The 72,089-nt window shown below is 45.2% G+C and overlaps 1 protein-coding gene across 1 annotated transcript; it reads left to right on the top strand.

Moving 5' to 3' along the window:
- Positions 1 to 32,526: 32,526 nt before the first annotated feature.
- Positions 32,527 to 48,023, top strand: CCNG1 (cyclin G1). Its single transcript, XM_044281051.1, has 7 exons — positions 32,527 to 32,720; positions 35,625 to 35,888; positions 36,429 to 36,682; positions 42,373 to 42,451; positions 42,722 to 42,820; positions 42,990 to 43,193; positions 46,644 to 48,023. Exons 2-6 carry the CDS (start codon positions 35,625 to 35,627, stop codon positions 43,179 to 43,181), a joined length of 888 nt encoding a protein of 295 aa, XP_044136986.1. The 5' UTR covers positions 32,527 to 32,720; the 3' UTR covers positions 43,182 to 43,193; positions 46,644 to 48,023.
- The last annotated feature ends 24,066 nt before the right edge of the window (positions 48,024 to 72,089 follow it).

Here is a 72,089-nt window from a genome sequence, read left to right as displayed (position 1 = left end):
TGACGGACATTAAGGCCACTCGTCTCATCAGGGATTTCCATAGGTCCCATCCTGAGAAGGTGGGCTCTGAGTGTCCGGAGTCCACTCGTAGAGGGAGGGGTACTGTCACCACCAGACATCTGAGAAGCTCTGACAGATGCCTTTCAGAACCTCCTCCTTGAGCTTCCTTTGTTTTGCTTTCAGTTCCTCATCTTATTAGCCTCTCTCAGCTGTCATGTAGTTGTACTGATTGTATACCTTTAAATCCCTCCCCATAGTGCATCAGTTTGCGGTTTATATTACTTCTTGGAGTGTGTGTGCATGATGATCCTACTTCCCAGTCTTCTACAAGATAAGTGTTGTGCATTCATTTGTGTTTTTCTGTTTGCTGGATCCCAGGTGACCCTGACTCCCTCCGTATCTAGTGTAGGGAGCCGGTGGTCGTGTCCCCTCACTATTATAGGGTGTTCAGGTGTTATACAGTCGAGGTATGAGGATATGCGATCATCTACCATTGGGATTTTCGCATAGGCTGAGCAGTCAGGGAGAGTGCAAGGTCTGATGCAGGGGTCTCCCTTTTTGTTCCTTAGTTTTGGATCCAGTCAGTCGTATATTAATTTTGTGTTGTCTTGTTTCCTGTACAGCTTCCGTGACAATGTCCTTCCACCACCGAGGATTGCAGGGCGCTTCAGTTTGCCTCCTGTTGCTTCCTCCTCCTCCTCCGCTTCCTCATCCTCTACCAGCTCCTTATCCTGTCAGCGTATCACCTTCACCACCAACTTCAGCACAGCCAGGGGTAAACGACAGCAGGCAGTTTTAAAACTTATCTGTTTGGGGGACAAACCCCACACCGCGCAGGAGCTGTGGACGGGCCTTGAACAACAGACCAATGAGTGGTTTGTGCCAGTCAGCCTCAAGCCCGGAGCACGCACGGGTGAGTCGCTCGGCGGAACAGCACCACTTCACCACCAATGACTGGGCCTCCATGCCTGACCTGTGTTCCTTGTTGCGCTGTTTCGAGTACTCCACCAACATGGACAGTGCCGATAACGCCATTCTCAGCATTACTATCCCACTTCTATGCCTCCTTGAAAATACACTCCTGGCGATCATGGAAGAGGATGTGGCACAGGAGGAGGAGGAAGAGGGATCATTTCGTAGGGTTTCCGGTCAGTCATTCCCAAGTGGCTCCGAGAGTGGGTTCCTGCACCCACAAACCCAAGGTACACAATTGTCCAGCCAGGGCACAGTTCTGGAGGATGACGAGGTGGAGGATGAGGGGATAGAGAAGGAGGAACCATGTTCACAGCAGGGTGGCACCCAGACCAGCTCATGGCCATCACTAGTGCGTGGATGGGGGGGAAACAGAGGACACAGACGATACACCTCCCACAGAGGACAGCTTTTCGTTGCCTCTGAGCAGCCTTGCACACATGAGCTATTACATGCTGCAGTGTCTCCGCAACGACCACAGAGTTGCCCACATTCTAACTTGTGCTGATTACTGTGTGTGCCACGCTGCTAAATCCTTGTTACAAGGACAACACACCGTCCTTAATTCCGTCACTGGAGCGTGATCGTAAGATGCGCGAGTACAAGCGCACGCTGGTAGACGCACTGCTGGTGGCATTCCCACCTGACAGCGGGGGCACAGTGGAAAAAACAAGGAGAAGGCAGAGGAAGAGGTCGCCAACGCAGCTGGGGCACTGCCAGCACCTCAGAAGGCAGGGTTAGCATGGCCGACATGTGGAAAAGCTTTGTCAGCACGCCACAACAACCAGCACCACCAGCTGATATGGACCGTCTTAGCAGGAGGCAGTATTTAGCCAACATGGTGGAGCAGTATGTGTGCACACACCTACACGTACTAAATGACGGGTCTGCCCCCTTCAACTTCTGGGTCTCCAAATTGGGCACATGGCCTGAGCTTGCCCTTTACGCCTTGGAGGTGCTGGCCTGCCCTGCAGCCAGTGTATTATCGGAACGTGTGTTTATCACGGCAGGGGGCGTCATCACAGACAAGCCGCCTGTCCACAGCCAACGTAGACAAGCTCACATTCATTAAAATGAACCAGGCTTGGATCCCACAAGACGTGGCTGTACCTTGTGCAGAATAGACATTTATACCACTATCAAACATACATTCTTGTACTCAAGTCAAGTGCAATGATTCTTTCTTTTTTGTTTTTTTATTTGTCACAATATTTTGGGGGCTACCTACTCCAATAAAAAAAATAAAAATAAACATTGTTGGCTACCTCCTCCTCCTCCAATGCTGCCTCCACCTACAACACCACATTCACCGCCTCCTCAACCTCCGACTCCATATCCACCCCCCTTCTCTGAGTTGCAGGTTAATAATTTGTAATTTTTTGTTATTTTATTTTAAGTTATTTCCCTATTCAGATTTGTTTGCAGAGCAGTTGCCATGCTCTTAAGCACATTTTACTGCCTTTTACACCCCTCTAGCCTTTTCAAGGACTATTTTATAGCAATTTCAATGCAAAAAAGTGCCAATTTTAGAGCCCTAAATTGAAAAAAATTCTTATGTTCAATTGTCGGGTGCCATTTTACCATTTTTGGCATATACAAACCACTGCTGTGCCTGGGTGACAGGGGCCTAAATCTCTCAAAATCCTCTGTTCTATTGCTGGGTGACATGAACCCCCTTTTGCCGTGAATGAACCCCTGCTGTGCCTGGTGACAGGGGCCTAAATCTCTCAAAATCCTCTGTTCTATCGCTGGGTGACATGAACCCCTTTTGCCGTGAATAAACCCCTGCTGTGCCTGGGTGACAGGGGCCTAAATCTCTCAAAATCCGCTGTTCTATCGCTGGGTGACATGAACCCCCTTTTGCCGTGAATGAACCCCTGCTGTGCCTGGGTGACAGGGGCCTAAATCTCTCAAAATCCTCTGTTGTATTGCTGGGTGACAAGAACCCACTTTTGTCGTGAATAAACCCCTGCTGTGCCTGGGTGACAGGGGCCTAAATCTCTCAAAATCCTCTGTTCTATTGCTGGGTGACATGAACCCCCTTTTGCCGTGAATGAACCCCTGCTGTGTCTGGGTGACAGGGGCCTGAATCTCTCAAAATCCTCTGTTCTATTGCTTGGTGACAAGATCCCCCATTTGCCATGAATAAACCCCTGCTGTGCCTGGGTTGACAGGGGCCTAAATCTCTCAAAATCGTCTGTTGTATTGCTGGGTGACAAGAACCCCCTTTTGCCGTGAATGAACCCCTGCTGTGCCTGGGTGACAGGGGCCTAAATCTCTCAAAATCCTCTGTTCTATTGCTGGGTGACATGAACCCCCTTTTGCCGTCAATGAACCCCTGCTGTGCCTGGGTGACAGGGGCCTAAATCTCTCAAAATACTCTCTTCTATTGCTGGGTGACATGAACCCCCCTTTGCCGTGAATGAACCTCTGCTGTGCCTGGTTGACATGGGCCTAAATCTCTCAAAATCCTCTGTTCTATTGCTGGGTGCAGGGCCGTCTTTGATATTGATTGGACCCGGGCAAAAAATTTCTTGGCCCCCTGGATCCCGCCTTCCCACACCTTAGCATGCAATCACGCCCTCCACCACAACACACACACAAAAAATCCACACATCTGGTAGAGTACAGTGAATGACTGTAAATACTTCCAGTTCTAAAGACTCCAGCGGCTCAGGATCAGTGCTCTGGACAGCTGGGCTCAGGCTGGAAGTGGGCACCACTCTCCAGGAAGGAGACCAGGGCTCGGCTCACACTAGTGTTACAGTGCACCCCAGCACCCCACAGTATGCAGTATAGCACCCTATAGTATACAGCACCACACAGTATGCAGTATAGCACCCCACACTATACAGTACCCCACAGTATATTGTAGAGCAGTATAGCAGCCCACAGTATACAGCACCCCACAGTATAGCACCTCAACGTATACAGCACCCCAAACTATACACGATACAGCCCCCCACACTATACAGTACAGCAGTATAGCACTCCACACTATACAGTACCCCACAGTATATAGTAGAGCAGTATAGCAGCCCACAGTATATAACACCTCACAGTATAGCACCTCACCGTATACAGCACCCCAAAATATACACGATACAGCCCCCCACACTATACAGTACAGCAGTATAGCACTCCACACTATACAGCACCCACAGTATACATTATACAGACCCCCACAATATACAGTACAGCAGTATAGCACTCCACACAATACAGGCCCCCCACACTATACAGGCCCCCCACACTATACAGGCCCCCACTCAGTATACAGGCCCCACACAGTATACAGCCCCCCACACAGTATACAGCCCCCCACACACTATACAGGCCCCCCACACAGTATACTGGCCCCCCCCACAGTATGCAAGCCCCCCACAGTATACAGACCCCCCGTATACAGGCCCCCACACAGTATACAGCCCCCCACACAGTTTACAGCCCACCACACAGTATACAGGCCCCCCACAGTATACAGTATCCCACAGTATATTGTAGAGCAGTATAGCAGCCCACAGTATACAGGCCCCCACACAGTATACAGAACCCCACTATACAGAAGTTTTCAGTATATTAACATAACAGCCCCTGTCACCTTTTTCTGATGTAATCTTCACACAAAAAAAGCTCCATAGTTAACTTCTGCAACACTCCTGGTAGGACCTGTGATGACCTCATAGCCATGTGACCAGTAATATTGCTAGGTTACTGGTCACATGGTGATGATGTCATCTAAGGTCCTAGCTCACATTCACAGCTCCAACACAGTACGATGCCTGGACTCAGTGCCGGCAGGCATGGCATGGCAGTACCCCCTGTGTCGCTGACAGTCTGACACCCGGGGCAGTGGCTAGCAGGGATCAAGAGGCAGCTGCCTTGGGCCCCCCAGAAGCAACTGGACTCAGGGAAGCTGCCCCTTTTGCCCCTTGGTAAAGACAGCCCTGGCTAGGTGACATGAACCCCCTTTTGCCGTGAATGAACCCCTGCTTTGCTTGGGTGACAGGGGCCTAAATCTCTCAAATTCTCTGTTCTATTGCTGGGTGACATGAATACCCTTTTGCCATGAATGAACCCCTGCTGTGCCTGGGTGACATGGGCCTAAATCTCTCAAAATCCTCTGTTCTATTGCTGGGTGACAAGATCCCCCTTTTGCCGTGAATGAACCCCTGCTGTGCCTGGGTGACAGGGAACCAAATTTAGTGAAAACATCTGTTACTGATCGGAAGATGCTCGAGCACACAGTACAAGTGCATGCTGATAGGCGCAGTATGCTGCCTGAGCTGCCTGGGGGTCAAGATATTTTTTATGGTGGGGCCCAACAATAGGTAAAACAAGATGAGATGGAAGACTCTTTTTCAAATAAGGATCTGTAAGCAAAAGTAGCCAATGTTTACATAAAATATTTCTTATTTGCTGATAAGAGGAGAAAAAAGTAGTAATGAAATTATTAGGGATGTCCCGATACCGATACCAGTATCGGTATCGGGGCCGATATCAGACATTTGCATGAGTACTTGTACTCGTGCAAATGTCACCGATACCACGGCCGATACCTCATGGCCCAGATCAGCGGTGGCAGAGGCGTGTCCCATCTTCTTCCGGGCGGTGGCTGCAGCGGCGTGTCCCATCTTCTCTTCCGGTCGGCGGTGGCGCTGCTCCCAACTGATCAGCATGGGGTTGGCAGCGGATATTATACACCTGGAGACATGCTGGCTCGGCAGCGGCAGGAGGAGGCTGCCTCTGGCTGGGGTTCTGGATATTATCATCAGGGGACTGCAAGAAGCTGGGCCGGAGGTGGAGAGATGGCAGGAGCTGCCGGAGCCCAGGTACTGCAGTCCATTCTTATGTTTGCCAGCCACATCTGATTCTGAGAAAGCTGTGTGACAGCCAATATGGCCGCCTCTCATAAGCAGAGCCATCCAGAGCAGAAGTGGGAGGAGCTGGCATTGAGAACTTCAGGGAAAGTGTGTGACAACCCCTGTGACTGCTGTGATGCTGGCTGCTGTGGTTGTCACCAAGGATCTACCAGACTGGGAGCACTCATACAGTCTGTGACTATTCAGTCGCCTTCATTATGCTGGCCATTAAAGGGGTTGTCACTAGTGTTGAGCAAACTTGTGTTTTAAGTTCGGCATCTGAAGTTCGGGTTTGGGTTATTGAAGTATCCCGTTATGGATTCCCGATACCACGGACCATAACGGAATTTAGAATCCATAACGGGATACTTCGATAACCTGAACCCGAACTTTAGACGCCAAACTTAAAACACAAGTTCGCTCAACACTAGTTGTCACAGATTTATGGCAGTGCATAAACCCTGCATAAACATATGCAGCGTTACCATATGTGGTATCCTGATGCTGCTGCTGCTGCTGCTGCTACTGCCATCTCCACACTATGTCACCTTGCCACTCTTTGGTATCCTGATGCTGCTACTGCCATCTCCACACTATGTCACCTTGCCACTCTGTGGTATCCTAATGCTGCTGCTGCTGCTGCTACTGACATCTCCACACTATGTCACCTTGCCACTCTGTGGTATCCCATCTCCACACTATGTCATTGGGCTTCTCTGTGGTCTCCTCATACTGCTGCCAATTCCAGACTCTATCATTGTGCCACTCTGTGGCCTCCTCCTGATGCTGCTGCTGCCTACACCTCCACATTCTGTCATTGGGCCAGTCTGTGGTCTCCTCATGCTGCTGCCAACTCCAGACTTGGTCATTGTGCCATTCTGTGGCCTCCTCCTGATGCTGCCGTCACCTCCATACTTTGTCATTGGGTCACTCTGTGGTTTCCTCATGCTGCCGCCACCTCCACTCTCTGTCATTGGGCCACTTGGTGGCCTCCTCATACTGCTGCTGCTGCCGCCGTCTCCACTCTGTCAGTGGGCCACTCTGTGGTCTCCTCTTGCTGCCGCTACCTCCAGGCTTGCTCATTGTGCCTCTCGGGTGGCCACCTCATGCTACGGACACCTCCACACTTTGTCTTCATGCCACTCTGTGGCCTCCTCATGCTGCTGCCAGCTCCACAATCTATCGTTGTCATGCAACTCTGTGGCCTACTTATGCTGCTGCCACCTCCACAATATTTCATCGTTGTGCAACTCTGTGGCCTCCTGATGCTGCCACCACCTCCAGACTCTGTCATTGGGCCACTCTGTGGTCTCCTCATGCTGGTTCCACCTCACTACTATGTCATAGGTCCACTCTGTGGACTTTTCATGCTGTTACCACCCTCCCCACTTCTTGACTGGGCCACTATTTTGGTCTGGCTGACATCATCATTTATTTGACCTTTCTTCTGATCTGTCAGAAGAAAGGAAAAATGAGACGCACAACAGATCCTGTCTGTGTAGCAGATGTAAGGCCTGTATGGTCCCATCAGAATTGGCTTATGATTTGGTAGTCAAAAGCAGGACTGGGTGCAAATATTCCATTCCCGTGTCATCTGTTTTAGATCCACTCCTGTTTTATTTTTGGTATTAGCAATACTGATGGATTATTAAGCAACTGCTGACCGAGCGAAGGCATATGCTCCACAGACAGGATCCGCTTTTTGTGGGTTATTGTTCTGACGGATCAGAGGAAGGGTAAGTTAATCAGTGATGTTAACACAAACTTACTGCTGACACCCTCTCCACTCTGTCAGGGGGGCTCTACTTGTATAAGCGTTTAATAGAACAGGTTCTGTAGACATCTATGTAAAATCAGATGGTGTAAAAGTAGTGCACTTCTTCTTGGCACTAAAATCAACCTGTAAGGCTGAGTTCATACTTGAGTTATTTGGTCAGTTTTGGCCCAGTGACTGCCCTAATAAGTGAAGTGTGCAGTGATTCTAAGAGATACACCTGTCATCTGCATGTCATACAGACTCACAGTATTATTTCACTACCAAAGCAGACTCTCTATGCGTGCTACTACAAGGCACAGTGTTCTACACCACTATAAAGGCTCTCAGCAGCCAGAAAATAGACGTTTTTTAATGTAATTTGCCGGGAATATATTCGGATCAAACCAAATTTGTCACGAAAAATTTGGCGAACCTATGAATCAAAGTTTTGAAAAATTCGCTCATCTCTACCCACGATGCTAGGGATCCTGGTCACCGCCAGGGCCTGCTACTGGCTGTTCCCCCCTGTCGCTGGATGTTTTTGATCCACGCGATAGAGAGATGCAGTGGCAGCCATGTGGGGATCCTGAGGGATGCCAGGTAGCGAACTAAGTATAAGCTATATGAGCGGCCCGGGCATTGGGGAGGTCATTATAAGGGTTGGATAACCCCTTTAACTAAAATAAGAGAAAAAAGTGCCTTTACACATGGCAGATTTTGTTACAGAAAATTCTGCGACTGAAAATCAGTTCTATTTATATGGATGGGGTTGTTTTGGCAGGAAGCACGTGGATTTCTGCAAATCCCATTCAAATGAATGGAAATTATTTTCAGTCCTAGAAACTTCTGCAACAAAATCTGCCATGTGGGCTAATTCAAGCCATGTGTCCTCTTTCATTCCGTTCAGGAACAGTATATAAAAAGACACATTTACCTAATAAAATAATCATCAGCATCTTTTAGTTTCATTGGCGATCTTTGATTCCAGGGCCGTCTTTAACAAGGGGCAAAAGGGGCAGCTGCCCCGGGCCCAGTTGCTCCTGGAGGGCCCAAGGCAGCTGCCTCTTGAGCCCTGCTAGCCACTGCCCCGGGTGTCAGGCTGTCAGCTACACAGGGGGTGCTGCCATGCCATGCCTGCCAGCACTCCCGTCAGCGTATTGTGAGAGCTGTGATTCTCTAGGACCTTAGATGACATCATCACCATGTGACCAGTAACCTAGCAATATTACTGGTCACATGGCTATGAGGTCATCAAGGTCCTTTCTACCAGGAGTGTTGCTGTAGAAGTTTGCCTTAACTGTGGAGCTTTTTTTGTGAAGATTACATCAGAAAAAGGTGACAGGGGCTGTTATGCTAATATACTGTAAACTACTGTATAGTGGGGTGCTGCATACTGTGAGGGCATGTATACTGTGGGGGGCTGTATACTGTGGGGGGCCTGTATACTGTGGGGGCCTGTATACCGTGGGGGCCTGTATACTGTATACTGTGGGTGCTGTATATTGTGGAGTGCTATACTGCTGTACTGTATAGTGTGAGGGCTGTATACTGTATACTGTGGGTGCTGTATATTATGGAGTGCTATACTGCTGTACTGTGGGTGCTGTATATTGTGGAGTGCTATACTGCTGTACTGTGGGTGCTGTATTTTGTGGAGTGCTATACTTCTGTACTGTATACTGTGGGGGGCTGTATACTGTATACTGTGGGTGCTGTATATTGTGGAGTGCTATACTGCTGTACTGTATACTGTGGGGGCTGTATACTGTGGGTGCTGTATATTGTGGAGTGCTATACTGCTGTATTGTATAGTGTGGGGGGCTGTATACTGTATACTATGGGGGCTGTATATTGTGGAGTGCTATACTGCTGTACTGTATACTATGGGGGCTGTATATTGTGGAGTGCTATACTGCTGTACTGTATACTGTGGGGGGCTGTATACTGTGGGTTCTGTATATTGTGGAGTGCTATACTGCTGTACTGTATAGTGTGGGGGGCTGTATAGTGTGTGGTGCTGTATCATGTAAAGTTTGGGGTGCTGTATACAGTGAGGTGCTATACTGGTCTACTGTATACTTTGAGGTGTTGTATACTGTCGTGTGCTGTATACTGTGGGCTGCTATACTGCTCTACTATATACTGTGGGGTACTGTATAGTGTCGGGTGCTATACTGTATACTGTGTGGTGCTGTATACTATAGGGTGCTATACTGCATACTGTGGGTTTCTGTATACTATAGGGTGCTCTACTGCATACTGTGGGGTGCTGGGGTGCACTGTAACACTAGGGTGAGCCGAGCCCCGGTCTCCTTCCTGCAGAGCGGTGCCCACTTCCAGCCTGAGCCCAGCTGCCCAGAGCACTGATCCTGAGCCGCTGGAGTCTTCAGAACTGGAAGTATTTACAGTCATTCACCGGACTCTACCAGATGTGTGGATTTTTTGTGTGTGTGTTGTGGTGGAAGCCGTGATTGCATGCTAGGGTGCGGGAAGGCGGGATCCAGGGGGCCAAGTAAATTTTTGCCCAGGGTCCAATCAATATTAAAGACGGCCCTGTTTGATTCCCACCAGCGCTGCGGATGGATGCACCTCATCATAAATTAGGCGTATCTTCAGCAGTCCATGCACCTGGTGTGAAAACTACTCCAGCCCCTGACTGAAGAAGTGTTTTTTAAATCTTTATGCATAATTCCAGGCGTAAATGCTAGTAATTTTGTTATGGACGATGTCCTCGCCCCCGTCATTTCCAAGTGGCAAAGACATCTTAAAAACACCCGTGCAACAAAATATTGATCTTTGTAAATGAGCCCCATTGTGTGTGTCTGTAATCTTTTGTTAAAATTCAGTGTGGAATATGTCCTAACTAGGGATGAGCGAACTCGAACTGTATAGTTCGGGTTCGTACCGAATTTTGGGGTGTCCGTGACACGGACCCGAACCCGGACATTTTCGTAAAAGTCCGGGTTCGGGTTCGGTGTTCGTCGCTTTCTTCGCGCTTTTGTGACGCTTTCTTGGCGCTTTTTGAAAGGCTGCAAAGCAGCCAATCAACAAGCGTCATACTACTTGCCCCAAGAGGCCATCACAGCCATGCCTACTATTGGCATGGCTGTGATTGGCCAGAGCACCATGTGACCCAGCCTCTATTTAAGCTGGAGTCACATAGCGCCGCCCGTCACTCTGCTCTGATTAGCGTAGGGAGAGGTTGCGGCTGCGACAGTAGGGCGAGATTAGGCAGATTAACTCCTCCAAAGGACTTGATTAACTGATCGATCTGCAGCTGTGGATCATTGAGCTGCTGATCCTCAATTGCTCACTGTTTTTAGGCTGCACAGACCGTTTGTCAGTCTCATTTTTCTGGGGTGATCGGCGGCCATTTTGTGTCTTGTGGTGCGCCAGCACAAGCTGCGACCAAGTGCATTTAACCCTCAATGGTGTGGTTGTTTTTTGGCTAAAGCCTACATCAGGGTGAAGCTGTCACACCAAGTGCATTTAACCAGCAATAGTCTGTTCATTTTTTGGCCATATACAAAATCAGGGGCAAGCTGCGCCTGTCACCAAGTGCATTTAACCCTCAATGGTGTGGTTGTTTTTTGGCTAAAGCCTACATCAGGGTGAAGCTGTCACACCAAGTGCATTTAACCAGCAATAGTCTGTTCATTTTTTGGCCATATACAAAATCAGGGGCAAGCTGCGCCTGTCACCAAGTGCATTTAACCCTCAATGGTGTGGTTGTTTTTTGGCTAAAGCCTACATCAGGGTGAAGCTGTCACACCAAGTGCATTTAACCAGCAATAGTCTGTTCATTTTTTGGCCATATACAAAATCAGGGGCAAGCTGCGCCTGTCACCAAGTGCATTTAACCCTCAATGGTGTGGTTGTTTTTTGGCTAAAGCCTACATCAGGGTGAAGCTGTCACACCAAGTGCATTTAACCAGCAATAGTCTGTTCATTTTTTGGCCATATCCCAGTCTAATTCTGTCACTAAATCCATACCGGTCACCCAGCGCCTAAATACTAGGCCTCAAATTTATATCCAGCTAAATCTGTCCCTAGTGCTGTAGCTGGGCGAGTTATTTAGTGTCCGTTCAAGCACATTTCTTGTTCTGGGTTGAAATACAATTCCCAATTTAGCAATTTCATAATTTAGTGGTTCCTGCTATATCAGAGCTCTTTGAAATCTATCCCAAAAAGGGTATATAATATTGAAGGTGCACATAGGGTCATTCAGAGTAACTTCACACACACCCGCTACTGTGTATTTCCAAGTCTAATTCTGTCACTAAATCCATACCGGTGACCCAGCGCCTAAATACTAGGCCTCAAATTTAATTCCCTCTAAATCTCTCGTTACCCACCGCTGTACTGTTGTTGCTGGGCAAGATATTTAGTGTCCGTCAAAGCACATTTTTTGTTCTGGGTTGAAGTACAATTCCCAATTTAGCAATTTCATAATTTAGTGGTTTCTGCTATATCAGAGCTATTTGAAATCTATCCCAAAAAGGGTATATAATATTGAAGGTGCACATAGGGTCATTCAGAATAACTTCACACACACCCGCTACTGTGTATTTCCAAGTCTAATTCTGTCACTAAACCCATACCTGTCACCCAGCGCCTAAATACTAGGCCTCAAATTTAAATCCCTCTAAATCTCTCGTTACCGTTGTCCTGTTGTAGCTGGGAAAGTTATTTAGTGCCCGTCAAAGCACATTTTTTGTTCTGGGTTGAAGTACAATTCCCAATTTAGCAATTTCATAATTTAGTGGTTCCTGCTATATCAGAGCTATTTGAAATCTATCCCAAAAAGGGTATATAATATTGAAGGTGCACATAGGGTCATTCAGAATAACTTCACACACACGCTTCTGTGCATTTCCAAGTCTAATTCTGTCACTAAATCCATACCGGTGACCCAGCGCCTAAATACTAGGCCTCAAATTTAATTCCCTCTAAATCTCTCGTTACCCACCGCTGTACTGTTGTTGCTGGGCAAGATATTTAGTGTCCGTCAAAGCACATTTTTTGTTCTGGGTTGAAGTACAATTCCCAATTTAGCAATTTCATAATTTAGTGGTTTCTGCTATATCAGAGCTATTTGAAATCTATCCCTAAAAGGGTATATAATATTGAAGGTGCACATAGGGTCATTCAGAATAACTTCACACACACCCGCTACTGTGTATTTCCAAGTCTAATTCTGTCACTAAATCCATACCGGTGACCCAGCGCCTAAATACTAGGCCTCAAATTTAATTCCCTCTAAATCTCTCGTTACCCACCGGTGTACTGTTGTTGCTGGGCAAGATATTTAGTGTCCGTCAAAGCACATTTTTTGTTCTGGGTTGAAGTACAATTCCCAATTTAGCAATTTCATAATTTAGTGGTTTCTGCTATATCAGAGCTATTTGAAATCTATCCCTAAAAGGGTATATAATATTGAAGGTGCACATAGGGTCATTCAGAATAACTTCACACACACCCGCTACTGTGTATTTCCAAGTCTAATTCTGTCACTAAACCCATACCTGTCACCCAGCGCCTAAATACTAGGCCTCAAATTTAAATCCCTCTAAATCTCTCGTTACCGTTGTCCTGTTGTAGCTGGGAAAGTTATTTAGTGCCCGTCAAAGCACATTTTTTGTTCTGGGTTGAAGTACAATTCCCAATTTAGCAATTTCATAATTTAGTGGTTCCTGCTATATCAGAGCTATTTGAAATCTATCCCAAAAAGGGTATATAATATTGAAGGTGCACATTGGGTCATTCAGAATAACTTCACACACACGCTTCTGTGCATTTCCAAGTCTAATTCTGTCACTAAATCCATACCGGTGACCCAGCGCCTAAATACTAGGCCTCAAATTTAATTCCCTCTAAATCTCTCGTTACCCACCGCTGTACTGTTGTTGCTGGGCAAGATATTTAGTGTCCGTCAAAGCACATTTTTTGTTCTGGGTTGAAGTACAATTCCCAATTTAGCAATTTCATAATTTAGTGGTTTCTGCTATATCAGAGCTATTTGAAATCTATCCCTAAAAGGGTATATAATATTGAAGGTGCACATAGGGTCATTCAGAATAACTTCACACACACCCGCTACTGTGTATTTCCAAGTCTAATTCTGTCACTAAATCCATACCGGTGACCCAGCGCCTAAATACTAGGCCTCAAATTTAATTCCCTCTAAATCTCTCGTTACCCACCGCTGTACTGTTGTTGCTGGGCAAGATATTTAGTGTCCGTCAAAGCACATTTTTTGTTCTGGGTTGAAGTACAATTCCCAATTTAGCAATTTCATAATTTAGTGGTTTCTGCTATATCAGAGCTATTTGAAATCTATCCCTAAAAGGGTATATAATATTCAAGGTGCACATTGGGTCATTCAGAATAACTTCACACACACACGCTTCTGTGCATTTCCAAGTCTAATTCTGTCACTAAATCCATACCGGTCACCCAGCGCCTAAATACTAGGCCTCAAATTTATATCCAGCTAAATCTGTCCTTAGTGCTGTAGCTGGGCGAGTTATTTAGTGTCCGTTCAAGCACATTTCTTGTTCTGGGTTGAAATACAATTCCCAATTTAGCAATTTCATAATTTAGTGGTTTCTGCTATATCAGAGCTATTTGAAATCTATCCCTAAAAGGGTATATAATATTCAAGGTGCACATTGGGTCATTCAGAATAACTTCACACACACCCGCTACTGTGTATTTCCAAGTCTAATTCTGTCACTAAACCCATACCTGTCACCCAGCGCCTAAATACTAGGCCTCAAATTTATATCCAGCTAAATCTGTCCTTAGTGCTGTAGCTGGGCGAGTTATTTAGTGTCCGTTCAAGCACATTTCTTGTTCTGGGTTGAAATACAATTCCCAATTTAGCAATTTCATAATTTAGTGGTTTCTGCTATATCAGAGCTATTTGAAATCTATCCCTAAAAGGGTATATAATATTCAAGGTGCACATTGGGTCATTCAGAATAACTTCACACACACCCGCTACTGTGTATTTCCAAGTCTAATTCTGTTACTAAACCCATACCTGTCACCCAGCGCCTAAATACTAGGCCTCAAATTCATATCCAGCTAAATCTGTCGTTAGTGCTGTAGCTGGGCGAGTTATTTAGTGTCCGTTCAAGCACATTTCTTGTTCTGGGTTGAAATACAATTCCCAATTTAGCAATTTCATAATTTAGTGGTTTCTGCTATATCAGAGCTATTTGAAATCTATCCCTAAAAGGGTATATAATATTCAAGGTGCACATAGGGTCATTCAGAATAACTTCACACACACGCTACTGTGCATTTCCAAGTCTAATTCTGTCACTAAATCCATACCGGTCACCCAGCGCCTAAATACTAGGCCTCAAACGCAGCCGCCTGTCTACAGCCAATGTGGACAAGCTGACGTTCATAAAAATGAACCAGGCATGGATCCCACAGGATCTGTCCGTCCCTTGTCCAGATTAGACATTAACTACCTCCCCTTAACCATATATTATTGGACTCCAGGGCACTTCCTCATTCAATCCTATTTTTATTTTCATTTTACCATTATATTGCGAGGCTACCCAAAGTTGAATGAACCTCTCCTCTGTCTGGGTGCCGGGGCCTAAATATATGCCAATGGACTGTTCCAATGTTGGGTGATGTGAAGCCTGATTCTCTGCTATGACATGCAGACTGATTCTCTGCTGACATGAAGCCAGATCCTCTGTTACGGGACCTCTCTCCTCTGCCTGTGTGCTGGGCCTAAATTTATGAAAATGGACTCTTACAGTGGTGGGTGACGTGAAGCCTGATTCTCTGCTATGATATGAAGACTGATTCTCTGCTGACATGAAGCCAGATTGTCTGTTACGGGACCTCTCTCCTCTGCCTGGGTGCTGGGCCTAAATATATGCCAATGGACTGTTGCAGTGGTGGCTGACGTGAAGCCTCATTCTCTGCTATGACATGCAGACTGATTCTCTGCTGACATGAAGCCAGATTGTCTGTTACGGGACCTCTCTCCTCTGCCTGGGTGCTGGGTAGTGTTGAGCGCGAATATTCGAAAAGCAAATTTTTTTCGCGAATATCGCAACTTCGCGATTTCGCGAATATTTCGAATATAGTGCTATATATTCGTAAAAACGAATATTCGTTTTTTGTTTTTTCCCCCCCCCACAAAATTACAGTACACATATAATTGATTGTTTCCCAAAGGTCCAACAGCTCAGATCTTACTCACATTGCCTAGAAAGTGATTGAGGCGCGAATCTTCGTAAGGCGATTTTATTAGCGCACATGCGAATATCGGCACGTCCCAGAACAGAGGCAAAGGGCTTTGCATTCATACATTAGTGAATTGAGTTGCGAATCTTCGTAAGGCGATTTTATTAGCGCACATGCGAATATCGGCACGTCCCAGAACAGAGGCAAAGGGCTTTGCATTCATACATTAGTGAATTGAGTTGCGAATCTTCGTAAGGCGATTTTATTAGCGCACATGCGAATATCGGCACGTCCCAGAACAGAGGCAAAGGGCTTTGCATTCATACATTAGTGAATTGAGTTGCGAATCTTCGTAAGGCGATTTTATTAGCGCACATGCGAATATCTACACTTGTCCCAGAACAGAGAGGCAAAGGCCTGTGCATTCATATAGTATAGCACCATATTCGCGAATACGTAGAACTTCGTAAAATTCGATTTACGAATATTCGTATTTTTTATTTTACTTTCCACCTTACAGATTACATTGATCTGTACTCTGTCAACTACTGTCATCACCCCCCACTGTATCTCGATTGATTCCCAAAAGTCTCACATTCCCTAGAAAGTGATTGAGTTGCGAATCTTCGTAAGGCGATTTTATTAGCGCACATGCGAATATCTACACTTGTCCCAGAACAGAGGCAAAGGGCTTTGCATTCATACATTAGTGAATTGAGTTGCGAATCTTCGTAAGGCGATTTTATTAGCGCACATGCGAATATCGGCACGTCCCAGAACAGAGGCAAAGGGCTTTGCATTCATACATTAGTGAATTGAGTTGCGAATCTTCGTAAGGCGATTTTATTAGCGCACATGCGAATATCGGCACGTCCCAGAACAGAGGCAAAGGGCTTTGCATTCATACATTAGTGAATTGAGTTGCGAATCTTCGTAAGGCGATTTTATTAGCGCACATGCGAATATCGGCACGTCCCAGAACAGAGGCAAAGGGCTTTGCATTCATACATTAGTGAATTGAGTTGCGAATCTTCGTAAGGCGATTTTATTAGCGCACATGCGAATATCTACACTTGTCCCAGAACAGAGGCAAAGGGCTTTGCATTCATACATTAGTGATTGAATTGAGCTGCGAATCTTCGTAAGGCGATTTTATTAACGCAAATGCAAATATCTACACTTGTCCCCAGAACAGAGAGGCAAAGGCCTGTGCATTCATATAGTATAGCACCATATTCGCGAATACGTAGAACTTCGTAAAATTCGATTTACGAATATTCGTATTTTTTATTTTACTTTCCACCTTACAGATTACATTGATCTGTACTCTGTCAACTACTGTCATCACCCCCCACTGTATCTCGATTGATTCCCAAAAGTCTCACATTCCCTAGAAAGTGATTGAGTTGCGAATCTTCGTAAGGCGATTTTATTAGCGCACATGCGAATATCTACACTTGTCCCAGAACAGAGGCAAAGGGCTTTGCATTCATACATTAGTGATTGAATTGAGCTGCGAATCTTCGTAAGGCGATTTTATTAACGCAAATGCAAATATCTACACTTGTCCCCAGAACAGAGAGGCAAAGGCCTGTGCATTCATATAGTATAGCACCATATTCGCGAATACGTAGAACTTCGTAAAATTTGATTAACGAAAATTCGTATTTTTTATTTTACTTTCCACCTTACAGATTACATTGATCTGTACTCTGTCAACTACTGTCATCACCCCCCACTGTATCTCGATTGATTCCCAAAAGTCTCACATTCCCTAGAAAGTGATTGAGGTGCGAATCTTCGTAAGGCGATTTTATTAGCGCACATGCGAATATCTACACTTGTCCCAGAACAGAGGCAAAGGGCATTGCATTCATACATTAGTGATTGAATTGAGTTGCGAATCTTCGTAAGGCGATTTCATTAGCGCACATGTGAATTTTGCATAGCATATGTATTATGCGATGCGAAAATTCGAATTATCGCATATGCGAAATAATAACGAATTTGAATAATCGCGAATATTTTACGAATATTCTTTCGAATATTCACAAAATTTCGCGAATTCGAATATGGGACATGCCGCTCAACACTAGTGCTGGGCCTAAATTTATGACAATGGACTGTTGCAGTGGTGGGTGACGTGAAGCCTGATTCTCTGCTATGACATGCAGACTGATTCTCTGCTGACATGAAGCCAGATTGTCTGTTACGGGACCTCTCTCCTCTGCCTGGGTGCTGGGCCTAAATATATGCCAATGGACTGTTGCAGTGGTGGCTGACGTGAAGCCTCATTCTCTGCTATGACATGCAGACTAATTCTCTGCTGACATGAAGACAGATTCTCTGTTACGGGACCTCTCTCCTCTGCCTGGGTGCCGGGGCCTAAATATCTGAGAATGGACTGTTCCAGTGGTGGGTGACGGGAAGCCAGATTCTCTGCTATGGAACCTCTCTCCAATTGATTTTGGTTAATTTTTATTTATTTAATTTTTATTTTTATTCATTTCCCTATCCACATTTGTTTGCAGGGGATTTACCTACATGTTGCTGCCTTTTGCAGCCCTCTAGCTCTTTCCTGGGCTGTTTTACAGCCTTTTTAGTGCCGAAAAGTTCGGGTCCCCATTGACTTCAATGGGGTTCGGGTTCGGGACGAAGTTCGGATCGGGTTCGGATCCCGAACCCGAACATTTCCGGGATGTTCGGCCGAACTTCTCGAACCCGAACATCCAGGTGTTCGCTCAACTCTAGTCCTAACATGTCCTGTCCATATACCATATAACACATCTGTATAGACTATATGTAGGGGACATGTCAGGCTACTGCAAACAGTCTGAAAGTAGAGACTAGAGAGACAGAAGGTCACAGATCAAACACTGTCTTGAAATGAAAGCTGACTCTTTGTTATGCAATGACAGCTGAGCCAGAGCCTTCTGGAAGTAACCAGATTCAGGGAGGGCAGCACCCACTGCTGAACGTTCAGCTTTCTGCCTAGTCCTCATGTCTTCTGCTTTAGCTTGTGCTCATACTGGCGTTTCAACTTGCACCAGTGTTCTTATTAATGATGGCCATCTGAATACACACAACGTGCACAAACCAGAAACTAAAGGGAGAAAAGATAAAATACTTTATCACAGAATAATGCAAAAATTGCAAGGGGTACGGCCACAAGTGGTAGGTCTGCTGGAGTGGATTTTTTGTACTGAAAATACACAGTATTTAAATTATTCACATACTTACCAAATCGCCATCTCAGGAATGCCCCAAGCTCACGCAGGTACACCTACTTATCATTGGTTCTCATATAAATCACACTCATTTTTAGCCTGGGACAGCCCAAATTTGCCTCGACTGTTGGCAACTATGCATTTGCAGTGCCCTAGAAAGTTATTTAATCTGTTCATACTTTGTATTATGCATTGTATCTATTCGCAAAATATGTCTGTAGGTGACACTGTTTAGTTATGCCTTGACTCAGAAGAGGGATCTAACTTTCCCCTCTGATGGAGGAGCTCGCTAGTCAGTATTGAGTCAGCCACTTAGAGGTTTAGGTCTGCCTGCCATTTAGGGCAGATGACAGTTCAGCTCCAGGAGAAACATCATTCTTGTTGAGAGAAAGCTGGAGAAGACATTAATAAACTGTCCAGACTCAAGGCCATATGTGTATTCGCTGTTTATAGCTATAGACACTGGCATAACTATAGGGGTCGCAGTTGTGACTGAGCCCCTAAGCCCGTGGTGCTGTATATTTCCCTTAATAAGATGCAGTGCACTTTTTTTTGTCACTGCGGTGGGGCGGGCGTGGGTGAACGCACGTGTGGGCGACCGATCAACAATGCGTTTTGGGTGGAGGGCGAACTAAAGTGACACTAATACTATTATAGATCTGACTGTGATCAGTTTTGATCACTTCCAGATACTATAAAAGTACAAATGCTGATTAGCGATACGCTAATCAGCTAATAAGGGACTGCGGTGCGGTGGGCTGGGCGCTAACTGATCCCTAAACTACCTAACCAAGGGGCCTAAACTATCCCTAAAACCTAACAGTCAATACCAGTGAAAAAAAAATGTGACAGTTTACACTGATCACTTTTTTCCTTTCACTAGTGATTGACAGGGGCGATCAAAGGGGTGATCAAAGGGTTAATTGGGGTGCAGGGGGTGATCTGGGGCTAGTGTGTGGTGTTTGGTGTACTCACTGTGAAGCCTGGTCCTCTGCTGGATCCAACCGACGAAAAGGACCAGCAGAGGAGCAGGGCAGCCATATAACAGATCATATTTACTAATATGATCTGCTATATGGCTTCTGATTGGATTTTTTAAAAATCATCAGCTTGCCAGCCGCGATCATTGGCTGGCTGATGACACGACCCCCCTTGACGAAATGCCCGCCCGCACTGCGCATGCGTGGGCCGGCTAAGCGCGCCATCTCGCGTCTCGCGAGATAACGCGCCAATGCGTGATTGTGCGCAGCGCTGCCGCCTCCGGACCGCGGATCTGCGTTAGGCGGTCCGGAGGCGGTTAAGGGGTTTGATATACCTGCTTCCACAAAATACTGATTAAGGGGTTTGATATAACTGCTTCTACAAATTACTAATTGAGGGGTGCGATATACCTGTTTCCACCAAATATTGATTCAGGCCTGCAATACACCAGCTTCCACAAAATACTGATTGAGGGGTGCGATATATTTGCTTCCACAAAATACTGATTGATGCCTGCGATATACCTTCTTCCACAAATACTGCTCTTCTCTAGGGACTTTGGCACAGGGTCATTTTGGAAATGACAGGCAGAGGAAGAGGCAGACCGTTACACAGGGGTGGTAGGGGTGGGGCACTTGCACCAGGCCAGGGCCTAAGTGGGAAGTTGGAGAAGGTGTGTGTGATTATGTCAAAAGATGCACCAGAGTTGGTTGTGTGGCTCACTCAGCCTTCCGCTTCTGCACCCTCCTCATTCTCTGTATCTGCACCCTCCTCACTCTCTGCCGTGTGCACCCCCAACGACACCACCACCACCATAGCCCCTCCATTTGAGTCAGAGGAATTATTTTCCCATCCATTTCCAGACCTTACCTATGTGCAGCCATTCTTGGCATTCGATGAGGAAAAGGAGGTAGCAACGGCTGCCACCCAGCGGTCTGACAACAGTACCCAGATCAGCCTAAGGAGGGTGGTCCCCGCTGTTGCTGCCTACTATGAGCTCTCTAATGTCAGTATTGGTGAAGGTGACGATGATGATGTGTCGATGGACGTCATGTGGGTACCCACAAGAGAGGAAGAGGAGGGGAGTTCAGAGGGAGAGACGGAGCAGCAGATAGGGGGGAGGAGAAGAAGCAGGCAGAACTCGAAGTGCACAGGAGGCAAAAAGCAGACTGCAAATGTATCTGGAGCAAGCCATCCACCATGCAAAGTCACATCTTGCGCTCCCAGGATGCCGGCACATGGTTCCACAGTGTGGGCTTTTTTTAACATGTCAGCTGCTAACAATAGTGTTGCCATCTGCAGCCTGTGCTGTCAACGCATAAGTTGTGGTAAGCCCAACACTCACCTAGGGACGACCGCCTTAAGAAGGCACCTGGCCTCCCATCACCAAGCCCAGTGGGAGCAACGCTATCAGAACCCACAAAGCCTAACTCCCGGTGCTTCACATCCTGCCTCTTCTCCTTTTCCCCTCTCCTCCCATTTGTCCTCCACTCCACATTCCATCGTGCCGTTGTTGTGTTCTTCTGGAAGAAGTCAGGCTTCATTGGCCCAAATGTAAGGTCCCCGGAAGGAAATATTTCTCCCAGAAGGGCATCACAGAGCTATATGGCCACGTTCAGCAGCAAGTGAATATATCTCTGGCACACAGTGTCGGTGCCAAGATACATCTGACCACTGACACGTGGTCTAGCAAACATGGGCAGGGAAGGTACATAACTTTTACTGCCCACTGGGTGACCCTTCTGACGGCCGTCAAGCATGTAACCCGTGGCACCCGTGTGGACTTGGTGTTAATACCACGGATTGCATGCAGGCCTGCCTCTTCCTCTCCTCCTCCTACTCCATTCTCCGTCTCCTCTTCGGCTGACTCCTCCTTTTCCACTTCTACCGCCTCTTCCGCTAGACCCCCCCACCTGCCCAACAGACATCTGATTTGTGACAGCCCGACGCACTGGAACTCCATCTTGTATATGCTTGATAGGCTGCTCCAGCAGCAACGTGCCGTTAACGACTACCCGTACAAACTCTGCAGCAGGACAGGTTCTGGGCAGTTTGGTTTCTTTTCACCGCACCAGTGGCTGCTCATGTGCGACGCATGCAGACTTCTGCGGCCATTTGAGGAGATCACCAAACTGGTCAGTCGCAGCCAGGGCACCATTAGTGACATTGTAGCTTACGCCTTCTTTCTGGAGAGTGCATTGTGTTGTGTCATTGATCAAGCCATCGAGGAGCAGGAGCAAGAAGATGAGGAAGTCGCAATGCTGAATGAATTCCCAGAGGGGGCTACTCCATCTGAGAAAAGTCAGCAGGAATCTGAAGAGGTGTCAGAGTAGGATGGTGGCTGGGGGTAGGAGGAGGAGGAGTAAGAAGAGCAGGCTTTGCCTGGGACTTTAAACTTTTTGGGGATCCCTGGTGTCCGTGGCTGGGGGAATGAGACAGGATGACCTTCTCCTGGGCGATGAGCAGGAGCCAGGGCGCTCCACTGCTTCCAATTTAGTGCAAATGGGGGCCTTCATGCTCCAGTGTTTGAAGAGGGACCCCCGTATGAAAAGCATAAAGGGCAAGAACCAGTACTGGGTGGCAACGTACTTAGACCGGTACAAACATAAAATGGCAGACAGGTTACCAGCATCACAGAGACCTGTCAGAATGCAGCATTTCCTGGCCTTGCTGCATTCTGCTGTTGCGGGCGCTGGCAGAGGAATTTCCACCCACATCGAAACAGGTGCAGGTACCACTGCTACCGTGCCTGTAAGAAGAGGACGGTTTGAACATGGGTTGGTCACTTCGGATATGAGATCATTCTTGCAGCTAACCCATCGACAGCGCCCTCTGGATCCAGCCTCAGGGAACGCCTAGACCGACAGGTGTCCGACTACATAGGGTTAACGGCCGATGTGGACACTCTGAGAAGCGAGGAAACCCTGGACTACTGGGTGTGCAGGCCTGACCTGTGGCCAGACCTGGCACAATTTGCCATGGAACTCTTGGCTTGCCCCTCGTCGAGTGTCCTGTCCGAAAGGATGTTCAGAGCAGCAGGGGGGATAGTGACCAAAAAGCGCACTCGCCTAGCTCACTCATTAATGAGGCATAGATCTCGGAGGAATTCAACACCTGTGACGTCCACGTGTAATTTAATTTCCTCATGCCAGCCCACACATATCCACCACCACCCAGAACAAAGAATGGCCTTTTCTGTAATGTTTTAGGCCTGTATTCCACTGGCCTGCAGTAAAATTGTTATCCCATGACCGTCTAATATACCTCCAGTCACATAATCACTTGTTCTTTTCTGTCTGGTGAATGCATCATTTTTGGGGCTTGTACTCCCGTGGCCTACAATAAAATTGTTATCCACTGACCATTTAAGGGTACTTTCACACTTGCGTCAAACTTTTCCAGTATTGAGTTCCGTCCTAGCGGCTCAGTACCAAAAAATAAAAACTGATCCGTTTTATCCCAATGCATTCTGAATGGAGAGCAATCCATTCAGTATGCATCAGGATGTCTTCAGTTCAGTCACTGTACAGTTTTTGGACGGAGAAAATACTGCAGCATGCTGCAGTATTTTCTAAGTCGTAAATTCCGGAACACTTGGCTGAGTGCTGGATCTGGCATTAATTTGCATTGAAATGTATTAATCCGATATCAAGTGTTCCGGTAAAACGGATCCTGTTTTGGGATTGCCCAATGGTGGGTAGTTACTGGAGTTCGGTCCAGACCACCTTGGCTTGTAAACTTAACATTGTTGTTCCTCTGTCTCCCAGGATATGGGTCTTGGGAGACCTATTGGAGGTTAATTATCAGCCCATAAAACGTCAATTATTGATCAAGGTTATGTTCCTGGCTAGGCTTCTTGTCGCTAGACTATGGTTTAGCTCCTCCGCTCCAGACTGCAGCAACTGGCTGGCTCTGGTCGAGAAAGTGAAAAGCTATGAGAAGATTCTGTACAAACAAAGAGGATCTTATCTAAAATGGGGTAAACTGTGGGAAGAGTGGGACATGGTTTAATTAATTTGGAATTTTCCTTTTTTTTATTATATACCTCTCTTTTTTTTTTTTTTTTTTTTTTTTTTTTTTATATTTTTTTTTTTTTTTTTTTTTTCCTGCAAGGTTGGGAGGGGGGGGGGGATAGGTGGGGTGGGTTGGGGATGATTTCAGAATTTATAATATTATAAATGTTATGCGGATATGTATTTTTGCATTATAAATAAAATATGGAAATTAAAAAAAAAAAACGGATCCGGTTTCCAGGTCTGTTAAAAAATAATAAATACCGGATCCGTTTTTCCGGATGACACCGGAAAAATGGATCCGGTATTGCAATGCATTTGTCAGAATGATCAGGATCCTGATCAGTCTGCAAAGACATGCGTTTGCATACAGTTTTCCTGATCAGGCAGGCAGTTCAGGCAACTGAACTGCCTGTCAGAATCAAACAACACAAGTGTGAAAGTACCCTAATGTACCTCCAGTCACATAATCACTTGTTCTTTTCTGTCAGGTGAATGCCTAATTTTTGGGGCCTGTACTCCCGTGGCCTAAAGTAAAATTTTTCTAGGCTCCACCAGAGCACATTTTTGAGAGTTTGCCTTTAACCACTTCCGGACCGCCTAACGCAGATGTGCGGTCCGGAGGTGGCAGCCCTGCGCTCAACGACGCATATACGCGTCATCTCGCGAGGGCCGGGATTTCCTGTGAACGCGCGCTCACAGGAACGGAAGGTAAGCGAGTGGATCTCCAGCCTGCCAGCGGCGATCGCTCGCTGGCAGGCTGGAGATCCGAATTTTTTAACCCCTAACAGGTATATTAGACGCTGTTTTCATAACAGCGTCTAATATACCTCCTACCTGGTCCTCTGGTGGTCCCTTTTGATAGGATCGACCACCAGAGGACTCAGGTAGGTCAGTACAGTCGCACCAAACACCACACTACACTACACCCCCCCGCCGTCACTTATTAACCCCTTATAAACCCCTGATCACCCATGATCACCCCATATAAACTCCCAGATCACCCCCCTGTCATTGATCACCGCCCTGTCATTGATCACCGCCCTGTCAGGCTCCGTTCAGACGTCCGTATGATTTTTACGGATCCACGGATACATGGATCGGATCCGCAAAAAGCATACGGACGTCTGAATGGAGCCTTACAGGGGGGTGATCAATGACAGGCGGGTGATCACCCATATACACTCCCTGATCACCCCCTGTCATTGATCACCCCCCTGTCATTGATCAACCCCCTGTAAGGCTCCATTCAGACGTCCGCATGATTTTTACGGATACATGGATCGGATCCGCAAAACACATGCGGACGTCTGAATGGAGCCTTACAGGGGGTGATCAATGACAGGCGGGTGATCACCCATATACACTCCCTGATCACCCCCCTGTCATTGATAACCCCCCTGTAAGGCTCCATTCAGACGTCCGCATGCGTTTTGTGGATCCGATCCATGTATCCATGGATCCGTAAAAAATCATGCGGATGTCTGAATGGAGCCTTACGGGGGGGTGATCAGTGACAGGGGGGTGATCACCCTGATTACCCTGATCACCCCCTGTCATTGATAACCCCCCTGTAAGGCTCCATTCAGACGTCCGCATGTGTTTTGTGGATCCGATCCATGTATCCATGGATCCGTAAAAAATCATGCGGATGTCTGAATGGAGCCTTACAGGGGGGGTGATCAGTGACAGGGGGGTGATCACCCTGATTACCCTGATCACCCCCTGTCATTGATAACCCCCCTGTAAGGCTCCATTCAGACGTCCGCATGTGTTTTGTAGATCCGATCCATGTATCCATGGATCCGTAAAAAATCATGCGGATGTCTGAATGGAGCCTTACAGGGGGGGTGATCAGTGACAGGGGGGTGATCACCCTGATCACCCCCTGTCATTGATCACCCCCCTGTAAGGCTCCATTCAGACGTCCGCATGTGTTTTGTGGATCCGATCCATGTATCCATGGATCCGTAAAAAATCATGCGGATGTCTGAATGGAGCCTTACAGGGGGGGTGATCAGTGACAGGGGGGTGATCACCCTGATCACCCTGATCACCCCCTGTCATTGATAACCCCCCTGTAAGGCTCCATTCAGACGTCCGCATGTGTTTTGTGGATCCGATCCATGTATCCATGGATCCGTAAAAAATCATGCGGATGTCTGAATGGAGCCTTACAGGGGGGGTGATCATTGACAGGGGGGTGATCACCCTGATCACCCCCTGTCATTGATAACCCCCCTGTAAGGCTCCATTCAGACGTCCGCATGTGTTTTGTGGATCCGATCCATGTATCCATGGATCCGTAAAAAATCATGCGGATGTCTGAATGGAGCCTTACAGGAGGGGTGATCATTGACAGGGGGGTGATCACCCTGATCACCCCCTGTCATTGATAACCCCCCTGTAAGGCTCCATTCAGACGTCCACATGTGTTTTGTGGATCCGATCCATGTATCCATGGATCCGTAAAAAATCATGCGGATGTCTGAATGGAGCCTTACAGGGGGGGTGATCATTGACAGGGGGGTGATCACCCTGATCACCCCCTGTCATTGATAACCCCCCTGTAAGGCTCCATTCAGACGTCCGCATGTGTTTTGTGGATCCGATCCATGTATCCATGGATCCGTAAAAAATCATGCGGATGTCTGAATGGAGCCTTACAGGGGGGGTGATCATTGACAGGGGGGTGATCACCCTGATCACCCCCTGTCATTGATAACCCCCCTGTAAGGCTCCATTCAGACGTCCGCATGTGTTTTGCGGATCCGATCCATGGATCCGTAAAAATTATACGGACGTCTGAATGGAGCCTTACAGGGGGGTGATCAATGACAGGGGGGTGATCAGGGAGTCTATATGGGTGATCACCCCCCTGTCATTGATCACCCCCCTGTCATTGATCACCCCCCCTGTCATTGATCACCCCCCCTGTCATTGATCACCCCCCCTGGTAAGGCTCCATTCAGACATTTTTTTTGGCACAAGTTAGCGGAAATTTTTTGTTTGTTTTTGTTTTTTCTTACAAAGTCTCATATTCTACTAACTTGTGTCAAAAAATAAAATCTCACATGGACGCACCATACCCCTCACGGAATCCAAATGCGTAAACATTTTTAGACATTTATATTCCAGACTTCTTCTCACGCTTTAGGGCCCCTAAAAAGCCAGGGCAGTATAAATACCCCACATGTGACCCCATTTCGGAAAGAAGACACCCCAAGGTATTCCGTGAGGGGCATATTGAGTCCATGAAAGATTGAAATTTTTGTCCTAAGTTAGCGGAAAGTGAGACTTTGTGAGAAAAAAACAAAAAAAAAATCAATATCCGCTAACTTATGCAAAAAAAGAAATAAATTCTAGGAACTCGCCATGCCCCTCATTGAATACCTTGGGGTGTCTTCTTTCCAAAGTGGGGTCACATGTGGGGTATTTATACTGCCCTGGCTTTTTAGGGGCCCGAAAGTGTGAGAAGAAGTCTGGGATCCAAATGTCTAAAAATGCCCTCCTAAAAGGAATTTGGGCACCTTTGCGCATCTAGGCTGCAAAAAAGTGTCACACGTCTGGTATCGCTGTACTCAGGAGAAGTTGGGGAATGTGTTTTGGGGTGTCATTTTACATATACCCATGCTGGGTGAGAAAAATATCTTGGTCAAATGCCAACTTTGTATAAAAAAAATGGGAAAAGTTGTCTTTTGCCAAGATATTTCTCTCACCCAGCATGGGTATATGTAAAATGACCCCGCAAAACACATTGCCCAACTTCTCCTGAGTACGGCGATACCACATGTGTGACACTTTTTTGCAGCCAAGGTGGGCAAAGGGGCACATATTCCAAAGTGCACCTTTCGGATTTCACCTGTCATTTTTTACAGATTTTGATTGCAAAGTACTTCTCACACATTTGGGCCCCTAAATTGCCAGGGCAGTATAACTACGCCACAAGTGACCCCATTTTGGAAAGAAGACACCCCAAGGTATTCCGTGAGGGGCACGGCGAGTTCCTAGAATTTTTTATTTTTTGTCACAAGTTAGCGGAAAATGATGATTTTTCTTTTTTTTTCTTTTTTCCTTACAAAGTCTCATATTCCACTAACTTGCGACAAAAAAGAAAAAATTCTAGGAACTCGCCATGCCCCTCACGGAATACCTTGGGGTGTCTTCTTTCCAAAATGGGGTCACTTGTGGCGTAGTTATACTGCCCTGGCAATTTAGGGGCCCAAATGTGTGAGAAGAACTTTGCAATCAAAATGTATAAAAAATGCCCTGCAAAATCCGAAAGGTGCACTTTGGAATATGTGCCCCTTTGCCCACCTTGGCAGCAAAAAAGTGTGACACATCTGGTATCACCGTACTCAGGAGAAGTTGGGCAATGTGTTTTGGGGTGTCATTTTACATATACCCATGCTGGGTGAGAAAAATATCTTGGTCAAATGCCAACTTTGTATAAAAAAAATGGGAAAAGTTGTCTTTTGCCAAGATATTTCTCTCACCCAGCATGGGTATATGTAAAATGACCCCGCAAAACACATTGCCCAACTTCTCCTGAGTACGGCGATACCACATGTGTGACACTTTTTTGCAGCCAAGGTGGGCAAAGGGGCACATATTCCAAAGTGCACCTTTCGGATTTTGCAGGGCATTTTTTATACATTTTGATTGCAAAGTTCTTCTCACACATTTGGGCCCCTAAATTGCCAGGGCAGTATAACTACGCCACAAGTGACCCCATTTTGGAAAGAAGACACCCCAAGGTATTCCGTGAGGGGCACGGCGAGTTCCTAGAATTTTTTATTTTTTGTCACAAGTTAGCGGAAAATGATGATTTTTCTTTTTTTTTCTTTTTTCCTTACAAAGTCTCATATTCCACTAACTTGCGACAAAAAATAAAAAATTCTAGGAACTCGCCATGCCCCTCACGGAATACCTTGGGGTGTCTTCTTTCCAAAATGGGGTCACTTGTGGCGTAGTTATACTGCCCTGGCAATTTAGGGGCCCAAATGTGTGAGAAGAACTTTGCAATCAAAATGTATAAAAAATGCCCTGCAAAATCCGAAAGGTGCACTTTGGAATATGTGCCCCTTTGCCCACCTTGGCTGCAAAAAAGTGTCACACATGTGGTATCGCCGTACTCAGGAGAAGTTGGGCAATGTGTTTTGCGGGGTCATTTTACATATACCCATGCTGGGTGAGAGAAATATCTTGGCAAAAGACAACTTTTCCCATTTTTTTTATACAAAGTTGGCATTTGACCAAGATATTTTTCTCACCCAGCATGGGTATATGTAAAATGACACCCCAAAACACATTCCCCAACTTCTCCTGAGTACGGCGATACCAGATGTGTCACACTTTTTTGCTGCCAAGGTGGGCAAAGGGACACATATTCCAAAGTGCACCTTTCAGATTTTGCAGGCCATTTTTTACACATTTTGATTGCAAGGTACTTCTCACACATTTGGGCCCCTAAATTGCCAGGGCAGTATAACTACGCCACAAGTGACCCCATTTTGGAAAGAAGACACCCCAAGGTATTCCGTGAGGGGCATGGCGAGTTCCTAGAATTTTTTATTTTTTGTCGCAAGTTAGTGGAATATGAGACTTTGTAAGGAAAAAAGAGAAGAAAAAAAAAATCATCATTTTCCGCTAACTTGTGACAAAAAATAAAAAAATTCTAGGAACTCGCCATGCCCCTCACGGAATACCTTGGGGTGTCTTCTTTCCAAAATGGGGTCACTTGTGGCGTAGTTATACTGCCCTGGCAATTTAGGGGCCCAAATGTGTGAGAAGTACCTTGCAATCAAAATGTGTAAAAAATGGCCTGCAAAATCTGAAAGGTGCACTTTGGAATATGTGTCCCTTTGCCCACCTTGGCAGCAAAAAAGTGTGACACATCTGGTATCGCCGTACTCAGGAGAAGTTGGGGAATGTGTTTTGGGGTGTCATTTTACATATACCCATGCTGGATGAGAGAAATATCTTGGCAAAAGACAACTTTTCCAATTTTTTTTATACAAAGTTGGCATTTGACCAAGATATTTTTCTCACCCAGCATGGGTATATGTAAAATGACACCCCAAAACACATTCCCCAACTTCTCCTGAGTACGGCGATACCAGATGTGTCACACTTTTTTGCTGCCAAGGTGGGCAAAGGGGCACATATTCCAAAGTGCACCTTTCGGATTTCACCGGTCATTTTTTACACATTTTGATTGCAAAGTTCTTCTCACACATTTGGGCCCCTAAATTGCCAGGGCAGTATAACTACCCCACAAGTGACCCCATTTTGGAAAGAAGACACCCCAAGGTATTCCGTGAGGGGCATGGCAAGTTCCTAGAATTTTTTATTTTTTGTCGCAAGTTAGTGGAATATGAGACTTTGTAAGAAAAAATAAAAAAAATAAAATCATCATCATTTTCCGCTAACTTGTGACAAAAAATAAAAAGTTCTATGAACTCACTATGCCCATCAGCGAATACCTTAGGGTGTCTACTTTCCGAAATGGGGTCATTTGTGGGGTTTTTCTACTGTTTGGGCATTGTAGAACCTCAGGAATCATGACAGGTGCTCAGAAAGTCAGAGCTGTTTCAAAAAGCGGAAATTCACATTTTTGTACCATAGTTTGTAAATGCTATAACTTTTACCCAAACCATTATTTTTTTTGCCCAAACATTTTTTTTTTATCAAAGACATGTAGAACAATAAATTTGGTGAAAAATTTATATATGGATGTCGTTTTTTTTTGCAAAATTTTACAGCTGAAAGTGAAAAATGTCATTTTTTTTGCAAAAAAATCGTTACATTTTGATTAATAACAAAAAAAGTAAAAATGTCAGCAGCAATAAAATACCACCAAATGAAAGCTCTATTAGTGAGAAGAAAAGGAGGTAAAATTCATTTGGGTGGTAAGTTGCATGACCGAGCGATAAACGGTGAAAGGAGTGTAGTGCCGAAGTGTAAAAAGTGCTCTGGTCATGAAGGGGGTTTCACCTAGCGGGGCTGAAGTGGTTAAGATGCATAAAAACGGCCCCTGATTAAAACACATTTTTTTGTGGGAATTCTTGCCATTGATCCCCCTCTGGTATGTCACTGTCCATGTTGTGGGACTATTTGTGCACTTCTAGTAAGTATTTGGTGGCTGCAAATATGACCTGAAGGTTTTTCAGGTTCGCCTGCCATTAAAGTGAATGGAGCCTCCTGCAAACACGCGGTTCGCAAACATTTGATTGCGAATGTGCGTTCGCGAAACGTCCTGGCCGATGTTTGTCCATCACTACTAAGCTTGAAAGGAGCCCAAGGGGCATTACTTGCCCTTGCTGCAGCAGTAAAATCTTGCACATGCACAACATCATGTATCAGCCGCAATAAAAGAACTGCGCATATGCCAGCTGTATGCAAGATGTACCAGATGATGGGAGGAGCGGGGCTCACTGAGAATGGGCATGACTGAGCTCCATTAATGATAAGTACCGCCCCTTTGACTCTTTTCAAGCTTATTAGCATATTTATAAAATCGTTTTTTGAGTCACACTAATTTATAATGCACATACAGGTATTCTTAGAAAGTTCACCAGGAGAGCTACAGCTATGGCATTTTACTGTACAAAATAGCACAACATGCCCACTTTTCCACTCACGTTTCAAGTTCTGAAACACTGAAAAACATTGGGGGAAACTGGTGTACATTATACAGCAAATCTGATGGGCCATGGGAGCTAAACCCAGCCCACTTTAAAAAGTTTTGCAATTGAAATAAAAAACCCTTAAAAGTCACAACATTTTTGCATAGATGAGGCAAAAACTGAATTTTTACAGGTGTGGTCCAGGATTATAAAAACATGGCTGCTTTAGTTCAAAAACAGTAGTTGAGCTGTAATACCACATACAACCCATGGACAGGGGTGGTGCTGTTTTTGGAAGAAAGCAGCCATGTTTTCCTAATCCCAGACAACCTCTTTAAATCCCGTTTTCTGCACAAAGGCTGTGATAAATTCCACCACTGTCCTAGAAGGCCACCAGAAATGGACTGACATGGTAAAACATTATAATACATTCAGCTCAGGGAATATGCCCGGGCTATCCGGCAGGCACACAGCCTGTTTATCCCAGGACGAGCACGTTCATATGAAATAGCCCTTACTTAGGTTCCACATAAGGTGAATCCCATACTGGTAATTGCTGCTGTAACACTGATCTTTTCAAAGACTTGCATGTCAGCTTAGATCAGTATTCCCACTGGGGACACTCATAAGTATTCACACCCGGTGTCTGAACGAGGATGTTTCAGCAGCATGCACGTGGATTTCTGCAACTCCCGATGAATGGTATAATAGTCCTAAAAATATCTGCAACACCCAACACCTTAGCTGTGGAAAGTGACTAAAGTCACCAGTAGGTGGAGTGCTGCACCCACTGCTGCATGGCTGGCCAATAGACAGGAGAGGGTTGGCTTTGTGCCTGGCTATATAAAAGGCCTGCATGGGATTCCACTTCAGTCAGCTGAGTAAAGAAGTACTTGAAGGGGGAAGTCATTTTTGGGGTGGGGGAAGATTCACGTAATGCCCTTTTCTATGCACAAACTAAGTATTTTTATGGTACTTTGAGAGAACAATCAGCATTTGCCAAGTCAAGAAAGTAAAAGCAACTTCTGTAACTTAAGACACCGACCTCCCACACCTCTTAAAAGGTAAGTCGTATAGTTTAATGCACTTAGATGGCGGATTTAAATTTGCTGTGCTTATGCTGTAATGTACATAACGAATGCATGCGAGTTCATCCAAGTTTTGACAATTTCTGAGTTGCTTTGTCACTTTGCTATTAACATTTATGAATTGATTTGCCAAGTTTGAGGACATGGAAATATGTGTAATCTGAAATAAGTAATTAGTGTTGCTGAACTGCTCCTAGTCTGGTTATCTATACTAAACGGACATATGCTAGCGGTCTTTAGACTGTAAGCTCTTGTACGGTTGGGGTAATAATCACAGAAAGTAGTCCTTTTTACCTAGAAGTACATGGTATAATGCAATGAATGAAAGGCCCACTCTATGTAACACGTTCTATAGGCAGGACAAGTCTAGGCTTGTCCTCTGTAGCTGGGGAGAGGGCTGTTCCCAGCTGCTTAGGGGGAGGCTCTGCAGTGACCTCATCATCCTTTGCTCTATAGTCTACAGGCCTGATGGGAGTGGCAGTAGTGTCAGAGCACAGACTTCATTCTGCGGGGAGGGGGCTGGAATATGGAGAAGGGGGGGCTGGGCTGGTGGCTTACAATAGCAGTGTCAGCAGCAGCTGCTCTTCATGGTTTGCTGCTTCTCAATAGGCCTGGCTGTGACACTTGAAGGCCACTGAGCCAGTACCTGGAAATGCGAGGCCTGTTGGCACAGCCAGCTGCTCTGCTAGACTGGTGGCACCTGAAAAGAAAAAAGGTGAATCCCGCAGTGCAGCCACATTTCTAACCTGCAAAGATCTTTTCAAGCAGACATCACTGATCTTGCATGCCTCGGATACTGTTCTAACCAGGACTAGCTGGCATTTAGGGGCTGCCATGTTCTTGTCCCACAATTAAACGTTGGGGGAAGGGGGGGTTTCAAAAGTATACTAAACTCCACAGGATGGAAAAGTGAAGTAATCTATATTTAATTTTTTTTTTATATATAATCCTGACATTTAGGCCTAATGATAGGTAATTTTCTTTTCTGTACAGGTAACTTCTCAGTAGCAATAAGTCATTGGGGGATATTAGTAAAGTGTTTATGGGAGTGTTAAATTATGGTGCATGCCATAATTTGTGATTTGAGCTTCTTGACACTTTTCTAAAGTGAAAATTGCAGGATTATATACAATCTATTTTCTAGCTTAAATAGGACATTTTCAGATAACACATTCCCTAAAGTTTTTAGTTTTTTTTTTATAATGGAACCCTATGGTGAAAGATACTACTGTATAATATCCATTTAAGGCACCAGTTTAGCGTAATTGTGTATACTAAAAACGTAGAACAAAAGTGATGTGAACGCAGCCTAAGTCATACTGTAGGTTCTGTAATGGCAGCCATATTTGCTGTAACCCAGCTTTCCCAGCGATATATTATCAGTGCTCATTTAAAAGACGTTTTACACAGGACTGTTGGTATTCAAGAAAACGGGGGTTAGGATAAGACATACCTTCAGGCCCACCCCCTTTATTAACTTATCTTAGGACAAAGGACGCGGACACCGTTCAACTTTAAAATTCTCTTTTACTGGGTGATTATCGGCCACAGCTCACATTATGAAGGCAATTTTAAACTCCAGAGGGAACGTGCGCCAAATCTGCTCCCATCATGCTCCTGTTCTCTACATTGCCGCCAGCTGTGACTTCCGAATTCCACACCAACCAGGAACCTTGAAAAAAGGAAATACAACATGACCATCCAAACACAAAATAATCAAAACCATACAAGGGAGGGCGGGCGGGACCTCCCTACTCTGTCGGGTGCTCTCCAGCCGATGCAAATTGTATGGAGGCAACTGATCGTTACTATGATTTGGTCCCCTTATGGTACATATTATTGGTAGCACGTCCCTGTTTATCTGGGGACATCTGCTGCCAAAACTATTTATGCATAAATACAAAAGTCTGAAACAAGTGTGTCAGCTGATTGGGGGTGTTTAGATGGACCATCAATCTGCCAAACCAAGTGTTTATACAAACATGTTCCCTATTGTCTCCCCATGTAAAAAGGCCTTAAAGGGGTATCCCAGTTGTGACAAGCTATCCTCTATCAGTGGTATAGGGGATAACTGAGATAGGTGGGGGGTCCTATTGCTGGACCCCCCCCCCCCCACCAATCGAGAACTGACACCTCTAACCCTTTAGGGCCCCCAGAAATGAAGAGCAGCTGGTTGGGCATGTGCACCACCGCTCCTTTAATCTATACAGGGGATCCTGAGACAGCAGAGTACAATGCTCAGCTATTTCCATAATTCCCAGAGATGAATATAGTTCCAGTGCCCATGCCCAACATGCCACTCTGTTCATTTCAGGGGGCACCAGGAGGTATGGTGTCTGTTCTCCCAGTGGTAGGATCCTCACTGATCTAATAGTTATCCCCCTATCCTGTGAATAGGGAATAACGTGTCACAATTGTAATACCCCTTTAAGGCCTCATCACACAACCATATCTGCTGTCTGAACCCATTAATTTCATTGGGGTCACAAAAAATGTGTGCTATCCATATGTCCATTCCTATTTGTCGGTTTTGCGAAGAAGCATAGGGCATTTCTACAGGAGATGAATATAAAATGGCGGCATACACATGGGTGGTAGCTGTGCTTTGCGGATCACAAGACACTTGTGGTTGTGTGCATAAGGCCTAATCCTCACACATATGCTTAATCTTGTGTTATGGAAATGAGTGGGGAGAATGTTGTCCTCATAACTAATAGGACAAGGGGCTAATAGTTTACTGCTCTTCTTCCTATGACTGAGCGGAGCACTCATTGTACACGCATGATCTATACATTAATCTCCTTCCACAAAACAAATTCAGCGATGTCACTATACATACAGATCATGGCTGGGTGTGACCTATCTTCTCTTACATTTCAGATGATTGACACACTTGTAACATCAGAAGCTCAGGACCTTCTTTACCAGTTGAACTCACTCTTGGAGCAGGAGGTGAAATGTCAGCCAAAAGCTTGTGGTTTGCGGCTGATTGAAACTGCTCACGACAATGGCCTCCGGATGACGACCAGACTTCGTGACTTTGAAGTGAAAGATTTGCTTAGCTTAACTCAGTTCTTTGGTTTCAGTACAGAAACATTCTCATTATCTGTGAACGTCTTGGACCGATTTTTAGCCAAAATGAAGGTAGGTGACCAGTTATTGTAACCGTAATAGAAACACTGATGTAGGGTGGGTACAGACTAAATACCCAAATAATTTCTGTAATGAGAGCAGCGATTGTCAAAATGATTGTATACAGGATTTATCACTAAAAGCTGTCAAAATGAATCGGATCAGCCCGGTTTATAGGAAGGCCACGTGTTCAGCTGTTTTCACTGGGGAACCTAAAGCAAAGTTACGTCCTTAAATACATGGCTGCCCAATGTCAGTCTGGGTGGAAGTTGCTCTTTGTATTGTCTCAGGGAAAAGTCTTTCAAATGAGTCCCACACATACTAGGTGCTAGCGATCTTGCAGGGAACAGCCTGCCGGGTCTCTTTGCATTCTGGCACTGCCAGGAGGTTGTACGTCTTCATCTGGCCCTATTAACTCTAATGTAGACCGGCAGAGATACAGCCACATTCCGGCAAATGTGCTAAGAATCGGCTGGGAAAAAAAGCTGCACCCTTATTTTATTTTTTTGTTGCACGTGCTTAAATTTCATCTTTTTGTTACTCTAATTTCAGGTACAACCAAAATATTTGGGCTGTGTCGGCCTAACCTGTTTCTACTTGGCTGTAAAAACCACAGAAGAAGAAAGAAATGTGCCCCTGGCCACTGACCTGATCAGAATAAGTCAGTACAAGTTCACTGTGTTTGACATGATGCGGATGGAGAAGATCATTCTGGAAAAGTTGGGCTGGAAAGTGAGAACTACAACGGCATATCACCTCCTAAAACTTTACCACTCACTTGTTGTTGAGAACTTATCCAGTGAAAGGTAAAAATGCTTTTAATTGCTTCTAAAATGTAAATACTTGTCGTATGCTGATCCTGAGTTCCAGCCTGTCTATAGACGGCTTCCACGCAGCGGAGCTCCGATAGTGCAGTGCATGCTGGGAGACAGCAGAATGGGTAATGCTGCTGTAGATAATGAGCAGTCAGATATTCCTGAAATATCAGTATGATGAAAAAAACAATATCTTGTAACCATTTTCTGAAATGAGATCTGTCAGCAGACCCCCTCACTTCTACCTGATGATGATGAAACCCTTCTGGCCTGATATTTGACATTTCTCCCCATCCAGACCAGCAGATTTTCATACATCTGGTCTTAAAAAGGACTTTTAGCCTCCCCTGACATGCCTGTTTCAGTAACCACTTGCATCACACTAGTAGTAATGATTCTGTGTCACAACCAGACAGCTGAGAAGCGCTGACAGAAGCCTTTCAGAACCTCCTCCTTGAGTTTCTTTGTTGTGATGTTCAGTTCCTCATCTCGTTAACCTCTCTCAGCTGTCATGTAGTTGGACTGATTGCTTCCCTTTAAATTCCTCCCCATAATGCATTACTGGGCGGCTTATACTACTTCCTGGAGTGTGTGTGCATGCTGATCTTGTTTTCCAGTCTGCTACAAAGTTAAGTGCTGAACATTTATCTGTTATCTTCTGTTTGCTGGATCCCAGGTGACCCTGACTCCCTCCGTGTCTGGTGTAGGGAGCCGGTGGTCGTGTCCCCTCACTATTGTAGGGTGTTCAGGGGTTATATAGTCGAGGTACGTGGATATGCAACCATCCACCTCTGGGATCTTTGCATAGGCTGAGCAGCCAGGGAAAGTCTCAGGTCTTGTGCAGGGGTCTCCCTTTTGGTTCCTTAGCTTTGGATCCAGTGAGTCATATATGCATGTTGCTTTGTCTTGTTTCCTGTACACCGTCCGTGACATTATAAGCCGCCAAAACCGTCTCAAGCATGGATCCGGTTTCACTTTTGGCTGAAGGCTTCCAGGGTCTTTCATTGGAGGTAGTTGATCTCCGTAAGACTTTTTCTCCGTTTCAAGTGACCGGTTCAGCTTGCGTTCATGGAGTTTGTTCTGAGCCTAAGATCTCGGTCCCGGATATGTTCTCCGGGGGTAGTGAGAATTTTGTGCGTTTTAGAGAGGCTTGCAAACTCCATTTTCGCCTTCTTCCCCATTCCTCTGGTGATGAGGAACAGAAGGTGGGGATCATTATATCGCTGCTCAGGGGTAACGCTCAGTCTTGGGCCTTTTCGCTGCCGGAGGGGGCACGGCCTCTCCGTTCAGTGGATGAATTCTTTTTAGCCCTGGGTCAGATATATGATGATCCGGATCGTATTGCTCTGGCTGAGTCTAGACAACGTCTATTATGCCAGGGTAAACAATCCGCAGAAATATACTGCTCAGAATTTCGGAGATGGGCAGCTGATACTGGTTGGAATGATGCTGCACTCCGAAGTCAATTTTGCCATGGTCTTTCAGAGGGATTGAAAGATGCATTTGCCTTTCATGAGAGGCCTATTTCTTTGGACTCTGCTATGTCTCAGGCCGTTCGTATTCACAGGCGTCTTAGAGAGAGAGGAGAGATGTCCCCTTCCTGTCATACTCAGTCCAAGGACAGTGCAGCGGTCTCATTCTGTGCGCAGGGGTCTCGGTCGCTGTCAGCCACTGCTGAGCAGGAGCCCATGCAGCTGGGGTTGATTGCTTCTGACAATAGAAGATTCAGCTCGCATGGGAGGGTTTGTTTTTGTTGTGGAGGTATAAATCATTTGGCAAATGTTTGTCCCTCTGGGAGATTCAGGCAGTTTTCTGGGAGTAATAAAGAAACAAACAGGAAAAAATCTTTTAAAAATGTTCCGTCTGTTACTATTGGCAGGGTTGAGGCGGAAATTGAAGGTTTTCCGTTTGCTTGTAGTTCCCGTTTTGTCCTGCCGGCTAGGGTGGCGCTAGAGAGCAAGAACATTTTTTGAGAGATTTTTGTGGATAGTGGAGCAGCTGTCAATCTCATTGATAATCAATTTGCAATAACTCATGGTTTCCAGGTGCGCACTTTGGGAAAGGATATTCCTGTTTTTGCTATTGATTCCGCTCCACTTTCTCAGAAATCATTAAAGGGCATAGTTCACAATATCCATTTAATTGTGAGTGATGCTCATGTTGAGGATGTGTCATGTTTCGTCCTTAGCGGTTTGCCTACTCCTCTAGTGTTGGGGCTACCCTGGCTCACTAAACATAACCCCACCATTGATTGGCAAGCAAGGCAAATAAATGGTAGGAGTGACTTTTGCAGAGAGAATTGCCTCACGACATCTGTTTCTGAGGTTGCTACTAAGACTGTACCATCTTTTCTCTCTGAATTTTCGGATGTCATCTCTGAGAGTGGAGTTCAGGATTTGCCCCCGCACAGGGAGTACGATTGCCCTATTAATCTCATCCCAGGCGCCAAACTGCCTAAATCTCGTTTATACAATCTTTCCCAACCTGAGAGGATCGCTATGCGTGCTTCTATCTCTGAGAGTCTGAGAAAAGGACACATACGACCCTCAAAGTCACCTGTTGCCGCTGGTTTTTCCTTTGTTAAGAAAAAAGATGGTTCTTTAAGACCTTGTCTGGATTTCAGGGAGCTGAACAGTATCACTATTCGTGACCCTTATCCGCTTCCTCTAATCCCGGACCTGTTTAACCAGGTTGTTGGGGCTAAAGTATTTTCCAAATTAGATCTAAGAGGGGCATACAACCTGGTCAGGGTCAGAGAAGGAGACGAATGGAAGACGGCCTTCAATACCCCTGAGGGCCATTTTGAGAATTTGGTTATGCCTTTTGGTTTGATGAATGCCCCAGCCGTTTTCAGCATTTCGTGAACAGCATTTTTTATGATTTGATGGGAAAATTTGTATTAGTGTATTTGGATGACATTTTGATTTTTTTCTCCTGATTTCAAAACTCATAAGGAACATGAACGTGTTTGCGGTTCCAGAAATTCAATTTCTGGGGTTTCTTCTCTCCGCTTCTGGTTTTCGCATGGACCCCCGAGAAGGTCCGCGCTGTGCTTGAGTGGGAGATTCCTGAGAATCAGAAGGCGCTGATGCGTTTTTTGGGCTTTGCCAATTATTACAGGAAGTTTATTTTGAATTATTCCTCTATTGTTAAACCTCTCACTGATATGACCAGAAAGGGGGTAGATTGTTCTTCTTGGTCAGTAGAGGCGCGTAAGGCTTTTTCTAATATCAAGGAGAGTTTTGCTTCCGCTCCCATCTTGGTGCAACCTGATATTTCTTTACCCTTCATAGTTGAGGTTGATGCTTCTGAGGTGGGTGTGGGGGCAGTCTTGTCTCAGGGTTCCTCTCCTGCCAAATGGCGACCGTGTGCCTTTTTCTCGAAAAAACTCTCCTCCGCAGAGAGAAATTACGATGTGGGAGATAGGGAATTGTTGGCCATCAAGTTGGCTTTTGAGGAATGGCACCATTGGCTAGAGGGAGCCAGACACCCTATTACAATATTTACTGACCATAAAAATCTGGCCTACTTGGAGTCAGCCAAGCGTCTGAACCCGAGACAGGCCAGATGGTCTTTGTTCTTTTCTAGGTTTAATTTTGTTGTCACGTTCCGCCCTGGAGTTAAGAATGTGAAGGCAGATGCCCTGTCACGTTGTTTTCCGGGAGGCGGGAATTTTGAAGACCCGGGTCCCATTTTGGCTGAAGGTGTGGTGGTCTCTGCTCTTTTTTCTGAATTGGAGGCAGAGGTGCAGGCAGCCCAGTCAGAGGCTCCTGATCTTTGTCCTCCTGGGAGGTTGTTTGTGCCTCTCGCTTTAAGACACAAGATTTTTAAGGAACACCACAATACGGTTCTTGCTGGGCACCCGGGGGCAAGAGCCACACTGGATCTCATCGCTCAGAGATTCTGGTGGCCTGCGCTTCGTAAGTCGGTTGAGGGTTTTGTGGCAGCCTGCGAGACTTGCGCTCGTGCCAAAGTCCCTCATTCACGGCCATTAGGTCCTCTCCTTCCCTTACCCATTCCTTCCCGTCCTTGGACACATCTGTCCATGGACTTCATAACGGACCTGCCTCGTTCCTCAGGGAAGACTGTGATTCTGGTGGTGGTGGACCGTTTTAGCAAAATGGTGCATTTCATCCCTTTTCCTGGTTTGCCCAATGCTAAGACGCTGGCGCAGGCATTTATTGATCACATTGTCAAATTGCACGGTATTCCTTCAGACAGTCTCTGATAGGGACACGCAGTTTGTTTCCAGATTCTGGAAGGCTTTCTGTTCTCGCTTGGGGGTTCGGTTGTCAATCTCTTCTGCTTTCCACCCGCAGTCGAATGGCCAGACAGAGCGCGTCAATCAGAACCTGGAGACATATCTGCGCTGTTTTGTGGCGGAGAATCAAGAGGATTGGTGTTCTTTTTTGTCCCTTGCTGAGTTTGCTTTAAATAACCGTCGTCAGGAGTCCTCTGATAAGTCACCATTTTTTGGTGCATATGGGTTTCATCCGCAGTTTGGGACTTTCTCGGGAGAGGGGTCTTCTGGTTTACCTGATGAGGACAGATTCTCCTCGTCTTTGTCATCTATTTGGCAAAAGATTCAGGATAATCTAAAGAGCATGAGTGAGAGATATAAGCGTGTGGCAGATAAGAGACGTGTGCTTGGTCCGGACCTGAATGTTGGTGATCTGGTGTGGTTGTCTACCAAGAATATCAAATTGAAGGTTCCCTCCTGGAAGTTGGGTCCTAGGTTTATTGGGCCTTACAAAATCCTGTCTGTCATCAATCCTGTTGCCTACCGTCTTGATCTTCCTCAGACTTGGAAGATCCATAATGTTTTTCATAAGTCCTTATTGAAACCTTATGTTCAACCCATTGTACCCTCGCCTTTGCCTCCTCCTCCGATTATGGTTGATGGGAATCTTGAATTTCAGGTCTCTAGGATTGTGGATTTTTACATGGGGATGCAGGTTACAGGTCCTCTTTAAACTGCGGAACTAAGCTACAATATGCAGTGGGAACTAAGCAACACTGGTATTAAGCTGACCATACACGTTAAATGGCTTTTGTCTGAAAGCCACTTCTCTCCCCCAACATGCACATTCCACCCAACAGAGCATTAAGGTCTTCTAAATGGGAATAGGGGAGTAAGCTGATGCCAGGCACCTCCGGTGGTGGCTTATCTCGCCTGAAAACAAAAGGATCTACAGGTGGAAACCCTTCTTTCATAATCACATCTACTGTTGGGAGAGACTAGAGCAGGCATGGCCAACCTGCGGCTCTCCAGCTGTTGTAAAACTACAGCTCCCACCATGCCCTGCTGTAGGAGGCTAGCTGTAGGCAGTCTGGAGCTGTAGTTTTGCAACAACTGGAGAGCCTCAGATTGGCCATCCCTGGACTAGAGCCATGATGGTTTACCTAACAAACTCCCAAAAAATGCACACTTCCTTAGATGTTTTCAGAACTCCATAGAAATGAATGGAGCATACTGGGAGTCGTAGTTTCACCACAGCTGGAGTGCTTGAGGTTAGCTATCACTGGACTAGAGATACCACCATACTCATTGTTAGCCAGGTAGTGTACAGAGACATTTGTAATGGAATGAAGAGATTTTTATACTCCTTTATAAATCATCAAAAGTAAAAAAAAAATAGTTTAATTTGCTTACAGGTATTTAATTTTTTCCCCCCTCCTAGGCAAAAACATTTTACTTTGGAACGTCTTGAAACCAGTCTCAAGGCCTGTCACTGCAGGCTTGGATTCTCTAAAGCAAAGGTAAGTCATGGAAGAGAACTGGGCAAGTGATCCCCTAATATTGAAAAAGTTATCAAGTCTCATTTAAAAAGGGTTTTCCCACAATGGTCATTTATCGCTTATACACAGTATATGTGAAACGTTGAGCCTCTCCTAGCCCCCTGTTCCTCCTCACGGCATGACTATGAGGAGGAGCTTGAATCTGCCCTGCTACTCTCGGGACTGACAGATATATGCTTTCATCTGTGTAATGTTTTTATGGTTTACAGCTTTTCTTCTTTCTCTTGTTAGCCCTCAATGTTGGCATTGTCTGTATTGGCGATTGAGATGCAGGAGCAGAAGCTGTTTGAATTGGCAGATGCAATAGAAAGTCTACAAAAGCATTCCAAGGTAAGATTTCAGTCCATTTATCCAACCCATTTTTGTATGTTTTGTGTTGCAATACTGTATACTGACATAACAGATTGTGCTTTAGATATACCTTACATAATGGACTATGGGAAACTGCAGAAGAATAGCCCATCATGTAGTGATCACAATTACCCTTGACTTTCTCCAGATCACCATCAGAGACCTCATCTTCTGGAAGGAATTGGTATCAAAGTGCCTGGCAGAATATTCTTCAAGCAAATGTTCAAAGCCAAATGTTCAAAAGCTCAAGTGGATTGTATCTGGCCGTACAGCAAGACAGCTGAAGCACAGTTACTACCGAATAGCACATCTTCCCACAATTCCAGAATCTGGCTCCTAACGCCTAATGAAGGTAATTGATCATCTATGACTTAAACATGATAAAGGAACAGGTTATAGGCTGTAAATGTAGTCCCCTTGGCATCACCTCACTATGTACATTTCCTTACCATTCTGCTAGTAAGTAGTACAAGACCCATGTAATGTGATACACATGCCCAGTTTTACATTCCATATTATGGCCACAAATCCTGGCTGCTCAGGACAGTATAAAATAAGCCATACTTGCCTTTCCGATCCACCAGCTACCCCCGATCTGACACTTCCAGAAAATGATCAGCCAATTACCTGTCTCAGCCAGTAGTCCTTTCCTGATTGAAAAGGGGAGCTAAAAAGTAGTGACCTCCAGGAGGTCGATGTGTCAAAACGGGAGTGGTGAGGTATCAATATTTTATACCATTCTGAACCATCTTTAATTGACCTGACAACCGCTTTTAAGTGCAATTTTACATATAACTTTGTTTTGTTAATTCTAATATTATTAAACCTTTTGGTGCCAGCCTCAAAGCAAAAATGGTATTACTTATTCTGCCCTATTAAAGGGTTTAATGAGTAATCTCATTAAGCAGTCACTATCTTTTGATGGGTGGCATCTGCACAATAGATTATCAAAGTTAATGGGCGCAAATGCTTACACTAAAGATTCCCTGAAAAACCAATCTTGGAACCAAAAGTGATTTCCCAGAGTAAAGCTTTTTCTATGGTGTTAGGGCTTTGTCATTTGACCCTTATGGAGAACCTGAAAGGACTCCTATGAGAGAAGCATGACAATAAGGAGTCACATCTCTAGATGACCAACTCTGCTCAAACATGTTCTCCAAACCGAGAAACCCTTTTGATATATCCAGGCAGTAGGATCTCCAGTGCTGAAGTCCGTTCTCCTAATCTTCTGGTCCCCGCTGGACTGGAAGTGTGATGTACATGTCACAGCTGATGCTCAACTATGGCAGTAGTCACCTGCAGTGCCTGCACACATCACTGCGGATGCCAATGATTGACCAGCCGCAGTGACGTGCTGAAGCTGAGTACAAGGGAGCTCTGCACTTGAACCAGATCACTGGTGACAAGATTTTTATTTTATTTTTTGCTTAAAACCTTGTAATCAGTCTATCAAGAGGTTCCTAGTCTTGAAGATCCACTAAATGTGGTGTTCAGCACAAATATAGCCGATTAGCCAACATCAGAGCTTGGATTACTGACCATCCTAAGGTCTAATGCAAATGACTGTCTGTATTGCAGTCTGCAAACCATGGATCTGCAAAATACTGACCTTATGTGTACAATATGAATTTCTCACCCTCACTACTATTCTTATTTGTAATAAGGACATGAAACTGACATATTGTGTAACTTGCAGATAGCACACTGACATCTCTGTACTGTTTTTTGGGGACCTTTAGAAATGAATGAGGGGTGCAATCCACAAAAAAGTGCATTGGACACGAATATAAAATACAGTTGTGTTCAGGAGGTCTAAGGGTGTTGGATGAAAGGTAAACCTTGCAATATACCACCAATTGCTGGTGGCACCTGGACTTGTTTTATGTAGCAAGTCTGTGTGGCCTGGCAATCTGTGATAGTGCTACCCACAGCCAATAACGCTGTGTAATAGTGCCCTGTGGTTAGCTGATCTTGCGATGTGTCTAGCAATGTATAAGGCTATGCATAGGGCCTTAACCCCTTCCTGACATCCGCCGTACATGTACGGCGAATGCTGGGTCTATAAAAATGGTGCCCGCCCCGCAGCGGAGCAAGCAGACTAATGTCCGCAATCGGCAGTATTGCTGAGGGAGGGCATTTAAAAGGGAGTCTGTCACCTCCATATGGCCATATACAGTGCTTACATTGCCCTATAGCACACCTATAAATGAATGTTCCAGAAGCTGGAAAAACGAACTTTGATATGCAAATGAGCACTCGCAAGTGCCCAGGGGCGGTGTTCACTGTGTTGGTGCCCAGGCTGCCCTGCCTTTTTTTCATTGTTCCCCAGCCTCTGCATATGCCCGCCCTCCTATTCCCTTGCGTCATCCTACGGTCCGGCCGAGATCCCGCGACTGTGCACTGCCTCGCCAGGCCGGAGCATGCCCACTGCGATGCCCATTGTTGGCACAGCATCGCTTTAACTACTGTGCATGCTCCGGCAAACGGCACAAAACCAGCGGCAATGTGGCGTTTTCCAGCGCATGTGCAGTAGTTAAAGCATTGTGGGCACTGCAGTGCGCATGCTCCGGCCCGGCGAGGCCGGGCATATGCAGAGGCTAGGACTGGGGATCAATGAAAAAAGGCAGGGCAGCCTGGGCACCAACACAGTGAACGCCGTCCTTGGGCACTTGCGAGTGCTCATTTGCATATCAATCAAAGTTCGTTTTTCCAGCTTCTGCAGGTGTAAAGACAAAGGTACCATAACATTCATGTATAGGTGTGCTATAGGGCAATGGAAGCACTGTATATGGCCATATGGAGGTGACAGACTCCCTTTAACCCTTCAGATGCCATGGCCAAAGAGGGCTAAAACCTGGAAGCGTGCAGCGGGGCAGGAATGCGTTCCGCCAGCATAGACTGGGGAAAGCGTTCTATGTGCATAATGAGCCTATACTAGACTTCCAGGCTCATTACCTGTATATTACAGTTTGTGGCAGCACTGAACTGTAATATACCCATTTCTGTACAGGATTGCATTATTCTATGTAAACTGCAATCTGATTATTGCAAGATGGGGTCCACTTGAGAACCTAAAAATGTTTTTGAAAAATATTTAACAAATCTAAAAATTCTAATGACCCCCTCCTTTCCCCAAAATCAAAATAAACAAATGAAAACATCATCATGGGCATTGTCGCATGCAAAAATACCTGCACTATTAAAATAGAAAAATTATTGCATACGAAAATAAAAATGGCCAATTTTTTATTTTTTTTCCCCTCATCACTTTGCTTCTCAAAAAAATGGAATAAAAAGTGATCAGATATATACACACATTGTATTGGCAAAAACTACAGCTCATCCCTCAAAAAATGAGCCTTACACATTTCTGTAGATATGACAAGAGAAAATGAAATTTTTCCAAAGAGGCTTTTATTTTTTCAGTCTTAAAACACAAGACAAACTATACAAGTGTGGTATTGCAGTAATCGTACTGACCCGGAGAATGAAACGCGAGTCAGTTTTACCGCATAGTGAATGCTGTAAAAAACGAAACGCATAAAAACTGTGGCGGTATTGCGTTTAGTTTTTTTCCACTCCATTTGGAATTATTTTTTTTTTTTAGCTTCCTTCACACAGCTATGTAAATGGAAAAAAAAAAGTTTAGCTCTAGGAAGGTAGGGAGTGAAAAACAAACGCAAAAAACTGAAATCGCTGGGGATAAAAGGGAAAGGTCATAAGTGTCTTGTTTTAGGCTATTTCATTGACTGTTCTTTTCAGTATGTTTTATAACTAATTTTTTTTTTTTTTTTTTCTGCAGTCTCAAGAAGGACAGGAAATGTGTGTGACTTTATTTTCTATGGACAATGAAGCGTGTTTGGAATGCACAAACTGTGAAGCCTACAGATAATATGGCAGCTAGCTTTTAAGTTCTGACATTTCAAAGCTGAAAAACAGGCACAAAAAGTGGTGGCAAGGTTTTCAGTACTCGGAGAAATCTGCACAGAACCTAGAGCTTTTTGGCCAGGAGCACTTTTCAGTAGGAGTGCTGGTGGCAATGTGATGCTGAGTGAGATCCTATAAGCCTGTGACGGTGACTGCTGTATGTTCACTCCAAGCGGCAAGATCAGTTTTATGAGGGAATGTTATACGAAAGGGCTAATGAAGTATTTTATTTAATTATTTGAAAGATTCTCTCCTTTACTGATGGACTCCTCAGAAAGTCAGCCATTGACAGGCACCAAGAATGCACATCCACAAAATGCCAAGCTAATGTGCTGTGTATTTGCTCAGAAAAAAAGATGCACTTTACTAGTTTTATATTTTAAGATGGTGCCATGAGGAGTTTCAATGTTTGTTAGTTCTCGATGTCAAGCAATACATAACTCTCATAGATGACCCAAACTGCCTATGCCGATTGCCGCGGTAGTCGTCTGTTCTGCACTGTTTACGGCCACCATCTGTCTAGCATTTAAGTTATTGGAAAACAAAATTAATTTAACCTTCTGATGTTGGCAGATATTCTTCTAGTCACCCTCTGTGTCTGTTAGACCACATTTTAGGTTCCCTCCTATAAACTGAAATGCGGTTAGGTTACTAATGGTGCATGAGCATCTATTCTCCAGGAGGGAGATGAGAACCATGCTAGAAAACTTTCTGAAACTAAATACTAAGACTGGGAGAAGAACTAAGTCAAATCTACTGAAGTCACTTTCAGTCTATGCACCAATGAAGAGCATGGGCACAAGTACAGCCTCCATTATATCAGATTGCTCTGCATTTCACGTTCCATATACTGGAAGAATGTTGCCATTATTTATAGTCCAGTATAAAGAGGTTGTATGACGTGTTCGTGTAGCAGCTGATGGACAGCGTGTGAAATGTCTGGTATCTCCAATGAACATCTACTGCAATGTAGACCAAGGATGCCCAAGCTGTGCCCCTCCAGCTGTTGTAAAACTACACCTCCAGCATGCCTGGACAGTACAGCTATTGGGGAATGCTGGGAGCTGTAGTTTTGCTACAGCTGGAGGGCTGCAAGTTGAGCATTCCTGATCTAGACAATAGCTGTCCATCACTGCAGGAGCAGCCTACATGTTGGGATATTCTAGAGGGCCAATGCCACACTGTTACAAGGCCTTGCACCTGTACAATGTAGTAAGAAATGTACCTTTCAATAAATTTATTGGAAAGAAACAGATCTGGCTTTTCTTATTTTATATGTACTGTATGTATAGGTGAAATGTGAAAAATTTGAATATCGTGCAAAGTTAATTTATTTCAGTAATGCAATATAAAAGGTGAAACAAACATATGAGATAGACTCATTACATGCAAAGCAAGATATTTCAAGCCTTTATTTGTTATAATTTGGATGATTATGGCTTACAGCTTATGGAACCCCAAAGTCACAATTTCCGAAAATTTAGAATCTAGGCTCAGTCACGCTGGTCAGCGAATTAATCTATAACGCCTGCAAAAGTTCCTGAGCCTTTAAGTTGTCTGTCTGGTTAAAGGGGTTGGCCACCATAAGTATAAAAAACAATAAAGTGCCCCAGATAATAACTAAAGCCAAGAGGAATTTGTATAATGAGAGATATACTGTATATATATCATTTTTCTACTGCATTCGGCATAGCATGCTCCCATTAATGAGGGGTTGTGTGGGTGGAGCAGCTGCAAAGTGAAAGTAAAAATCCCAGCATGCATCACAGCAAAGCATCTCCAGGGGAGCAGTCACATGACATCTCTGCCTACTTGTGATGCCATAGGGACAACAGCACATTAGGTGTCATTTCATCAGTGCTTTAGCATACCGCCCAACTTTAGAATAGAAGGAAGAGGGACACTACATGCCCAAGGCTACTTTCACACTTGTGTTTTTTGCAGATCCGTCATGGATCTGCAAAAACGGTTCTGTTACCATAATATAACCGCATGCATCCGTCATAAACGAATCCATTTGTATTAGGTCTTCTATAACCATAACGGATCCATCTTGAACACCATTGAAAGTGAATGGGGGACGGATCCGTTTTCTATTGTTCCAGAGAAAACGGATCTGTCCCCATTGACTTGCATTGTGTGCCAGGACTGATCCGTTTGGCTCAGTTTCGTCAGGCGGACAGCGTTTTGGTGTCCGCCTCCAAAGCGGAATGGTGACTGATCGGAGGCAAACTGATGGATTCTGAGTGGATACTTTTCCATTCAGAATGCATTAGGGCAAAACTGATCCATTTCCGACATACCTCCCCGTACCAGGACCGCCACTGAAATCCGGGACAGTCCTGCCGGATACTGGAAAGAGGTATGGCTTTAGGCCTCATGCACATGACCATAGCCTGCCTGTATTGTGGCCAGCGAACAGGGGGTCTACAATATACAGGCATCAGCCGTGTGCGCACCGTAAGGGCCGGTTCTAGGTGAAATGGGGCCCTGGGGCAAAAAACAATAAGGGCCCACCACCCATGACGCTTGATGACTTTTACAGAAGAAACTGTATATAGTGTGGCACAGTGTATGCTATATGTGTATAACAAACAGTTTTCCCATGAAAACTTAGTTACTTGGCTTGACCCTTGGGGATTTCGGACGCCACTTCCACACCTTGGCCAGGGGCTCGGCGGAGCTGATGTTGTGTTTTATCCTAATGAGAGAGATTTCATAATAAGGATTTGGAGAAGGGGCAGAGGGATAGCAGAGCAGGGAGAGGCTGGTGTTGCTACTAGTGGGTCATTAAAGCCCACCATAATGCCCCCCCCCCCTAGTAGAAATAATTCTCCTTATAATGTGCAAAAAATCCCCCCTTAATGCCCCAGTTGAGCTAATGTCCCCATAGTGCCCTCATAATGTGCCAGTATAAAATACCCCTAAATAGTGACCCCAGTAAATGCCCCCAGAGTGCTCCTCTCCCCCTCCCTCCTAGTGCCCCCATAATGTACCAGTATAAAATGCCCCAGTAGATGCCCTCAGTGTCCCCCATAATTTTTAAGTATAAAATACCCCTTCTCAGTGCCCCCACAGATGACCCCATAGTAGTCCTCTCCCCCCTTCCCCATAGTACCCACCATAATGTGTCCCAGTATAAAATGCCTCTATACAGAGCCCCCATATAAAATAACCGTTCTTTGTGCCCACCAATAATGTGCCCCCAATGTGCCAGTAATAAGTGCCCCCAATAATGTGCTAGTAATAAGTGCCCCCATATATGTCCAATAATGTGCCAGTAAAATGTGCCCTCATGGATGCCCCCCAATCATGTGTCAGTAACGAGCCCCCCATCATGTGCCAGTAGCCAGAGCCCCCCCTCTATCATGTGCCAGTAGCCAGAGCCCCCCCTCTATCATGTGCCAGTAGCCAGAGCCCCCCCTCTATCATGTGCCAGTAGCCAGAGCCCCCCCTCTATCATGTGCCAGTAGCCATAGGCCCCCCCATCATGTGCCAGTAGCCACCAGTATTGTACCAAAAAAAAAAAAAAAACAACACACTTAAACTTACCTCCTTGGCAGCGATGTGATGCAGGCCTCTTCTGGCCTGTGTCCCACGCTGTACGGCTCAGGCGGCATGATGACATCATTGCGCCACCTTCGCTGGCCTCTGATAGGCTGCAGGCACTAGGATGGCAGCCTATCAGAGGAAGGGGAAGGGACACACCACTCCCACCCCTGCCCTGCTGCACAGCCATCTGTATCGCTGTCCTGAGGACGGCGATACAGATGACTGGAGATGAGCGTTTCCACAATGGAAGCGCTCATCTCCATGTGACTGTCCTGCCTATAGTTAGTTGCGGGCCGGCGCAGGGGGCCCAGGGGCAATTGCCCCCCTTGCCTCTATGGAAGCGCCGACCCTGCGCACCGTATCAAGTGATGGGTCTGAAATTCGAAAGATACGGTGTGGTCTGGAATAAAAGCACAGATCGGAAACCTATGGAGTGCATCCATGAGTTTTCCGTCCATGCCTCCGCACTGCAAAAAAGTACTGTTGGATGCAGATTGCAGACCCCATTTAAATGAATGGGGGTTCATGTCTGCAGACAGTGGACACGCTGTCGGCGCACATGCAGTGCAATGTATACACATACACACGTGTGTAAATATATATATATTTTGTGATACCAATGCTGGATTGGTAGTGGAAGGGAGGTATATTTCCCCTAGATTCCTCTCCTATGTAAGTAGCAGGTGAAAGAATCTCACCTGTGAGGTAATTAATGAAGCAGTACTGAGGGTGGGGATATAACAGAGCAGGAGGTCAGTCAGTCTCTCTCTGCCTGGGGACACAGAAAGCATGTCTGTGTGAGTGAGCAAACCGTGAGTACTAGGTTGCTGATGCCTTGTTTTGTGAGCTGGCTGGGAGAAGCCCACCAGCGGACAGATAGGAACCTCTAATGTTTAGTAAGTGCCGGACAGGCAAGACTTTTTTCTTTTGTTGTTTTATTTTATTTGTGCAACCTGCTCAATAACCCTGGCTCCAGGCCAGCTTAAAACTTCTACCTTGGTGGCTGGTTGGAATTGTGTGAAACAGACAAGTGTCCTTTGACCCCAGCAAAGGCGATCCCGAGCTTATCCCCCAACAATACACACACACACAGTACAGACCAAAAGTTTGGACACACCTTCTCATTCAAAGAGTTTTCTTTATTTTCATGACCATAAAAATTGTAGATTCACACTGAAGGCATCAAAACTATGAATTAACACATGTGGAATTATATACATAACAAAAAAGTGTGAAACAACTGAAAATATGTCATATTCTAGGTTCTTCAAAGTAGCCACCTTTTGCTTTGATTACTGCTTTGCACACTCTTGGCATTCTCTTGATGAGCTTCAAGAGGTAGTCACCTGAAATGTGAAGGAGTTCCCAGAGATGCTTAGCACTTGTTGGCCCTTTTGCCTTCACTCTGCGGTCCAGCTCACCCCAAACCATCTTGATTGGGTTCAGGTCCGGTAACTGTGGAGGCCAGGTCATCTGGCGCAGCACCCCATCACTATCCTTCATGGTCAAATAGCCCTTACACAGCCTGGAGGTGTGTTTGGGGTCATTGTCCTGTTGAAAAATAAATGATGGTCCAACTAAACACAAACCGGATGGAATAGCATGCCGCTGCAAGATGCTGTGGTAGCCATGCTGGTTCAGTATGCCTTCAATTTTGAATAAATCCCCAACAGTGTCACCAGCAAAGGACCCCCACACCTCCTCCTCCATGCTTCACGGTGGGAACCAGGCACGTAGAGTCCATCCGTCACGGTGTTTGGAACCAAAGATCTCAAATTTAGACTCATCAGACCAAAGCACAGATTTCCACTGGTCTAATGTCCATTCCTTGTGTTCTTTAGCCCAAACAAGTCTCTTCTGCTTATTGCCTGTCCTTAGCAGTGGTTTCCTAGCAGATGTTCTACCATGAAGACTTGATTCACACAGTCTGCTCTTAACAGTTGTTCTAGAGATGTGTCTGCTGCTAGAACTCTGTGTGGCATTGACCTTCTCTCTAATCTGAGCTGCTGTTAACCTGCGATTTCTGAGGCTGGTGACTCGGATGAACTTATCCTCCGCAGCAGAGGTGACTCTTGGTCTTCCTTTCCTGGGGTGGAACCAGTTTCTATGTAGCGCTTGATGGTTTTTGTGACTGCACTTGGGGACACTTTGAAAGTTTTCCCAATGAATCTTGGTAACCATGAATCTTAGGTGAATCGGCTGACAGTGACTCGATCCAAACGACACCTTGTAGATCGTGAAGAAGTTTATTCCAAACTGTGCAGATCATACACCGATGAACAAATGGATAGGTCAAAAAATCATGCTGTGAGCAGCTAACAGAGCAAGTAGCTGAGATGAGGGGTGAAGCCAGAATGAAGAATAGGGGAGGAGACAAGAGAGAGAGCAGAAGCTAGGGGAAGAGAGAAGGGACACATATAATGAAAAGGCAAACTATGAATGTGTGACATGATACTCCCCGTCGAAATTTCTAATAACATTTATAACCAATATTAACCTTGTTGAAGTCCATGAATATAGATGTTTTTCTACTTGAACACCTTCCTTTAAAAGGTTGCCTTGAAGGACTGTCTTCAGAGGGGGAAGGCAGCAACAGCACCAGTCCTTCTTACCTCCCTTTGTATCAACCTGGTGTGAGGCATTCATCTTTCTGTTTAGGCAGAAGCAGTACTAGCTCGTTTATGGGTCTCAAGTAGTGTCTAGCAGAACCTTCTTTCATTACCTTGACTTCTGCTTTCCATACCTTGCCATTGTTACTTGGAATAGTCTTTGTGATAAGAACCATAGGCCAATTATTACGATGAACGTCCTTATCCTTGAAGAGAACAATGTCTCCAACTTGCAGGTTGGGTTTGCTTACTTGCCATTTTCTGCGACTTTTAAGGTTGCAAAGGTATTCCATCTTCCAACGGCTCCAAAATGCATTAGCAAAATGTTGAACTCGTTTCCATTGGTGTTTGTAAACATTGGTAAAATCAAAGTCCTGAGGAGGAATACTAGCTATTCTGATCTTTTGAGTTAGAAGGGTAGATGGGGTTAGCAATACTGGAGACAACACTGGAGTCCGTGGAAACAGGAACCAAAGGTCTAGCATTGATTATGGCAGACACTTCGTCAAGGAAGGTGACCAAGACTTCATGAGTAAGCTGAGATTTGTGATCCAGCAGCATAGAGTCCAGGATTTTTCTCGAACCTCCGATCATGCGTTCCCAAGAACCTCCCATGTGAGAAGAGTGAGGCGGGTTGAATTCCCACTTACACTTGTTGGTATTTAAGAAGTTCTCCATTTTCTCTGCTCCTGTAAAGTTTGTTCTGCAGTCGGATCTAATTAACTTAACAGGTCCACGTATGGAAATAAATCTTCTGAAGGCATTAATGAAGCAAGAAGAGTCCATAGTTTCTATAACTTCAATGTGCACAGCACGAATACTCAAACAAGTGAACAGTACGGCCCAACGTTTATTATTAACGACTCTGCCACGGGTCTTACGTGTAACTATGGTCCAGGGGCCGAAAGCGTCAATACCGACATTGGTAAAGGGTGGTTCGGTACTCAATCTGTCTGTTGGTAGCTCTGCCATTTGTTGATTTAGATTATTTCCCCTTAGTCTTTGGCACTTGACACATTTATGGAGTATGAAGGATATACATCTTTTCATCCCGATTATCCAGAAACCAGCAGACCTGATTGCGCCTTCGGTGAAGTGCCGGCCTTGGTGTTGAACTTGCTCATGGTAATGTCTGACTATAAGAGCAGTAACGTGGTGACGGCCTGGAACGATGAGAGGATTCCGCTCCTCGCTAATCGCAGTAGACCTTGCAATGCGACCGCCAACGCAAAGTAGTTTATTCTGATCAATTATAGGATTCAACTGGTATAGAGGGCTATCCTTGGATAGGTTGAGTCCTTTTGACAAGTTGTAGATCTCTTGTGAATATACTTCATGTTGGACACATTGGATGATGACTTTGTGTAGTCTGAGGTTGGCAGTGGCGAGCATGTTCTGGGTTCTGGTGAGAAGGTCAATGGCCACTTCTTCCGTAGGTAGGGACAGTCATCCACGTAGAAGTTCCTTTCCACAAACTGACGTGCATCCGTCCCAAACTCCTGTTCGCCTTCTTGGCCAGTTTTTCTCAGTCCATAAATGGCAACTGATGGGGAAGGGCTATTGCCGAACATGTGAACTTTCATCCGATAATCTATGACCTCGTTTGTTGACATCATTGTTACAATACCATCGGAACCTGAGGAAGTTATAACAATGAAACATTTGTTGAATGTTGGCCATAATGGCAATTGGCTCTTGTCTAAAGCGGAGTAGGACTCCCAAGAGGTTGTTGTTCAGATTGGGTCCAGAGAGAAGATTGTCATTGAGAGAAACGCCTTCATAGCGAGCACTTGAGTCAAAGACCACTCTAATCTGGTCAGGCTTACGAGAATGATAGACACCAAAACACGGTAGGTACCAGCATTCTTCTCCTTGTATAAGAAGGGGTGCAGGTTCAGCATGATCTCTCTCAAGCACCTTCTGCATAAAGTCGACAAAATGTTTCTTCATCTCCGGTTTCCGGTTCAGGTTGCGCTCTAAAGAGATGAACCGTGAATCTGCTTGTTGTCCATTATTTGGAATACTTGAAAAACCTTTGACACACAGTCTTTCTTTCACACTATAGTGATGTTGTTGTCTTGGAAAGCAAGTAGGGCGTCCATTGGGCAGGACCTGAGTTTTAAAGGAAGAAACCAAGAGAGGTTTCCTGGCGTTGCTATGACAGACGTTGCCAATAATGACCCAGCCTAGATCCAGACGCTGGGCTTAAGGTGCATCATGTGGGCCGTTGATTTGATGGCACACCTTGTGCACCCTTAGGATGTCTCTCCCAAATAGCAACAGGATATCATCATTCTCATCAAAGGCTGGTATTTGATCAGCTATGTCTTTCAAGTGAGTATGGTGCAAGGCAGCTTCAGGAGTGGGAATCTTATCCTTGTTAGCTGGGATCTGATTGCACTGAATGATAGTAGGCAAGGGTATTTCCAAGTTGCCGTTGAGAGGAGTAACTACAAGGTCACTGGCTCTTCTACCCCAGACTTCTGTAATCCCTGCACAAGTACCTAGAGTATAAGGTAGAGCACTTCCTGTTATGCCTAAGAGATCAAAGAACCTTGTACTTGCGAGAGATCGGTTACTCTGGTCATCGAGAATGGTATACAGTCTTACGGCCCTTTCAGGTTTGCCCTTTGCGTATACGCGAACCAAGCATATCTTAGCGCAGGATTTCCCACAAAGTCCTTCCCCACAGACTTCAGTACATGTTGAGAACACTGGGGTGGAGGTTGCTGTTTGTTCAGCGTGCTCCACGCCAAGCTTTGCCCTGGGGGGGATGTCAGTGGATGGAGTAGTGCTGTGTTGGTACAGATGAAGGGCTTGAACGTGGTTGTCACTACCACATTCTATGCACTTAATGATGGCCTTACAGTCTTTTGCCAGGTGTTCTGTGGAAGCACAGCATCTGAAACAAACTCCAAATTCCTTTAAAAGTTCCTTGCATTCCTGTAGAGGTTTCTTTCTGAAGCCGATGCACTTCTTAAGTGGGTGTGGCTTGATATGTATGGGACATTGGCGATTCGGATCTTCAAGTTTCTTGTTTTGTCCAGTCTCCGGAAGAACCGTAGCAGGTGCAGGTCGAACATCAGTCCTTTTCACTGACACTGGACCCCTGCGGTCTCTGTGCGTTATGCGCGTGTTTGCAAGTCCTGGAGAAGGTGGACTAAGAGGGTTACAGTCACCGTAGAAGAAACTTGGGTAATTCTTAGAGTCCGCAATTTCCTTTATGAAGGTACAGAAGTAGGAAAAGGGAGGAAAGGCTACTCCATACCTTTTCTTTTAAGTAGATCCTTGACTAACCCATTTTTCTTGGATGCCATATGGTAGCTTAAGGACAATAGGGTTGATGCCACGAGGGGTGTCAAGATAACTAAAACTGGGTAGGTGGGTGTCAGCCTTAGCTAGTTGAAGCTCTAGTAGAAGATCACTAAGTTCTTGGAACTTTAGATTGTCTTTAGCTGTCATCCTTGGGAAGCCTTGCAACCTTTTGTGTAAGGCATCTTCAATGGCCTCAGAGCTGCCAAAGCTATTATCAAGTCTGTCCCAAGCAGCGTCGAGACCTGCAGCAGGATTGGAAATGTAAACGGTTTTAAGTCTCTTGATACGTTCAGCTGACTGAGGACCTAGCCACCTGATGAGTAGATCCAATTCATCTGCAACAGTGATATCTAACATGGTAAGGCCCATCCTAGTGAGTTCTCTGCGAAGGATGTACTTGGCAAACTGCGACATGTCTGTGTTTTCAGACTTCGGGTATACAATTGCAGGCGGAACAAAGTTAGTTGCAGTAGCTGGTACATTGACGTTGAGTGACTTAGGAACATAAGATGGTGCTGAGGCGTTTAACATTGGAGCTGGTGTACGGTCCAAAGGTGTTTTGGTTTGTAGCCACATAATAGTGGATTGGTTAGTGCGATAGTGTGGTACGTCATTCCTATTCGTACCCGTTTATGCCACTTGAGAAGGTGTAATGGATGTAGAGACAACACCTTGGTTGAGTTCTTTGGCTGCTATGATATAGTGATGGAGTTTTGATGAGGTCTGTGATGACACTGATGCATAAGATATAACAGAGTGATGGCTACTGACACTTCTTTCATTGTCACTTACAGCCTGCTCTAAGACTCTTAATCTTGCCATGTCTTTGGCGTGCTCAGATTGCTTTTCTAAGACTTCTCTTTCTGCTCTCTTCTTTGCAGCCTCAGCTTCCCTCTGTGCAGCCTCAGCTTCCCTCTGTGCAGCCTCAGCTTCCCTCTGTGCAGCCTCAGCTTCCCTATGTGCAGCCTCAGCTTCCCTATGTGCAGCCTCAGCTTCCCTATGTGCAGCCTCAGCTTCCCTATGTGCAGCCTCAGCTTCCCTATGTGCAGCCTCAGCTTCCCTATGTGCAGCCTCAGCTTCCATTTCCGCTTTCTTCTGTGCAGCCTCAGCTTCCAATTCCGCTTTCTTCTGGGCGAAAACTGCCTGGATTTTAGAAGCTTCTGCATCAGCGCGGGCTTTGATGAGTCGTTGGCTGAGAGTAGAAGATGTTGATCTTAAAGGGGTTGTCCGGGTTCAGAGCTGAACCTGGACATACCCTTATTTTCACCCAGGCAGCCCCCCCTGAGCCTAGCATCGGAGCATCTCATGCTCCGATGCGCTCCCGTACCCTACGCTAAATCGCGCAGGGCACGGGCTCTTTTGTTTTCAATAACACACTGCCGGGCGGTAACTTCCGCCCGGCAGTGTGTTCGGTGACGTCACCGGCTCTGAGGGGCGGGCTTTAGCTCTGCCCTAGCCGTTTTACTGGCTAGGGCACAGCTAAATCCCGCCCATCAGTGCCGGTGACGTCACCGGGGTTCCTGTCAGCCCCATGGAGAGCCCCGGTACGTCACCGGAACTCCTAAAAATGCCTTTGTCCTGCGCGATTTAGCGCAGGGCAAAGGAGAGCATCGGAGCATGAACTGCTCCGATGCTCCTGTCAGGGGGGCTGCCAGGGTGAAAATGGAGGGATGTCCGGGTTCAGCTCTGAACCCGGACAACCCCTTTAAGGATTTGGAAGATCGTGTGGAGCGCTTAGAAGTTGTGGAGAGATGGGATCTAGATTGATGGAGATGTGCGATTTTAACATCTGTTTTTGTCTTTGTTTGTATTACTAGATCGTCTCTTTCAAGATTGAGCTCATTCAATTCCTGTAATTCTTTTAAGGAATTTTCTGTGTTGTACCGCTTTAAGAGATCAGCATATTTAGCAGACAGTCTTTGGTAGTTCTCATAGGCAGCATTCAACTGCTTAACTGCGCCCTCTAGGTGCAATACCTTATGAGTTGGTTGAGACAGAGCTGACATGCATTCAATAGTTTTAGACCATGAGTGGCTGATGTTCTGCAGCAGTTCTCTTGGACTTTCCAGGTTGGCTTCACTAAACGTTTTTGTTTTATGTGGCCTTGAGGATCTGACTCCTGATCTGTTGGAAGTTCAGGTTCTTTCTGTGTATTAGGTTCCTCAGATTGCACATTGCCTTGCTGGTGCATTGTGATGGCAAGCAGAGGGTTAAATCACCAGGTATGTGTTTGCATAGAAATGTATCAATCTTCTGGCTCTGGGAGAGGGTTTCCTAGGCCAGGGGGGGGAAGAGAGTCAGAGTCAGAGAGAAGTTTAGCAATGGCTGCTGCAAAGTTAGTTCTGATTGCATACAGAGCTTAGATTGACTTGCAGGCAGAATGCATGCGACAATACAGACAGTCTAGGAGCTGATTACATAACAGTTTCTTCAATAATCTGTGCAGAAAACTGATGAATCTTTTGCTGAGATTTACTTGCTGGCTGGAGTATACAGGCTTGTACATATATTCTCCATATACATCTCACTAGACATGCATAGCTAGCAAGGATCCCTTGAAAGATATTTTGCAGATCTTGTAAGATCCCTTCACAGATTTTTTGACTGTTCTGCCTCTCCAATCTAAGCATTGAAAGTGTGATCTCTGTAACTTACAGTTCTGCTGAGATGGCGATAACCATAATCTTAGGTGAATCGGCTGACAGTGACTCGATCCAAACGACACCTTGTAGATCGTGAAGAAGTTTATTCCAAACTGTGCAGATCATACACCGATGAACAAATGGATAGGTGAAAAAATCATGCTGTGAGCAGCTAACAGAGCAAGTAGCTGAGATGAGGGGTGAAGCCAGAATGAAGAAGAGGGGAGGAGACAAGAGAGAGAGAGCAGAACCTAGGGGAAGAGAGAAGGGACACACATAATGAAAAGGCAAACTATGCATGTGTGACATGAATATTTTTCACATGGGTGAATAAAGATTTCTACTTTTTTCAAGTCTTGGAGTGCTGTCCGATTCTCTGCATATATTACAAGGTGGAAAGCTCATTCCTTTGGACATAGCACCTGAGCCAACAGACTGGTGCCGCCAAATCTTCTTTTCTGCTATATATATATATATATATATATATATAATCCAAAAAGCAGGCAGCACTCCAAGGTAAAGGTGCAGGTATACACACACACACACAAAATCAAAGTCCTTGCTGGCTAGATGTCCTGCTTTCCCTGTTGGTTGCAGGGGGCGTGGCCTAACTGACCGGTGGGCGTGGCTAAGCGGGTCGGCTGTGTGGTGATCGTGCAGGGGGGGATGGGGATTGACTAAGTAGCTTCTGCAGTAGGGACTCGGAAGGTTTTTATCACAGCCAGCTTCTGACAGGGATCAGCTGTTTGTAGAGAGGGAACAAGCAGCTGATTCCTGTCACAGTTGGAGCGGGCAGCAGGGAGCCGACCACTGACAGGAGCAGACTGCACATGCACATGGACAAGCTTCCTCTCAAGCTCCTCCATGTCGCGTGCAGCCATGGACGAACTCAGCTGCAAGGTAGAGCAGGGCTGAGGGGGCCGTGGCTTATAACTGAAAGAGAAGCAGGCCGATGTGTTTAATGAAGTATATTAGCAACTTCATTTTTTTCCTGCCTGCCACACAGTAGTGGAGAGTATTTAAAGAGTGGCCAATTCCTTTAAACATTACTGAAATAAATGAACTTTTGCACGATATTCAAATTTTTCGAGTTTCACCTGTATATAATTAGTGAACTGATTTTTCCTACTAAATATACAGTATTAAAATGCTTCTATTTAGTGGATTAATTTGGTCACACAGAAGGCTCGTCTGAACTTTAAGCGGAAGGGGTAATACCATCTAGTGAAGTGACGGCATATTGCTTGGAGGAGATCTGAACTCTGGGACCCCACAATTCTATAAATGAAGACGCCACAGCGCTGATTTAGCTCTGCATCCACTTCAGTTTTTTCCGCTTAGCTGAGTGGACAGGAGTGCCACTTTGTAGGGAAAGGGGATGCAGAGCTGCAACATCTTCCTTTGTAGTTTTAGTGGGTGTCTGAGAGATTAGATCTCCATCCTAGCAATATTTCATTACTTTACAGCAGGCATCCTCAAACTGCGGCCCTACAGCTGTTGTAAAACTACAACTCCCACAATGCCCTGCTGTAGGCTGATACCTGTAGGCTGTTCGGGCATGCTGCGAGTTGTAGTTTTGCAACAGCTGGAGGGCCGCAGTTTGAGGATGCCTGCTTTACAGGATAGCTTAGGGAGGCCAAATTTCCGGCTTTAGGCTGGACAGTCTGGTTTCCTGCCAACCTGTCATGTCTGGGCCAGGGCCTGGACGGATGCTGGGGTGTCCTCTTTTTCAGTGGCCCCATGCTCAGACAGTTGCAGGCACAAACGGACTGACTTATCGCACCCCCAGTAAGTCACTAGAGCTGTCCGACCTGTCACTCTGTGACTGACTGAGGGTGAGAGAAGTCCTCCAGGCCCCTGTGCAGCTCATCTTCAGGTCCTCCAGTTCCTAATTTATTTCTCCCCATTTGCAAGCAACAAGAGGCAAGGCCTAAAATGTCTTCTTGAGATGAAGCAAATGGCCACCCTAGGATGGCTATAAACTTTAAAGGAGCTTTTCAGTTTGCTTCAACATCCTTTAAAATTTTTGAAGGTAGCTATAACTTTGTAATGCATTTCTTTTTCCATTTATTGCTTCTATCTTCCATTCTGGGCTGTGGTCACATGACCATTTCCATGCAGCTCTTTATTTCTTGTATATGTAACTGGGAGGAGCTATAAACTAGCTGGGGACTGTTAGAGCAGTCCTGGAGCTGTGACAGAGTGCATCATGGGATTGGTTAGATACAGGAAATGCAGCATACAGAATGGAAACAATCCAGAGTGATTTATTTACATCAGAACAGGTCAGAATCCAAATGGTGGGTGGGGGGATCATGAGGAAGATATACATGAGGTAAGCAACAATGTGGGTTTTAACTACATTAAAGACCATAGTAATCCAGGAAACCCCTTAGACTACTGAAGTACTGTGTACGTCATGTTGTGGTGTTAGTTACCGCATCATGACGTGCACAGTATGTCATGAGATCAAAGTGTCACCGCAAGTACACTTGCAGTGACACCGGCATCTAAACGGGTGCTACAGACACCTGAGCTGCAATTGGGGTCAGTCAGAGTTGAGTGAGATTGTGGCTGAGTTGCTGTGTTCACTGTGCCCTGATCTCCTGTAAGAGGCAGGAGCCTGATCAGGCTTACTGTGAATGAAAATACACTGCAGTACACTATACAGTGTATTGTAGAACCATCAGACCCACTAGATCTTCAAGAACCAAGTGGGTCTGAGTATAAAAAAAAAAAAAAAAAAAAAGTGTAAATAAAGAGAAAAAATGATCTAACATTTTCCCATATACACACACATTTATAATTGGTTAAACATGAAGAAAAGAAAAGCTCTATAAAAATATCACATAACCTAACCCCCTCAGGTGAACACAATAATAAAAAAATAAAAAAAGTGCCAAAAGATTTATTTTATTTTTTTGTCACCTACCGTCACAAAGTGCAACACCAAGCGATCAAAAGGGTGTATGCCCCCCAAAATAGTACCAATCAAACGGTCACCTCATCCTGCAGTAAATGAGATCCTACCCAAGACAATCGGCCCAAAAAAATAAAGCTATGGCTCTCAAACTATAGACACTAAAACATGATTTTATTGTTTTTTGTATCAAAAATGCTATTGTGTAAAACTTAAATAAAAAAATAATAATAATACTAGGGATTGCTGTGTCCGTAACAACCTGCTGTATAAAAATATCACATGACCTAACCCCTGAATGCTGAAAAAATAAAAACTTTTCCAAAATTACCAATTTTTGGGGGGTCACCTTGCCCCAAAAGGTGTAGTAATGAGTGATCAAAAAAATCATATGTACCCAAAAATGGTACCAATAAAAATGGCAACTCTTCCTGTAAAAAAATCGAGCCCCTACAAAAGACAATCGGCAGAAAAAAAAAATATGGCGTTCATAAAATGGAGACCAAAAGCATTTTATTAAAAAATTGTTTTTATGTAAAACTGTAACAAAATAGACCTATTTGATATCATCGCATCTGTAACAACCTGCTCTATAAAAATAGCAGGTCTCCCATCAGCCGCAGAGCTGCTGCTTAGATTCAGGAGCGAGGATCTGTGTTTGACCTTGTTCCCAGGGCGGGTTTGCTAGCTGGGAGGCTCCCTGCTCCTAGGTCTGCCTTGAGCGCCGAGCTGATCACTCAGTGCTCGACTGGTTGGTCTGTCGGTCATGTGACGCTGGCCACGTCACATGACCCTCACTCCCCACTATAAAAACAGGCAGCCTGCTGGCCACAGGTTGCCTGTTAATTTAGGTTCCTGGCGTTTGTTGGATACCTGTGTACTTACCTGATCCTGTTCCCTGACTATCCTTTACCTGCTCCTCCTGTACTGCGCATCCTTCCTGGTATTTTGACCTTGGCTTCTCCTGACCATTCTTTGCTTATCCCTCTGTACTGCGTTGTCCTCTTGGTTTTGACCCGGTCCGTTCACTATCCGTTATTTGTCTTGTCTGTCCTTCCCGCACGTATCCTAAGTTAGGGACTGTCGTCCAGTTGTCCCCTGTCATTAGGACTTGCGAGGCAAGTAGGCAGGGCCAGAGGTGAGGGTGGAGTGCAGTGGTCACTATCCTCCCCAGTGTGTGTGTGTGTACGTGACCGTTACAGATCTAATGTGGAAACAGGAACTTGGCCTCTCCCTGTGGCCTGTGAACTATACAGGATGACGTAATCACAAATCTCCCCTGTTAGATCCCAGGCCCTTCTGCTTCATATACCAGTATTCTAGTGAAACAACACTGAAAAATGTCACGCTCATCCACAGGGAACCAGGAGCCCGGACCTCGCCCTGAACCTTGGCGCACAGCAAGTTCCAAAACAACAAGAAAAACGGTCCAGCTTCACTGAAGATACTTGAGGCTTTATTTAAATCCCGTGCAGATAAAAACCAACATACAGCAATGCAGAAAATCGACCGGTTTCGGATCACTACAAGTACGGATCCTTAGTCATGATGTGCATCAGTGAGAGGTGAAGTAGAGACTGAAATACCAGACCACCAGGAACAGGTGATCGCAATCAGGTACAGGACACACCTCCTGATGACATCCTCCACAAGTAAAACATATTACACCGTGCAAACAGACATAGAAAAAATAAATAAAATCAGATCAGATTACAATGATGGGGAAAAAAAGAGATTAAAATGTTAATAATGTAAAATGGTATCATGACGCCGGTTCAGCCCTGATGGTATCCGTGAACCTAATTTGAAGATCCAAAAGCACTCACGATTGAGCAGCTTTTTCTTGTGATCACCGCCTCTGCTTGGTCTGTTAACCCTTTCTACTCCTTGTACTATCATGCTGTCTGTGTTGCCATTGTGAACCGCAGCAAAATGTAAGCTTGCGGCAGAAACATTTTTTGTTTTGGCATGGGGTACATCAGAAATGTGACGACATATTCGAACTTTTAAACAATTTGATGTACACCCCACATATTGTAAATTACACAAGGAACATGTTATGCAGTAAACCACATATGTGGTATTGCAATTAATGTACAGGTCCTTCAAAAAAAATTAGCATATTGGGATAAAGTTCATTATTTTCTGTAATGTACTGATAAACATTAGACTTTCATATATTTTAGATTCATTACACACAACTGAAGTAGTTCAAGCCTTTTATTGTTTAATATTGATGATTTTGGCATACAGCTCATGAAAACCCCAAATTCCTATCTAAAAAAATTAGCATATCATGAAAACGTTCTCTAAACGAGCTATTAACCTAATCATCTGAATCAACTAATTAACTCTAAACACCTGCAAAAGATTCCTGAGGCTTTTAAAAACTCCCAGCCTGGTTCATTACTCAAAACCGCAATCATGGGTAAGACTGCCGACCTGACTGCTGTCCAGAAGGCCTTCATTGACACCCTGAAGACATTTCTGAACGAATAGGCTGTTCCCAGAGTGCTGTATCAAGGCACCTCAGTGGGAAGTCTGTGGGAAGGAAAAAGTGTGGCAGAAAACGCTGCACAACGAGAAGAGGTGCCCGGACCCTGAGGAAGATTGTGGAGAAGGACCGATTCCAGACCTTGGGGGACCTGCGGAAGCAGTGGACTGAGTCTGGAGTAGAAACATCCAGAGCCACCGTATACAGGCGTGTGCAGGAAATGGGCTACAGGTGCCGCATTCCCCAGGTCAAGCCACTTTTGAACCAGAAACAGCGGCAGAAGCGCCTGACCTGGGCTACAGAGAAGCAGCACTGGACTGTTGCTCAGTGGTCCAAAGTACTTTTTTCGGATGAAAGCAAATTTTGCATGTCATTCGGAAATCAAGGCGCCAGAGTCTGGAGGAAGACTGGGGAGAGGGAAATGCCAAAATGCCTGAAGTCCAGTGTCAAGTACCCACAGTCAGTGATGGTCTGGGGTGCCATGTCAGCTGCTGGTGTTGGTCCACTGTGTTTTATCAAGGGCAGGGTCAATGCAGCTATCCATCAGGAGATTTTGGAGCACTTCATGCTTCCATCTGCTGAAAAGCTTTATGGAGATGAAGATTTCATTTTTCAGCACGACCTGGCACCTGCTCACAGTGCCAAAACCACTGGTAAATGGTTTACTGACCATGGTATTACTGTGCTCAATTGGCCTGCCAACTCTCCTGACCTGAACCCCATAGAGAATCTGTGGGATATTGGGAAGAGAAAGTTGAGAGACGCAAGACCCAACACTCTGGATGAGCTTAAGGCCGCTATTGAAGCATCCTGGGCCTCCATAACACCTCAGCAGTGCCACAGGCTGATTGCCTCCATGCCACGCCGCATTGAAGCAGTCATTTCTGCAAATGGATTCCCGACCAAGTATTGAGTGCATAACTGAACATAATTATTTAAAAGGTTGACTTTTTTTGTATTAAAAACACTTTTCTTTTATTGGTCGGATGAAATATGCTAATTTTTGTTAGATAGGAATTTTGGGTTTTCATGAGCTGTATGCCAAAATCATCAATATTTAAAACAATAAAAGGCTTGAACTACTTCAGTTGTGTGTAATGAATCTAAAATATATGAAAGTCTAATGTTTATCAGTACATTACAGAAAATAATGAACTTTATCACAATATGCAATTTTTTTTTAAAGGACCTGTATTGCTGAACAGCATGAGTAGTGCGATTCCTAGTAGACAAAATATGTATCTGCATATATGAACAACATGTAAATTTTTTATGCCCACATTTGTAGTTACCTATATGTCTCAGCCAACTCGGCTGGGATCCAGGTTTGTCAAAATATAGAGAGGGGCTCACCATATTTGCCAGAGTGACAGCACGTCGGGCAACACATTTAACACCACTTTTTACAACATCACCCCAAAACTGATCATATTTAAGAAGATGGAAATGTTTTTTGACAATATTACATATTTGTGCGAATTCACAACTATAGCTGGTAGAATAAGTTGCTTCTCGTTATGACCAGACTTGGGCGTTTTTTTTTAGGAAAAATTAGATTATCCCTAGATATGGTAGAAACCATATTTCTTGATCGATTCAGAAGTTTACTTGGGTAGTTCCTAGCCAGGAGACGAGTAGTAACAGTCTTCATTTCATCAATACAGGTTTCACTAGAGGAGCAGTTACGCAAAGCGCGAGTGTATTCACCCCTAGGGATGTTATTAACAGTATGTGTGGGATGACAAGATCCCGCATGCAGAATGGTATTTCCTGCGGTTTCTTTCCTATACGTGCGACTCTGTACCCGGTCGTCCCCCACGTAACACAAATCGAGAAATGCCATTGAGGTCCTATGAAAATTTAAGGAAAAGCGTAAATTGCAATTATTAGCATTAAGGAAGGATCCGAATGATGGCACGGCCGCCACATCACCCGACCAAACAAATAGCACTCCATGGGTTGGAATCAGAGAATAGAAAATGATTTTCCCACCACGCCATATATATATATTTGCAAGCGACTTCACCTCTCACTGATGCACATCATGACTAAGGATCCGTACTTATAGGAGTGCAGTTATACAGTAGGTAGGTGTGTATATAGGACCATGTTAATGCATTGTGCTGGCAGTGTAAAGGTTTAATTGTTCACTTCTTTTCTTCTGAGGTTATTCAGTCATTTTAACGCAACCTTTCAAGTGTCATGCTGTCCAAACCACAGGCAACATGAAATCCCAGCAGGCTCCCTGGTAACCAGTGTAGGACTGGGGTGCCTAGGGCCCTCCAGTGGAAATTAATCTAGGGGCCCACCCTACAGCTACCAAAAAGAAATATTACTTGTTCATTTTTCGGGCTCATGCACATGAATATTTGAAGTCTAGCACACAATACAGTGCAGAACAGAACGGTATTGTGCACTGCTCTATATCAGATTGTTTCTCATTAAGCCGATTATTGTAGTTGATAACCTAATCTGTTAGGCCCCATTACACAGGGCGACAGAGCAGGAGATTGTTGGGAACAAAGCGTTCCTTCCCGACAATTGCCTTCTCTTTAACGGAGGAGAACACTGTATTTACATGCAGTCATCTCCATTGTATGGGGAGCAGTGATCACTACTGTCATTGTTCTTCCCCATACTGACTAGTTGTTTGCCGTAGCAGATCGTGATTACACAGCACAATCTACTTCCAGTAAATGATCATTTTTATGTGCGCACAAACGATCAAATTATGGTATCCGCTCATCAGGTAATCAGCCTACATGGCATCCACCGCAGTCATTACGCCCAAGAGCTACTAAAGCGAGCAACACGGTAACCTGTAAACTACACTGTGACAATATGTCTATCTTTATATTTTTTTTACATAATAAAGCTTTTTTTTAAAATCATGTTTCCATTTCTGAAAGCCATATATTTTATTTTTCTGCCAATGATCTTGTGTAGGGGCTCCTTTTTTGCAGGAAGAGTTGACATATTTATTGTTGCATTGTTTGGGTGCATATGATTTTTTGATCGTTCAATATTACACTTTTTTGGGGCAATGGGAACAAAACATTGCTTGTGTGTGTGTGTTTATTTTCTATTAAAGGGGTTGTCTCATCTCAGACAATGGGGGCATATTGCTAGGATATGCCCCCATTGTCTTATAGGTAAGGGTCACACCTATGCTGGTACCCACACCTAAATTGAGAACGGAGCCCTGAAAGTGGTGGAGGGCGCACTGCGCATATGCAGCCGCCCTCCATTTATTTTCTATGGGCCACGACAAATAGCCGTGCGCTGGCTCGGCCATTTCCATCGGGCGCATAGAAGTGAATAGGAGCGGTGGCTGGTCATGAGCGGTGCACTGCCATTCACTTCTATGGGGAGACCGCTTGGTTGTGACCAGACCGGAGTCCTCCAGCCACTACCTTGCGGGACTCCGTTACTGATATAGGTGGGACCCACATCTATAAGACAAGCCATATGCCCCCATTGTCTGAGATAAGACAATCCCTTTAAGTTTTACACAGTGAAAAATATCTTTTTGTGTTATGTAAGGGATCGTCTCTTATTTGGGGGTCATTCTCACAGAATTATCTTCATAACCACTGGGTTTCGGGTCCAAACAGTGCAATTTATTTTACACTCTTCATACAAAACATGGCGTAAAACAAAAGCCTGCCCGTCTGGGCTCTAACTAAACATAATAAACATCGTAACCCTAAGGCCTCATGCACACGACCGTTGTGTGCATCCGTGGCTGTTGTGCCGATTTCCGTTTTTTTTTTTTGCAGACCCATTGACTTCAAATCCGATCGAACTCAAATCTGATGGTATATTCTAACATAGAGGCGTTCCCATGGTGATGGGGACGCTTCAAGTTAAAATATACCATCGGATTGGAGAAAACTCCGATCCGATGGTATAAAAGGGACTCTTGACTTTACATTGAAAGTCAATGGGGGACGGATCCGTTTGCAATTGCACCATATTGTGTTAACGTCAAACGGATCCATCCCCATTGACTTGCATTGTAATTCAGGACGGATCCGTTTGGCTCCGCACGGCCAGGCGGACACCAAAATGACTTTTTTTTTTTTTCATGTCCGTGGATCCTCCAAAAATCAAGGAAGACCCACGAACGAAAAAACGGTCACGGACCTACGGACCCCGTTTTTGCGGACCATAAAAAAAAAAACGGTCGTGTGCATGAGGCCTAACTCGGAACCAGGTATGGCTTACCCTAGACATGGAGTCCACCAGCCCTCAGGCTGTAACAAATGCAGTACCTTTGGAGGGGGTTGTGGTCTAGCAGTCCTCCCGACATTGACCTTTCAATGCTTGTTCCCAGGTGTCGCTGAGTCCCCCAAAGTCCAGGCTATTGCATAACCTCATGGCCCCTCAGCCTTGCCTAGCTGAGACCACACTGACAGAGCCTCACCAGGCCTCTGTCTGCACACTCTCCAGAGTGAGACACACCCAAGATCCAGTAGCAGTAATAAATAGGATCCCTGGACATGAGCATGCCCTAAGTCCCGGACTGGAACCTGGGGAAACAACACCTCAATGTTCACATTGCCACAGTTACCATTTTCTGAAAGCCATATTTTTTTTAATTTTTAGGCGATTGTCTGTAGGAGCTTGTTTTTTGCAGGTTGAGGTGACAGTTTGATTGGTACCATTTCGGAGAACATACGATTTTTTTTGATTGCTTGGCATTAGACTTTGTTTTGGCACTGTTTTTATTTAGTTTTTTTATGGCATTCACCTGAGGGGATAAATCGTGTGATATTTTTATAGAGCAGACGCAGCGATACCCTTTCATATATGTCTGTTTCTTCTTTTTTCTGTTATTTATAATTGTATATGACTTTATTATGGGAAAGCTGCGTTTTTGGTTTTGTTTTTTACTTGAAACCTAGGTATCTTAAAGGTAAATACAAAAAAAAAACTGAAGCACAAAATGAAACAAAAAATATTGTATTTTTTTACACTTACGTCTACGGAGCTGTATGAGGACTCATTTTTTGAGGGGCTGATCTGTACTATATTGATACCATATGTTGGAATGTGTGACTTTTTAGCAATATTTATTAAAATTTTTGTAGCATGCAGTCACAATTGTGATATAAAACTACAGCATGTTGCAGGAAAACTACAACTCCCAGCAGGTCCTGAAGGTTTGCATCTCATAGGGCATGCTAGGAGTTGTAATTTCCAGAGGGGAATGCAGTAAAATGTGAAATTATATTTTTATGAAACTATAGATTTACCTATATTATACTGTCTTGGGGGACTAGCGGCAGCCTGTGATGTCCACCACTGAGTCACGGGCAGCTTCTGTTTCATGGAGGAGGACAGCAGCATCACCAGCACGTCTGTACACTCAGGAGTAAAAACCCTCTGTGAGGACGCAGCGTGCGTGCAGCACAGGGAGTGAGAAGGAAGCGCAGGCACCGCACCACATGTCTCAAGAGGCGGGTCCTGCCGCCCACTGAAAGATGGCAGCACCAGCATCACTGCAGGGCAAGTTAAGTGGCGAGATGATAAAGATCATCTCGCCACCTTCTGTATGTCTGTGTAGCTCTGCTCTTCCTATTGAAGCGGCAGGCAGCAGCGCTTGCCAGCAGACAGATGGGGCTGCCTGCCACTGCTGATTAATACTGTATGTAGACCAGAGGTCGCACTACATTTTTTCCAGAAGAGTAAAAATACTCCTATTAACAATTTTGAGGAGTATTTTTAGCCGAGGAGGAGTACAAATTTTACGGTAATTCACATATATAATGTATGGGCCCACATAACGTTATGAGGCTGATATTTCTGCAGGGAAACCATTGCTAGTCTCCCATGCAGAAATAAATATAGACAATTTTACATTTATCCAAAATCGTACACTAAACATAAGACCCGACGCTGCCAGGCACTGCGCCCACCCGACGCTGCCAGGCACTGCGCCCACCCGACGCTGCCAGGCACAGACCTGACACTACTATATACATATTACATACAGCTCTACCACATGCCCATTACACAGATAGTTTACTATATACACAGCTCTGCTACATGTCCATTACACAGATAGAACTACTGTGTGCACATTGCACACGGAAAACTGTGCAACAGACTGGTTACACTAACATAACCCTGCTTTATACACACCTTCCATACATAAAGTACCTCTGTATTCTCCACCAGCACTGCCTGTGTTCCCCTTACTCCTCCCACACATATGGCTGATCACATGACTGTGACATCACCACAGGTCCTGTAACCACAAAGTAGTGTTTGGTCCAGTCTCTCGAGCTGCTCCTGGTGAGAGAGATGTACATGAGGGGCAGGGCTTCAACTAGGTAGGGGCCCACCGAGGATTTCCCCGGTGGGCCAGTCCGAGCTGGCTGGTAACAAACAGGTGTATGTTACTAGGAAGTGCTGTATACAGGAAAAGAACAGTTGAACTGTTAAAGAGGGCGGGCACTGTGGAGGTCACTGTTAAAGGGGCGGGCATTGTGCAGGTAACTGGGGGTCACTATTAAAGGGGCGGGCACTGTGAAGGTCACTGTTAAAGGGGTGGTCACTGTTAAAGGGGTGGGCACTGTGGAGGTCAATGTTAAAAGGGCAGCCACTATGAAGGTCACTGTTAAAGGGGTGGTCAATGTAAAGATCACTATTAAAGGGGCAGACACTGTGGAGGCCACTGTTCAAGGGGTAGTCAGTTAAAAAGGCAGGCACTATTAAAGGGATGGGCACTGTGGAGGTCACTGTTAAAGGGGCATGAACTGTCGTGGTCATTGTTAAAGGGGCGGGTACTGTAGAGGTCACTGTTATGGGGGATACCGTTTATCTTTTTACGACACACAGAAACATGAAATGAAATAGATAAATTTACCCATTCGAAGCCGGGTCCTTCTGCTATTCTCTTATATACAGTACAGACCAAAAGTTTGGACACACCTTCTCATTCAAAGAGTTTTCTTTATTTTATGACTATGAAAATTGTAGATTCACACTGAAGGCATCAAAACTATGAATTAACACATGTGGAATTGTATACATAACAAAAAAGTGTGAAACAACTGAAAATATGTCATATTCTAGGTTCTTCAAAGTAGCCACCTTTTGCTTTGATTACTGCTTTGCACACTTTTGGCATTCTCTTGATGAGCTTCAAGAGGTAGTCACCTGAAATGGTCTTCCAACAGTCTTGATGGATTTCCCAGAGATGCTTAGCACTTGTTGGCCCTTTTGCCTTCACTCTGCGGTCCAGCTCACCCCAAACCATCTCGATTGGGTTCAGGTCCGGTAACTGTGGAGGCCAGGTCATCTGGCACAGCACCCCATCACTCTCCTTCATGGTCAAATAGCCCTTACACAGCCTGGAGGTGTGTTTGGGGTCATTGTGCTGTTGAAAAATAAATGATGGTCCAACTAAACGCAAACCGGATGGAATAGCATGCCGCTGCAAGATGCTGTGGTAGCCATGCTGGTTCAGTATGCCTTCAATTTTGAATAAATCCCCAACAGTGTCACCAGCAAAGCACCCCCACACCATCACACCTCCTCCTCCATGCTTCACGGTGGGAACCAGGCATGTAGAGTCCATCCGTTCACCTTTTCTGCATCGCACAAAGACACGGTGGTTGGAACCAAAGATCTCAAATTTGGACTCATCAGACCAAAGCACAGATTTCCACTGGTCTAATGTCCATTCCTTGTGTTCTTTAGCCCAAACAAGTCTCTTCTGCTTATTGCCTGTCCTTAGCAGTAGTTTCCTAGCAGATATTCTAGCATGAAGGCCTGATTC

The sequence above is a fragment of the Bufo gargarizans genome, chromosome 2 (genome assembly GCF_014858855.1).
Source record: "Bufo gargarizans isolate SCDJY-AF-19 chromosome 2, ASM1485885v1, whole genome shotgun sequence".
NCBI lineage: Eukaryota > Metazoa > Chordata > Amphibia > Anura > Bufonidae > Bufo > Bufo gargarizans.
Note: the sequence above shows the minus strand (reverse complement) of the source record. Positions and strands in the feature narration are given on the sequence as shown.

Bases quoted from the DNA above. Each gene is read 5' to 3' on its own strand.
- CCNG1 (XM_044281051.1), top strand. From the start codon at position 35,625: ATGATTGACACACTTGTAACATCAGAAGCTCAGGACCTTCTTTACCAG. The intron at 36,683-42,372 runs GTAAAAATGCTT...CCCCCCTCCTAG, and splicing joins GAGAACTTATCCAGTGAAAG to GCAAAAACATTTTACTTTGG. The intron at 42,821-42,989 runs GTAAGATTTCAG...GACTTTCTCCAG, and splicing joins GTCTACAAAAGCATTCCAAG to ATCACCATCAGAGACCTCAT.